This window comes from Myodes glareolus, chromosome 14, assembly GCF_982192425.1.
Source record: "Myodes glareolus chromosome 14, mMyoGla1.1, whole genome shotgun sequence".
Classification (NCBI taxonomy): domain Eukaryota; kingdom Metazoa; phylum Chordata; class Mammalia; order Rodentia; family Cricetidae; genus Myodes; species Myodes glareolus.
This window is the reverse complement of record NC_142039.1, coordinates 39,713,400-39,785,488: the sequence shown is the minus strand read 5'-3', so window position 1 is coordinate 39,785,488 and position 72,089 is coordinate 39,713,400. Positions and strand designations below refer to the sequence as shown.

The following is a 72,089-nucleotide window of genomic DNA, read 5'->3' as shown; positions in this document are numbered from 1 at the left end:
TGATGAATTGAAGCAATAAAACTTACTTTTCAAAATTCTAGAAGCCATACATTTGAATTCACAGTATTGGTTAGGCCTTCTCTCTGAAATGGTGGAAGAGAAAGAAAGAGTAGTAAAGCTTCCCTGCCTGATTTGACTAGTGGTCACTGTAGACATGTCTTGTTGATTGAGTCTGGGATACTTTTGGCTCAATGTTATATCTCTTTTTCCTCTGTGTGCAACTCAGTTAGATCTCTCAAAATCACTGGGCATTGATGGTGCATGCCTTTAATCCCAGAACTCAGGAGGCAGAGGCAGGTGGATCTCTGTGAGTTCAAAACCAATCTGGTCTATAGAGCAAGTTCCAGGACAGGCTCCATAGCTACTGAGAAATCCAGTCTTGATAAACCAAACCAAACCAAACCAAAACAGAAGATCTCTCATCACCTGTCTCATGAGAATTTATGAGGGCATTTGTGTTATGGATCATTACTTTAACCAGGCAAAGATGTGTTACATTTATTTATGTTATGGAATATTTCTTTAATTATGTAAAAGTGTGCTAAGTTTGCTTATGCTGCATTTGTTTAATCATCTAAAGATGTGTTGCTGTTTTATCTTGCCTGCCTAAGGTACCTGATTGGTCTAATGAAAAGCTGGACAGCCAATAGCTAGGCAATGGAAAGATAAGTGGGACTGTCAGGCAGATAGAATAAGAGGAGAGAAGAGAAGAGTGGAGAGGGATGAGATAGAATGAGGGAGAAAAAGAGGGTGACACCTGGGGCCAGAAGCCAGGCAGCCACCAGGCAACCAGACACAAAAGAAAGAGAAAGTAACATATACAGAATGAAAGAAAGGCAAAAAGCCTGAGACAAAATGTAGCTAAAGAGAAACAGATTAAAACAAGAGCTAAGATAAGGCTGAACATTCATAACTTATACCAAGTCTCTGTGTCATGAATTGGCTGCTGTTTGGTGACCCTAGAGAATGCCTGCCACACATTTGGGATTCATATGAATAATAAATCATAAATGCCACCTTTTAGGATTTTCATTCAGGGATTGGAGAGATTGTTGTGGGAATCTCCTCTGTATGTTGTGAATATGTTTTATTACCATTGGCTAATGAATAAAGCTGCTTTAGCCAATGTCTTAGCAGAATAAAGCCAGGTGGGAAATCTGAACAGAGAAATAGAGAGAAAGTAGGTAGAGTCAGAGAGATGCTATGTAGTTGTCAAAGGAGTAACATGACAGCATTGGTAAGTCACAGCCTAGTGGTAATACTCAGACTAATAGAAATGGGTTAATTTAAGATGTAAGAGCTAATCAGAAAGATGCCTAAGCTATTGGTCAAACGATGTTGTAATTAAAATTGTTTTGTGTGATTATTTGGGTCTGGGTGGATGGAAAAGCAAGCACCACAGTCTTTGTCTACAAGAGATGGCACCCTGGTTGGATTTTATTGTCAACTTAGAGTCACTGTGAAAGAGAAAACTGAGTTTTCCCAGATAAGATTGACCTTGGTCATAGTCTGTGAGAGATTATCTTGACTGATGATTGACATAGCGGGGTCAGTCCACTCTTAATGGCACTATCTTTGATCAGAAGAGCCAGTGTTTTATAAGAAAGCAGGCTGAGCATGAGTCAGAGAGCAAGCCAGTAAGCAGTACTCCTCTGTGATCTCTGCTTCAGTTCCTGCCTTCAGGCTCCTCCCTTGAGTTCCTGCCCTGGCTTCTGTAACATGAGGGCCGGCTTGTTAGGGTTTCTGTCCTGCCCAGTTCCCACAGCTGGCAAGTCCCAAAGAAAATCACACAGAGAGTCTGCATTAATTATAAACTGATTGGCCCATTAGCTCAGGCTTCTTATTACTCTTGTAGCTTATATTAACCAATAATTCTTATCTATGTTAGCCACATGGCTTGGTATCTTTCTCAGTGGGGCAGCTCACATCTTGCTTCCTTGGTGATCTGGGCTGGAGTTGGAGGAATGGGCTTCCCCCTTCCCAGAATTCCCCTATTCGAATCACCCCGCCTCTACTTCCTGTCTGGTTGACTCGCCTATACTTCCTGCCTGGCCAATCAGCATTTGGCCAATCAGCATTTATTTAAAACATGATTGACAGAATACAGACAATTCTCCCACACTACCTCCCCCTCTTTAAAAAAACAACAAAAAAGACAACAAACAAAAAAACAAGAAACAAAGGAAAATATCTATAGTCCATTTTGGGGGGGTATGTGGGTGTAGTATTTCTGGCTACTTCTGGCTGTTTGGGGGCACTGATAATCTTATGGGGACCTAAAGAAAATTTAGAGTTATGATCAAGTCCTGACTGGAGTATCCTGTGAGGCTTGATCATCTCAGGCAGCATCTTGAATCTGTTCTGGATGTAGAACTCAGACATCCAGGCCATCTGTTCCTACCGGAGATTTTTCAGGTGGTCTTCCTCAAACAAACCTGATTTTTCTTAACTCAGAATGAGTCCACAGCCTCTCATTTCCTCATTTCCTGTGGAAACAAAAGCAAAATCTCTTCTCCAAAGTAATATACCTTTTGACTTCAATTTTGAAGTTAAGGTATTTTCAAAATACCTATCTTGGATTAATTCAGCAGCATTTATAAGCAAATATCTTCTAGCAGCTGTTGTTCCTTCCTCAGCATTCAACCATTTCAAAGAGAAAATAATAGCATACAGTATCAAGATTCTCTGTGTATTTTTCATCTTTACATGGCTTTATTTTAACCTTTAATTTTTACTTTTAACTTTTGGCTTTTTGAGAGAGGTTCTCTGTGTATCTTTGTCCTGGAACTCCATCTGTAGACCAGGCTGTCCTTGAACTCACAGAGATCCACTTACCTCCACTTCCCAAGTGCTGGAATTAAAGGTGTCTGCTACCACACCTTGAATTCACAGAGATCTGTCTGCCTCTGCTTCCCAGGCATTAGGATTAAAGGTGTGTACCACCACACCCAACTACTCTCTTTCTTTTTTATTTATTTTAAGGACTTTAACCTTTAGCCTACATATATTTTTAACACACAATAAACCATTTAGAGGTTTTTTGTTCTTTGAATCTCTCTTTACTGTGTCTCTGTTTTTCTGACCACATGAATCTTTAATTTACCAAGCAATATGAGTAGGATTAAAGTCGTGGCTTTAATAGCTGGATCCAGCCCATTCCTTAGCTTTCTGCAATTCCAGTCTCATGGTGGAGATACTGGCTGGAGCCATGTTTATTGCTGGACCTCCTGCCTCAAAGAGTCAGAGTTTGCCCTGGCAGGATGGCCCCAAAATCCGGCAGTTTAAAACTACACAGCTCTTTCCTGCTACAGCTGAAAACTGAAAAGCATGAGGTCAGCTTGTCATCAACACCATTTAAATGTTTCGTAGCAGGACCTCTTAAAGAGCTGCAGGGTTTTGCAGCTAAAGCTGAGTCAGGAAGTCTCTCTTAAATGAGAACACTTGCCTCTAGCAAGCAGGGCAGACCCGAGAAATTGATGCCACCAAGAGAACATGCTTTACTCTATTCTTTCCCAAGCTTTCTCAGACTTTCTGTGGATGCAGTTATCCACGTGGGCACCATTCTGTAACATGAGGCCCGGGCTCATTGGGGTTTCTGTCCTGACCAGTCCCCCATCCCTTTAGTCACAGAGAAAATCACACAGAGAGTCTACATTAGGTTATAAACTGATTGGCCCATTAGCTCAGGCTACTTATTAGCTCTTGTAGCTTATATTAACCCATTATTCTTACCTATCTTAGCCACATGGCTCAGTACCTTTTTCAGTGGGGCAGATCACATTCTGCTTCTTTGGGGCATGCACCACCACCACCCAGCTTCTCTTGGTGATAGATTGGGACCTGAAAGCATAAGATGAAATAAACCCTTTACTCTAAAGGTTCCTCTTTGTCATGGAATTTATCACAGTAATACAAAGAAAACCTAAAATGGGGGGCTCAGCAGTTAGAGTGCCTGCTACTTTCCCAGGGGACCTGAGTTTGATTCCCAGACCCTACATTGGGTGACTTACAACTTCCAGGGATCTGGCACCTTCTTTTGGCTTCTACAAGCACCTGCATACATGTGACATACATACACACAGGCACATAAATACACAAAAACTAAAATGACAAAAGCAAATCATTTGTAAGAGATTCTCAATCACATATTTTTCCATTTGTGGTATCATAAGTTTCAAGAATTTTTTTATGCAGGGGTTTTTTGATGTTGTTCAACACAGTAAACCATCTCATCATTCTGGGCCACAAAACCCTTCATCTTTTAAAAGGGCATAAAGATAATTTAATTGATGAGATTTTTTTCTGGATTCTTGAACTGGTGAGCATCTACTTTAATTTCACTCTTAACATGATCATGGTCTTATGGTCATTAAAATTCTTCAAATTACACACATATTCAGTTTGAAATAGTAGAAGATTGCTGCTCTCTCTCTTTATCTTACACACACACATACACACACACACACACGCACACACACATTGAATAATTAATTAACCATTGGGGCAAAGTTGGCAGAATAATAATACCCTTTCCTTTCAGATCCAAGAAACAAATAGCATTTAAAAACTCGGTGCATCTAGAGTTGTACATATTAGTGAGTAGAGTGTGATGTCCCAGTGCATTCAGAAAGCATGGGCTCCAAAGAAGCCAAATTTTGTCCCCAACTGCCTTGCTCTCATCCTGGAACAGTCACCACAAGTGACCAATCAAAGCAATTTTAAAAGCTGTGTGTAATATGAGGGTGCCTGCTAGTTTGTGGGTTTCTGTCCTGCCTAGTTCCCCCAGCTGGCAAGGTCCCAGAAGAAAAATCGCACTGAAATCTCCGTAAGTTATAAAGCTGATTGGCCCATCAGGTCAGGCTACTTATTAGCTAACTCTCACATCTTGATTAACCCATTTTTCTGATCTGTTTTAGCCATATGGCTCTGTACCTTTTCCAGCTGGCAGATCACATCCTGCTGCTTTGGTGATCTGGGCAGGAGTGTGAGGAATCAGCTTCCTCTTTCCCAGAATTCTCCTGCTCTCCTTGCATCATTTCCACTTCCTGCCTGGTTTTCCTGCCTACACCTCCTGCCTGGCCAATCAGTGTTTTATTAAAATACATGATTGACAGAATACAGACAATTCTCCTGCACCAGTTGTGTGAACATTAATCAGCACCACATGTGTGATAAGATTTTTAGAAGCAGTAAAATTTGTCTATTTGTGTTTATTTTCAGCAAACATATCAAGTTCACTGTCTCATTAACACTTCAATTTATCTGCATAATCTATATTATAAATAACAATTATGTCACGTGAACTAGTGATACTTTTACTCCATTTTTCTATGAAAATTTACCCTATATTATTAAAGTCTAGTGAAAAAAATCGAGAGTACCATAGCACACAAAGGACCTGCTCCTTGCTATTCAGACAATTTTCTTCATGGATTAAACTTATTTTAGCCAATGTACAGAAGCAAACAATTTATCATATTAATGTGGTATTGGTTAATGTTTTATTACATATAGATTCTGAGCTGTGCTTAAATCATATTAAATATATCCCAAATGTGTGTGATGAAAACCTTCTCAATACCTTATTTTAGCTTTCTTAAATATAAAGTATAAAAATTATTATCTTCAGTCACTGTATGTGGTAGCTTGAAAGAAAATGTCCCCCAAAGGGAGTGGCACTTCTAAGAGGTATGGCTTCATTGAAGTAGGTAAGGTCTTGGTATAGGGAGTGTGTCTCTGTGGAGGCGGGCCTTGAGGTCTCATGCATGCTCAGCCATGCCCAGCTGAGACAACTTCCTATTAATTATGAGTCAAGATGTAAGAACTCTCAACTCCTTCTCTTGTACCATGTCTTCCACCACAATGCCTTGCTTCCTGCCAAAATGATGATGAACTAAATCCCTGAGAGTCACCACACTAAATGTTTTCCTTTATAAGAGTTGCAGTGGCCATGGTGTCTCTTCATAGCAATAGAAATCCTAACTAAGACAGAAGTTGGTCCCAGAGACTGGGGTTTTGCTGTGATAGTCTTGACCATGATTTTGTTTGAAGAAATATGGACCTTGTGGCTGTGGATTAGAAAAGCAGTTTTAAGTACTGCTTAATGGGCCATCTTAGTAAGAGCACGGAAGGCTGTGGTTAATGAGAATTGAGAGGTATTTGACTATACTGTGTAAAAATATGCCACTGTGATCGGGTTAATAAAGAGTTGAATGTCCATTAGTTAGGCAGGAAGAGGTTAGGCAGGACTTCTAGAGACAGAGAGCTCTGGAAAGAAGAAAGAAGGTGTGAAGACCTGACTTTGCAAACTTCATTTTAAAGAGGGGGCTTTATCTTAAGCCATATAATGAGTAGGGGGCTGATCTCAGCTCCAAAAATGTGCTGTGATAGCAGAATTTGAACAGATACCCTGAAAATAGCCAATTAAGGAGCTAGGGAGTAGGGCCATAAAATTTAACGAGGTCCAGATGTTCCTAGTAGGCATCTTGTCCTTGAAGCTACCTTGTCAATTATTAACGGCTCTTTGTGAGGGTTTTTGTGTCCCCAAAAACTGACCAATGGTTTCAGAAACTACCTTACCCTATCCCCTCCTTACATAATCCCAAAACCCTAGGACATGAACTCCCGATTAAGGAATTTCCCATTTATAAGTTCTCCCAGTCCCCACTTGGCACTGGTGTGGTAGGTAGAGGTGTCTCTAAACTTGTGTTTGAGTATTAAAATCCCTCTTGTGCTTTACATCAGAATCCAGTGATGTGAAGTTTCTTTTGGGGGGATCTTTAACTTGAGCATAACAAAGGTTGATTGCCAGCTGGCTACAGAGAAAGCAGGACATGCAGGAGGAGAGAGAAAAGCCATGAGTTACATAAGAGCACATAGATTAAGAGAAATAGATTAATTTAAGTTATAAGAGCTAGTGGGACAAGTCTAAGCTATAGGTGGAGCTCTAACACCTATAGAGTGTTTTTGTACCATTTTCTGGTGGCCCAAAGACAAATCTGACTACTTGTGGGTGTGATTTAAATTGTGAGTGCCTGGATCAAGAGGTGTCAGAGGAGAATGTCAGTATGAGGTCTAGATACTGATCATGTAATATTTTGGTGAAGGAAGTGGCTGCTTTTTGCTCTTGTTAAAGTGTCTGCCTGAGATTAAAGTGAAGAGTTTTGGATTAATCCCATTGGCAGAGGAAATCTCAAAACAGCCCATTGTCTGTTGTGTGGCTATTAGTGTTGACTCTGATATATAATGAAAAGGAGTAAGTGGGGTGAAGAAAAATACAAAATGTATAGATTGGAAAACTGGGCGCCAGGAAGTTGAATAGAGCTCAATTCTGTGCTCAAGGAGATAAACAGATTTAGAAATTGAATAAAGGGAGTGTTGACCTCAGGGCAAGACACCATCCTGCTAAGTTTCCAATTTGTAAAAAGAAAATAAAGAAAAGCTTGGAGCCTGGTGTGGTGTTGTGCTCCTTTAATCCTAGCACTCCAGAGGCAGAAGTTGGCAGATCTCTGAGTTTGAGGTCAGTCTGACCTATGGTGTAAGTTTCAGAACAGCCAAGATTAGGTAGAGAAGGTAACCATCCAAAACAGAAAGTTAGTTGAAGAGTCCAGGAATAAGAATATAGAAATTCAGGTTTTAGGAAAAAAAATGTAGAAATATAGGACTATAAAGTTGCAAGCCTAGAAGAACGAGAGCAAACCATCAGCAGCTTTCTCATCAGTTTAGGGATTAGCTATTAACAATGGATTCCTTGGCTTTATGACCCACAGCTCTGCCTATGGCCAAAGGTTAGTTTTTAAAATGGCTCTCTGCAGCAAAGGGTCATTGTCCCAGATAACCTGCCGGACACTTACAACCAACAACTGACATAAGCTAAGTTAACTTTTAATGACAGGGTTGTTTGTGACTTCTGGGTGTGCTTTGTTCCATAGTCTTCCCTGCTAGGAGAAACCAGCAGTGATAGGGAAGCTCAGAGTCTCAGTAAACACCATCAACTATGTTAGCAAGAAACAGCGGGCCAAATACAAACACTAATTTAACCAAAGACTTTGTTAATGGAAAACAGTAAAAAGCAATTTGTATCTAAGTTTTACCTTGAGGTTGTAAAAATTCTTTTGTCCATGCCTAATGCTTACTATAGAAAGAGAAGTTAGGAAGCTGCCCAATTTACCACAAATTCAGAAGCTCAATCTCTTATCAGCTCGAGCTGGTAAGCTTTGTGTGCCCCACAGTGATCCTTTCTTTTTCTTTTTCTATAATAAAGCTTGCTTCTGGTTTAATAGACTTTGATAGTCTCTCCTCCATCATTGTGAGATCCCAGACCCAACATGGTGAAGATGAAATTGAAAGAGGGTTGAGTGCAAAACCAGCCTGGTCTACAGATCTAGTTTTAGAACAGTCAAAGTTAGTTAGGCAGTGATGGAAATATAGAAAAAAGAAAGTTGGCGAAGATGTATTTGAATGAGGGGACCATGTTACAGGCCCAGTAAGCAGTAGACTTGGCAACTTTGGCCACATGGTTCTGGACTTAAGGATAGAAGAAAAGGGATATGGAATTTGCCTCAAAGAAAAGTCTCTGGAGCCAGACATGTGTCAGGGGTGTCTCTGAATGGAGGCCTACACAGTCCATTACATGAAGCTTTGAAATTGAAGCCTGGATTGCCTTGGAGACCCAAAGATGTTGGAAATGACAGCGTTGTGGGATACTTGCTGAGGAGGGCTACTTACAGGAACCAGCTCAAGAGAAAGAAGTGTATTGCAGTCAACAAAGCTGAAAGGAGTTGAAGATCTGAGAAAATTTTGACATCAGACCTGGAGATGTAGTGTTTGCAATTTGACCAGCTGGTTTTTGGTCTTGTTTTTGGTTCAGTGTTTCCACGTTGTACTTCCTTCCATTTGTATACAGAATGGTACTGTATATACTGTGTGTTCAATATTGGAAATACACGATCTGATTTTTTATTTTGATATTATAGGGGATTATAATTTAAGAGATTGCATGAATCTCAGAAGAGACTTGGAACTTTATACTTTTAAATAAGTTTTAGAGTGTTATAAACTATGGGACTTTTGAAGCTGGACTGAATGCACTTTTGCCTTATGATCCAGCTACAAACCTTTGGGGGGGGCAGAGAGTGACGTGTGGTTGTTTGAAAGAAAATGGCCCCCAAAAGGAGTGACACTTTTAGAAGATGTGGCTTGGTTGGAGTAGGTATGGCCTTGTTGGAGGAAGTGTGTCACTATGGAGTCTGGCTTTGAGGTCTCATATATGCTCAAGATGCCACCCAGTGTCTGAGATCACTTTCTGTTGCCTGTAAGACATAGGATTCTCAGCTACTTCTCCAGTACCATGTCTGCCAGCATACTGTCATGTCTCACCATGACGATAATGGACTGAACCTCTACACTGTAAATGAGTCACAACAATGTAATGTTTTCCTTTATATGAGTTGCTATGCTCATGGCATCTCTTCAGAGTAAAAGAAACCTTAACTAAGACAACAATGAACACTTTAAGACACTAAAAAAGAAAATTGAAGATAACAGATAGGAAAGAAATACTATGCTCATGAATTTACAGAAATAACAAAGTGAAAATGACCATCCTAGTAAAAGCCACTTCAATGCAATTATCATCAATATTCCAATGCAATTCTTCTCAAAAATTGAAAAAATTAATCTTAACTTTCATATGGAAATACAAAGACCAAGAACAGTGAAAACAATTCTGAACACTAAGAGAGATACTGGAGGAACCATCATCCCAGATTTCACATTATACTACAGAGTTATGGTAATAAGAACAGCATGCTACTAACATAAAAAATACATGTTGATCAGTGAAATAAAATTGAAGATGCACACATAAACACACACACCTACAGACACGTAGTTCTTGACAAAGAAGCTGACAATACAGTCAGAAAAAAAGAGAATACCTTCAACCACGAAGCTGATTAAACTGAATAGGTACATGGAGAAGAATGGAGCTAGATACTTGTCTCTAAGTCTGCACAAAACTCAATTCCAAATGGGTCAGCAAAAGACCTGAACCACGATTGTGAAACAAGAGATAATAGGTCATATGCCTGAACTTACTGAACCAGAAAAGAACTTTTGGAATAGGACACTGAGAGCTTGGGTGTTAAGACCACAAATTAATAAATGGGGCCTCATGAAACTAAAAACTTCTACACTGCAAAAGACACCATCACTTAAGTGAAAATAAAACATACAAAATTGAACAATATCTTTAGCATCTATACATCTCACAAAGAGTTAGTGTCTAGAACATACAAAGAAAAACTGCAAAAGAGCCACACTAAACATCAAGAAAATAAATAAGCCAGTTTAAAAACGGGTCATTGAAAATGGATACAATAAACTAATCCCACACTAGCTCAGAATTGAGTATAATAAAGGGTTATTTATGTAGGGGTAGACTCATAGATCACAGTCCTCTGCACAAACAGGAAACAGGAACCCAATCCAGCAGCGGGGGGAGGGGGGTGCATGCAAGCTTTAGGGCTGCATTTATAGTATAAGATACCACGCCCAAGTGTGCTGGTATCTTAAAAGCTATTGGTTGAAGGAGTTCCCACAACAGGTCACTGGACACATCGAGAGTTCTCAGTAGACAGAATACACATGGACAAGAAACATATTTGTAAATATTTAATATTTCCAGCAATCAAGGAAACGCAAATTAAAACTGTTTTGGGATTTCATCCTACTTCACCTAACATGGCTAACATAACTCCTACCCCCCAATAAAGATAACAACTCCTGCCGTGAGTGTAGGAAAAGAGAAATGTTTATTTCCTCCTAGTGTGAGTACAAACTGGTATAGCACTCTGGAAATCAGAGCAGAGGGTCCTTAAAGTCAAGAACTATGCCTGTCTCGGGACCCATAGGCGGAGACCCAAAGGATCCTGCTTATTACACAGACACCTGCCAGTCTGTGCTCATTGCTGCTTTAGTCACAATAGCCAGGAAATGCAAACAGCCTAGACATCTAGACATCTAGCAATGATGGAGAGATAATGAAAGCATGGTGCATTTGCATAGCAAAATATTACACAGCTCTTAAGAAATTATGAGTTTCACAGGTAAATAATGAAACTTGGAAGTAACCATTCTAAATGAGTTAACACCCCCCCACAGACACACACAGACACACACAGACACACACACAGAGAGAGAGAGAGAGAGACAGAGAGACAGAGAGACAGAGAGAGAGAGAGAGAGACAGAGAGACAGAGAGAGAGAGGGAGAGATCAATGCTTTCATTATGGATGTTAGCTTTGAATCCTCAGGTATGGGAGCTCCATTGGGATTATCCACTAAAGTCAGGAAATTAGTAAGGGACCATGGGAGAATAGATTTCAAGGGGAAGAAAATAAAGAGTCCTGGCATAGAGGATTAGAGGTGAATAGTGACATAGGAAGGATTAAGGACAGGGTAAGAGGTTAAGGTGGGGGCTGGGATATGGGGAAGGGTGACTAATACTAAAGATATTTGAAAAACTTCTACTGAAAACAGCAGAAGCTTTCTAAAACAAATGCATACACATATATAAAGAGTTTAAATAGAGTTCTTTAAAACAATGCAAAATGCACCTATTAGGCACACAACGGCAACAATAGATTGCCTCTTTTGAAGTGGCTAGGCAATGAGTTCCCATAAACTCCCAACTATTACAGGCCATTGCCAATGCTTTTGGTTATTCTTCAAAACTTGACACGAAGTCCCTATTTCTGAGGCATCACACACTTGAGTCCTAGAATCCCAAGAAATCAAGTTAGTACATACCTAGAAGACTCATCCTATTGGCTAGCTTTCACAGACCTAGAAGGTGCTATGCACACTACCAGAAGAAAACTATGATCATTTATGTTACCAAGCTGTGAACCCTGAGAGACACAACAATGACTGGCCAGCCAGACATGGCTACATGTGCAAGAGTGACCTGAATATCATGGGAGTAATCAACCACTTTCTGATGGGACTTCAGATTTGCTCCACTTGTTGAAACTCATGTATGTTCATGTTATCAGGATCAAGAACTTGTGACTAGACAGGTCCTAGTTTCTAGGGGAGAAACTTCTATACTCTGCTAAATGAGAATAACATGAAATAAACTAATAAGTTATCATTGTACCCATACAGTGGTACATTTCTCCACTCTCAGTAGAGGAACCGCTTTTTAAAAAGTAGATGGAGACAAACATAGAGGCTCACAGCTGGTCAAGGTGCAATAATAAGAGGTGGCAGGATGCTCAGCCCTAAACAGGACGTCTGTATCACACTTCATCTGCTCAAGGCTCTGGGTCATTGCAGAAGAGAGAAGAGAGGTTTAAGAACCAAAAGAAATGGTGTCTTCTGTATCCAACTAAACAGTTCTACATATGAATTCATGGCAGTTCAGACAGCATGCAGAAACAGAATGAGGCCAGACAAAATTTCCACAAGGGGAGGGAGGCAGGAACTAAGTCCTGTCTCTAGCTAAAATCTGCTGCCAATTGATAGCTTCTGGAAGAGGAGAGTCAGTGTTCTGTAAGGGCGCAGCCCCTTGGGAGTTGGCCACCCTACAGTGAGGCCACACATCCAGGAATAGCATATGGGCAGCGCAAATTGGACTTGATAGATTTAAACAAAGTGAGAGAATACAGTTGGATGGATTGGGAAGGGGAGATGGATGTGGAGAATTTGGGGAGAGGGCAAATATGATCAAAATCCATTGTGTGAAATTCTCAAAAACAAAAATTAAAAAAAATAAATGAAAGAAATTGGTATCTTATGTCTCTTCAGAAATCCTACGACACTCAGCTATCCTTTAAAAATCTGATGAGAATATAGAGTTTTATCATTTCAATAATACAGACTCTTTGATAATGAGATCTGTTTTCATACATTGGTCATATAGGCGTGTTCTTCTCAAACCTGGCTATTCTTCATCAATTTGCTTTTTTTAAAAATCTTGGTAGTTTATTAGATATTTTTCTTCAAATTTGTTAAAAGCTATCTGTCTAAAATAAAATTGAAGTGAACCTATACATGATAAAAATGACAAAGACATTGTATTCTGGTTGAAGTAAATAATATTTTACAGATAGATTTAAAAAAACAATTTAATGGGCCACAGAAAATCCTCTGCTAATAATAACTTAATCTAGAAAGAGTGAACCCATGAAAGAAAAGATATTCTGGATATGCTGGATATAAGTATGTTTTCAATTATTTTCTTACATGAAATAGATCATATAACGTTAGTTAGCAATTTGAAAAGATCAGAAAACTAGCCCTCTCTTTTCTAATGTGCAAATCAAAGGTGTGACAACATGACTTTAGACGACATCTTAGGAAACATGAAATAAATTTGCTTTTTTCTGATGTAATGCCTAAATGATGGACAGATATGATGTCACACCCCTGTAAATCCATGTGGTGACACACGCCTGTAAATACATGTGGTGACACACGCCTGTAAATCCATGTGTTGACACACTCCTGTAAATCCATGTGGTGACACATCCCTGTAAATCCATGCAGTGACACACCCCTGTAATCTCAATACTTGGATCACTGAGGCAGGAGGATCTTGAGCTTTATAACATACTGAGGAATATGGAACAAACTCTGTCTCAAAAAAACCAAAAACGATTCCATAGGTCGACTTCTCTGTTTTTATGCCAATACCAAGCTGTTTTTCATACTGTAGCTCTGTAATAGAGTTTGAAGTAAGGGATGGTAATGCCTCCAGAAGTTCCTTTATTGTATAAGATTGTTTTGGCTATCAATCAATTGTTTGGGATTTTTGTTTTTCCATATAAAGTTGATTATTGTTCTCTCAAGGTCTGTGAGGAATTTTGATGGGATTTTGATGGGTATTGCATTGAATCTATAGATTGCTTTTGGTAGAATTGCCATTTTTACTATGTTGATCCTCCCGATTTAAGAGCAAGGGAGATCGTTCCATTTTCTGGTATCCTCTTCAATTTCTTTCTTCAAAGACTTAAAGTTCTTGGCAAATAGATCTTTCACTTCCTTGATTAGAGTTACCCCAAGATATTTTATGCTATTTGTGGCTATTGTGAAAGGTGATGCTTCTCTGATTTCCCTCTCTGCTTCTTTATCCTTCGTGTATAGGAGGGCAACTGATTTTTTGGAGTTGATCTTGTATCCTGCCACATTACTAAAGATGTTTATCAGCAGTAGGAGTTCTTTGGTAGAGTTTTTGGGGTCGCTTATGTACACTATCATATCATCTGCAAATAACGAAAGTTTAACTTCTTCCTTTCCAATTTGAATCCTCTTGATACCCTTATGTTGTCTTATTGCTATTGCTAGAACTTCAAGCACTATATTGAAGAGGAATGGAGAGAGTGGACAGCCTTGTAGTGTTCCTGATTCTAGTGGAATGACTTTGAGTTTCTCTCCATTTAATTTGATGTTAGCTGTCGGCTTGCTGTAAATAGCTTTTATTCGAATAGAAGACCCGGATATTAACCCACAAACCTATGAACACCTGATTTTCGACAAGGGAGCTAAACGGATACAACAGAAGAAAGCATCTTTAACAAATGGTACTGGCATAACTGGATGTCAACCTGTAGAAGAATGAAAGTAGATCCATATCTATCACCATGCACAAAACTCAAGTCCAAATGGATTAAAGACCTCAAAATTAATCTGACCACATTGAACCTGATAGAAGAGAAAGTGGGAAATAGTCTACAAGACATGGGCACATGAGACCACTTTCTAGGTAGAACCCTAGTAGCACAGACAATAACAGCAACAATGAATAAATGGGACCTCCTGAAACTGAGCAGCTTCTGTAAAGCAAAGGACACTGTCAGTAAGACAAAAAGGCTACCTGCTGACGGGGAGAAGATCTTCACCAACCCCTCATCAGACAAAGATCTTATCTCCAAAATATACAAAGAACTCAAGAAACTAGATTCAAGAAACTAAAACTCTAATTAACCCAATTAAAAAAATGGGGTACTGAACTGAACAGAGAATTCTCAACAGAAGAACTTCGAATGGCCAGAAGACACTTAAGGTCTTGCTCAACCTTAGCAATCAGGGAAATGCAAATCAAAACAACTTTGAGACACCATCTTACACCTGTCAGAATAGGTAAAATCAAAAACACCAATGATAGCCTATGCTGGAGAGGATGTGGAGTGAGGGGAACACTCATCCATTGTTGGTGGGAATGAAAACTTGTGCAGCCACTTTGGAAATCAGTGTGGCGGTTTCTCAGGAATCTGGGAGTCAACCTACCTCAGTACCCAGCAATTCCACTCTTGGGAATATACCCAAGAGATGCCCTATCATACTACAAAAGCATTTGCTCAACTATGTTCACAGCAACACTATTTGTAATAGCCAGAACATGGAAACAACCTAGGTGCCCTTCAACAGAAGAATGGTTAAAGAAGGTGTGGAACATACACACATTGGAGTTTTACTCAGCGGTAAAAAACAATGACATCTTGAATTTTTCATGCAAATGGATGGAAATAGAAAACACTTTATTGAGTGAGGTAACCCAGACCCCAAAAGAGGAATATGGTATGTACTCACTCATAAGTGGATTCTAGCCATAATTAAAGGACATTGAGCCTATAATTCATGATCCTAGAGAAGCTAAATAAGAAGGTGAACCTAAAGAAAATCATATAGTTATCCTCCTGGATATTGGAAGTAGACAAGATTGTCAGGCAAAATATGGGTGCATGGGGGGGGATGCAAGGGGAGATGGGTAGAGAGAAGGGAGAAGGGGAGGATTCGTGAAAGCTTGGGGGAATGGGATGGGTGGGATGGAGGAAAGGTGGATATGGGAGCAGTGAAGTAAATATCTTAATTAGGGGAGCCATTGAGATAGTGGGACTGATCAAATGGGAGCTCACCAAGGCCAGCTGGACTGGGAGTGATGGAGCATGTGATCAAACTAGACACTCTGAATGTGGCTGGCAATAAAGGCTGACTGAGAAGCCAAGGACAAAGGCACTGGGTTGTGATTCTATTGCATGGACTGAGTTTGTGGGAGCCTGGTTTGTTTGGATGCTCACGTTTGTGGACCTGGATGAAGGGGGGAGGACCTTGGACTTCCCACGGGGCAGGGAACCCTGGCTGCTCTTAGGTCTAGAGAGGGAGAGGAAGGTGGGGAGGGAGAGGAAAAGGGGAGGCAGGGAGGAGATGGAAATTTTTAATTAAAATTAATTAACTAACAACGAAAAGAAAAAGAACAGTAATCAAATGAGTTTAGAGAAGTCATTGAATAATAGTTTGCAAGTGTCAATAAATCCCTGTTGGCACAAAATTCGGTTTTTAGTTGTTAAGATTTTGTTGCAGTTGTTCCCATTATTGCTGCTGTCATGTTACAAAGTGAAGGATTTGGTCCCTGGAGAGCGGCTCCTCCTGAACCGCACAGCCATGAAAGAGAGCCAACCCTTCACAGCTCTCCTCCTGTCTCCCATTGGACTAGGAGTTTGCTGAGCCCCTGGTGAATCCTATAAAGGAAGCATCAGTTTTGGGATTTTTACCAGAGGCCAAAACCAGTATTTGGCTGGAAATGTATTTTTCCTCATTTTTGTAGAACCAATCAGAAAATATCTCGTTAAAAATAATGATTAGCTCACCGAAGTGTAATGGACCTGACTCCGGTGCCACACTTTCTGGGCATCACCTGTGCATCCTGCTCTCCATCCACTGCACTCTGACTGGAGACGTCGGGACACCCAGCAAGCAGAACTAGAACTTCAGTGTGCTTCACCTGAACAAGTAGATGACTATGTAGCATATAGAAGTGGCATTGTGTTTGTGCCTTTTAAATTACTTCTGTTAAAATGCAAGCTGTTTTGGAAGGCAAAATGAATTTCTATCTCTCAAGCTTAAATTAGAGGTAAGTAGAATACATAAGAAATTACCAAATAAACTCACATTAGAATTTGAGCATTAGGAGACATTTGTGATCTCAGTGGGGATCATGGCCTTCAGAGCAGGCCAGCTTTCCCTTCTGTTGGCTGCTGAAGCAGACCTGGGCTCTCAGAAAAGCAAGCTAAGCTAGAGGAGCATGTAAACCCAAGCTTCTGCCTCCAGGGCTCAGCTTTTCTAAAGGGGAAATTTTAAGTAAAACCTTCCATTATTAGCTGAGTGGGAGAAAGACTCCTATGGTTTATCTACATAATTCAGAAAATATGTTTGAAAGACCCTCTCATAAGAATATGAGATACTTTGGGAAAACATCAAATAACAAGTTGTCACAGGAACGGATATGTGAGCAAGTTTTAGGAGAGTCTGGAATACTTGAGAACAGAACTCAAAAATATAAAAACTATCTTGAGGTACTGAGAAAATGTCTCAGCAGATAAATGCCTTACCACACAGGTTTGAGGATCTGAGTTCAAAACCACAGGAACCACATTAGGCTGAGCACAGGGTGCACAGGATTCTGTTCAGAACCCCAGTGCCTGTAGAAAAATGAGAGACAGAGGGGAGAATCGCATCAATCTGGAGGGTCAGCCAGCTTGTCATATGTAGCATGAACAACAGGAGAGAAATTCTGTCTCATCCAAGATGTCCCCTGAGCTCCATATTTGTGCTGTAGCTTGGGTGTGTAAAAACTCTCACACACTAGCATGCACACAAACACACACAAAAAAAATTCATTGAAATTATTTTCATGAACACCTAGCAGATGAGGGGAACTAAATGTTTTACAACAGGTGGGGAAAAAATCAACCCATAGCTGATATTTTAATAACTATGGACAAATTGTAAAAAATACATTCTCATACAGGTAAAATAAATTTGAAAACTTAGTTTTTCATGGAGATTTCTTTGGGATACATACTCTTTTGAGGTTGGAGTTGCTATATCACTACTTCCAAGATATTTAGGATTCTCACTCACCTCCACACTAAGTATCCCAGCGCTCTGACACCTGTGGCCAGCACCTGAGCTCCTGTGGAGCAGGCACTGCCAACTGTTTAACCAAAAGATAACATCTATGCTTAGGATATGTTTCCTTGGCCCCTGGATTTGAAACTGACCCTGAGGGTTGTAACATAACCATGCGCACCCTGATGTCTTTAAGAAAGGAACACTGTAGGGGCTCCAAGGGACTCATTTGAGCCCGCTGTCCCTCCGTCCCTGTGGCAGCTTTGAGCTCATTCCTCTGTTCCCTCCCAGAGTCAGGCTGAGTATGGTACACATGTGAATCTCAAAAGATCAGAAAATATATTTGTGTCTTTATCTTTTTTCCAAGTTTATTTATTCTTTAATTACATCCCTTCAGTTTGCATTACAGAATATAATGTTTATTTTTTCAATATAATTTTGGATAAAAACACAAGTCATTAACTTCATTGAACAAGAAACTTAAGTTAGTCTCTACACGGCTTTGTCGATAGGAGAAAATCAGGACCACAGGCAACAGAGACCATGACAATGGATGGGGATCACAGTACTGGCCACGGGCATCACAGTTTCACAACCCAACCCACTCTTTTAAAGTCCCAAAATAAGCCAGAGATGAAAACCTAAAATTAAATGTACAGACAAGATTAGGAGATGATTTGCCTAATGAGGAACCTGAAGATCAGAGCACAAGATGCAATGAAATTAGTTAGAGAAGGGTTTTGCGGTGGCTGTGCCAGGCCTGCCAGCCTCATTATCACTCCAGCTAATCCTTTGTGGATTCTGTGATATAGCATAGGAGGCTAAGTCTCTTGACATCATAGTAGAAACCTTACAATGTAGATGCCATAATTAATGTCCGGACTTATTTAGAGAATGGCAGGAATAGTGGAGAAATGAGGGTTACATAATTCTAACAAATGCCTGCAACCAGACACTCTCACGGATTCTAGGAAGAAATTTAAGTAAATTTAAACAACAGGAGCAATATCTCTGTCCCCGCAACAGCACATATCTAGGTAGAAAGACCCCAGAACAACCGTCCACAGGACAGGCAAACACAGAGGAGAAGCTCTGTGACTGTAGAAATGGACACAGTGCTGCAAACCTGAAATCGCTGTGTTAAAAACTGTGAGGAATCCATGAACACCTGTGAAAGGTTTGGCAGACGCTTAACCTTTTATCAATACGGTTTTCACACTAACAGGATCAGTTTGTAAATACATGAAATGCTCTGGCATCATCACTTCATATCTAATTGATGTGGTCAATAAACATGTTCACCGGCTTACTAACCCTTTGTGTTTCAGGGACCCAGAGACTGCACCATCTACCATGACTCTGGCGAATGAGAGCATCTCAGGGGAGTTCATTCTCTTAGGGTTCTCAGATCGGCCATGGCTGGAGCTGCCACTCTTTGTGGTGTTTCTGGTGTCCTATATCCTGACCATCTTTGGGAATATGACGATAATTCTTGTGTCCCGCCTGGATTCCAAACTCCACACCCCCATGTACTTTTTCCTCACGAACCTGTCCCTGCTGGACCTGTGCTACACCACGAGCACAGTCCCCCAGATGCTCGTCAACATCTGCAGCTCCCGGAAGGTGATCAGCTATGGAGGCTGCGTGGTCCAGCTTTTCATTTTCCTGGCCTTGGGTTGCACTGAATGCTTTCTTCTGGGCGTCATGTCCTTCGACAGGTTTGTAGCCATCTGTCGGCCTCTCCATTACTCAGTCATCATGCACCAAAGGCGCTGCCTCCAGTTGGCGGCTGCGTGTTGGATCAGTGGCTTCAGCAACTCAGTATTGCAGTCCACGTGGACCCTTCAGATGCCACGGTGTGGCCACAAGAAAGTGGATCACTTCCTCTGTGAGATCCCTGCCCTGCTCAAGTTGTCCTGTGTGGATACCACAACGATTGAAGTTGAACTATTTTTAGTAAGTGGTATTTTCCTTATAATACCTGTGACTCTTATATTCATATCATATACTTTTATCGTTAAAGCAGTGTTGAGGATCAGGTCAGCTGAAGGTCGGCGAAAGGCATTTGGGACATGTGGCTCCCACCTAATTGTGGTGGTGCTGTTTTATGGTACTGCCATCTACATGTATCTGCAGCCACCGTCCCCTGCCTCCAAGGACAGAGGGAAAATGGTGTCCCTCTTTTATGGGATTATCACACCCATGCTGAACCCCCTGATCTATACACTTAGGAACAAAGAGGTAAAGGGAGCATTTAAGAGGTTGGTGGCCAGGGTCTTCTTGGCCACAAAATAAGGAATGCAAATGATTGCCTTATTGATATAAGATTTTAAAGCCTGATAAATTATACTGTTCTGTACCCTGTGGAACTGTTATGATGATAGTCCTCAAATAAAATCTTGTTGACAGAAACCTATATTGTTGTTCTGCTTGCTAGATATATTCATTTCACAAGCCCTGGCTTTTTATTCAAAATAAACTTTGTATTGATTGTGGATTTCACATCCTGTACCCTGATCCCATTCATCTCCCCAGCCTTTTGTATTGGCTCTCTGCCCCCTGCCCTTGAATCCTTCTCCCCAAAATAAAATAAAACTTAAAAGAGAAACAAATAACAAACAAAGTCTCATCATGAAAGCTGTTTTGTGACCCAGTGAATCACACGGTATACCATTTAGCCCATACATCTTTACTTGTAAGTGTTCATTGCATGGATTCATCTGTCTGATTTGAGGCCTCTGGCTTCTATTACACCTTCAATACGGGGCCCTCTCTGAAACTATTCTTGGATATCCTGCTCTTGCCTTGGGAGACCTGCTTCTGGCCCTCACTGGCAGCAGCACATAGGATAGAGGGCCCTGAATTTTGTTTGGGCTGCACTCTAGAACTGATCTGTGGTGGGGATGCAGGTGAGGCTGCCCTGAGGGTGTGAGAGCAGGAGAGCTGACACCCCCACCACATCTACCATGTGGTGGCATCAGTGAGGCCCTCCCACCCCCTGCCAGAATGTTGGCCTCTAGGACATGAGAGCAGAAGAGCTGGTGCTACCCCTTACCAACTGCAGCAGTTGGAAGAGTGGGTCTCAAACCTCGACTGGGCAAAACAGAAGAACTCCCCGGAGTGGCATGGGTGTGGGTGAGCCGGCCCTGAAGGCATGAAAACATGAGTACTGGCCCTGAACCTTGCTGACTTCTCCAATAGGGCAGTGTTGGAGTACTCACTTTAGTGGTCATGAGGGAAAACTAGTAGATTGAGCAATCCAGTTACCACTCAGGCCAGAACCAGGGCTGTAGTTAGCCCACCCCAACATCCACCTCACCCGGAACTGCTGGAGCATGTGAAGGGGCCCGGTCTGCAGATCCACGACTGCAGGAGGACCTCTATGACATGGGAGGTGACCTTTTATGATCCCCTCAAACAACTACACCTACAAGCTTCATACTTTCAGACTTAATACCATTTTTATGTTTGGCACAGTTTCTTAAACATCTCAGGGTCTAAAATATGTTTGTGGACATTTTTCCCAGAAATAATACATTTTAATACACATGAGTATTCTCATCTACATGCAAAAATCTACTATTTTTGACAGCTGTAAATTTAGCATAATTCTATAAAACTGTCTATGGTTTCTGTTCCCTAATCAGAAGGGCACAGTTATGAGACCTAGAGTGAAATTCCACACTGCTGGGAACCCACCTCCTAGAGCCTGGGTAGTTGAATGCGGCTCCAGGTTAAATGCTTGAATAGGATTAGGTTAAAAGCAGCTCCCTACTGAGTCCATGGTCTTAAAGCTGGCTGTCAGGACCAGAGGAGGTGCCAGAGCCATAGGTAGGTATCTTAGCAGTTTAAGGTTTGACTCAGCAATCAGAAAAGGCTAGAGACTCACAGTAAAGACAGATCCAGGTAAAAAAAAAAACAAACTCCAAACAAGTTATAGTGTGTTTAAAAATGTGTGTAGGTTTAAGAAAGAAGAAAAATGAACACAGTTGAGCAAATGTCCTTAGGGTATGAGTGTGCATTCTTTGGGTATATGCCCAAGAGTGGTACTGCTATGTCCTGAGGTAGATTGATTCTCAATTTTCTGAGAAATTGCCATACTGATTTCCAAAGTGGCTAGACAAGTTTGCACTCCACTCCCACCAGCAATGGAGGAGTATTCCCTTTACTCTGCATCCTCTCCAGCATAAGCTATCATTGGTATTTTTGATGCTAGTCATTCTAACAGGTGTAAGATGGTATCTCAGAGTCATTTTGATTTGTAGTTCCTTAATGGCTAAGGATATTGAGCAATTCATTAAGTGTCTTTCATCCATTTGCAATTCTTTTTTGGAGAATTCTCTGTTTAAATCTGTACCCCATTTTTTGGTTGAATTGTTTGATAATTTGATGTCTAGTTTCTTGACTTCTTTATATATTTGGGAGATCAGTTCTCTGTTTGATGCAGGGTTAGGGAAGATCTTTTACCATTCAGTAGGCTGCCATTTTTTTCTTAGTAACTCCGTCCTTCTCCATACAGAAGCTTCTAAATTTCAGGAGGTTACATTTATTAATTATTGCTCTCAGTGTCTGTGCTACTGGGGTTATATTTAGGAAGTGGTCTCCTGTGCCCATGCATTCAAAGCTACTTCCCACTTTCTCTTCTATCATGTTCAATGTGGCTCAATTTATGTTGAGGTCTTTGATCTATTTGGACTTAAGTTTTGTGCATGGGGATAGATATGGATCTATTTACATTCTTCTACATGTTGACATCCAGTTATGCCAGCACCGTTTGTTGAAGATACTTTCTTTATTCCATTGTATAATTTTAGCTTCTTTGTCAAAAATCAGGTGTTCATAGGTGTGTGGATCTATATTAGGGTCTTATATTCAGTTCCATTGGTCCACCTGTCTGTTTTTATGACAATATTAAACTATTTTCATTACTGTAGCTCTATAATAGAGCTTGACATCAGAAATAGTGATACCTTCAGAAGTTTCTTTGTTGTATAAGATTGTTTTGGCTATTCTGAGATTTTTTTCTTTTTCATATGAAGCTGTATTCATAGCAGCATTATTTGTATAGTCAGAACCTGGAAACAACCTACATGCCTCTCAACTGATGAATGGATAAAGAAAATGTGGTATATTTACACAATGGAGTACTACTCAGCAATAAAAACAATGACATCTTGAAATTTGCATGCAATGTGTAGAACTAGAAAAAAAAAACATCCTGAGTGAGGTAACTCAGATCCAGATAGACAAACATGGTATTATTCACTCATAAATGGATATAAGATGTAAAACAAAGGATAATCATCCTATAGTCCATGACCCCAAAGAAGCTAGGTAACAAGCAGAACTCTAAGAGTTCTGCTTACATGGATCCCACTGGGAAGGGGACACAGACAAGACCTCCTGAGAAATTTGGGGGCGGGAGAAGGGAGGATAGAAGGGGAGAAAGAGGGGAGAACTGGAGGGTGGAGGAGAATATGAGAGAATAGAATGCTCAAGAAGTAGGGAGAACAGTGAAGGAGAGGAAGGAAAGAGATACCTTGATTGGGGGAGCCATTAAAGGGCTATTGAGAAGCATAGCACTTGGAAATTTCCAGGCATCCTCAAGGATGACCCCAGCTAAGACTCTAAGCAACAGTAGAGAGGATGGCTAAACTGGCCTTCCCCTGTAATCAGATTGATGATTATTACCTTAATTGTCATCATAGAACCTTCAACCAGCAACTGATAGAAGCAGATACAGAGATCTACAGAGAAGCACTTGACGGAGCTACCTGAGACCAGCCCAAAAGAGGGAAGAATGATAATATGAGCAAAGACGTCAAGACCACGATGGTGATGCCCACAGAAACAGCTGACTCGAGTTAGTGAGAGCTCACTGACTCTGGACTGATAGTGAGCAAACCTGCATAGGACCAAATTAGGCATACTGAATGTGGGAGACATTATGAGTCTTGGACAGTCTGTAGGGCCACCGGCAGTGGTACTAGGATTTGTCCCAGTGCTTGAACTGGCATCTAGGAGCACATTCTTTTTTGAGGGATAACTTTCTTAGTCTAGATATAGGGGGGAGAGTCTTGGTCTTGCTTCAAAGTGAAGTGTCAGACTTTGTTGACTCCCCATGGAAAGTGTTACTTTTTCTGAGGAGTGGATAGGGAGGTGGGGTGGGGTGAAGGTGGAGGAAGTGGGAGGAGGGGAGGGAGTGGGAAAAGGGATAGCTATGTAAAATGAGAAAAGATTGTATACAAATTCTTAATAAAAAAAGAAAAGAAAGAATAAAAAAGAGAACAAATTGGTATAGACAGCCATAGAAAAATAATAGTTTATAAATAATAGTAAAGTCTTTAAAGAGAGAGTAAAATAATATAAAAAGGATAATTCAAATAAAGATGGGAAATATACAGGGAGTATGGATCCTGCATGGTGTTGTGGTGATTTTTTTTTCTCAAAGTTTATTAAAATATAAAAGTTTCCACTTCCGCCCCTCCTCCCAACACCCTCCCACTCCCCCCACTCCCTCTCCTCTTCCCTCTCCATTCCTAAGAGCAGTCAGGGTTTCCAGCCCTGTGGGTAGTTCAAGTTCCTCCCCCCTCCCTCCAGGTCCAGGAAGGTGAGTATCCAAACAGACTGGATCCCCAAAATCCAGTATATGCAGAGGAAACAAGTCCCAGTGTCATTGTTAATGTCTTTTCAGAAAGACTCCCGGCCAGCCACATTCAGAGAATCCGGCCTCATTCAGGGAATTTGGTTGGATCCGTGCTCATTCAGTCCCAATCAACTGGCCTTGGTGAACTCTCATTAGATCAGTCCCCTTGTATCCGTGGGTGATCGCACCCCTCGCGGTCCTGATTTCCTTTTTCATTTTCTTCCTCCTTCTGCTCCTCATTTGGACCTTGGGGGGCTCAGTCCGGTGCTCCAATGTGGGTCTCCGTCTGTATCGCCATCCATCGTCGGATGAAGGTTCCCTCTGATCTTGCCTTCTTTGCTCACGTTCTCTTTCCTTCTGCTTCTCGTTTGAACCTAGGGAGTTAAGTCCAGTGTTCCAATGTGGGTCTCTGTCTCCATCTCCATACATCGCCAGATGAAGGATCTATGGTGATAAGCAAAATATTCATCAGTATGGTTATGGGCCAAGGCCAATTCAGGCACCCTTTGAATCATGATGAGCAAATGAATTAGAGACAACGAATTGTAGAAGGGACTGATAAATTAAACCAACCTAGATAACTTAGTTATACCTTAACTTTAAAATGGAAGTCAGAGTATGTATTGCCTTGGGGAAGAGGTTATGCTTTTGTTTCCAGAGGAAACAAACAAACAAACAAACAAACAAAAAAACCAGTCTGTGGATTCCTTAAAGGTTAATAGAGATCAGATTTGATGGGGGAGACCAACTGTAAATCTTTGCTATAGGCATAAAGAAATAATCCAAGAAAATTTACAAGACAGGTGGTGTATCTGCTGATCCCTCTGTATGGCAACAGTTCTGAACTTGGACAATAAGTGTTAAAACAAGTTTTTCAAGGACTTGACCACTATTTCAATTATCTCAAGGTCTTGTAAAGATGCTGTCGTTCATAGACAACAGGAAGCAGACAGGAGAACACAACATCAAGATAGTGATGGACTGGGTGGGTTTTGGCCATTTGGTGGGTTATGGATGCTTGTCAACATTTGCTGGGGATATAGGAATAGAAGATAAAAAGACAACTATAACCTCAGATATTTTACATTGGTACAATCTTTGGTATATTGTTACAAATTTGAAGTTAATTTTTTATTCTGTATTTGTTTCTACTCTTATTTGGGGATGTTTTGCTTATGCAGGACATTTAAAAATGTAATGTATTATTAAGAAATGTGGATTACATCTTACATCTGTAAGAATGGCCAAGATCAAAAACACTGATGACAGTTTATACTGGAGAAGATGTGGTGTAAAGGCAGCACTCCTGCATTGCTGGTGGGAGTGCAAGCTGCTACAGCCTCTTTAGATATCAGCATGGCGATTTCTCAGAAAATAAGGAAACAACCTTCTTCAAGACCCAGCAATACTACTTTTGGGTATATATCCAAAGGATGCTCAATTGTACCACAAGGACATTGCTCACCTATGTTCATATCAGCATTGTTTGTCATAGCTAGAAACTGGAAACAACCTAAATGCTGCTCAACCAAAGAATGGATAATTCTTTGGTTATTGTGTAATAACCAAAATATGTGAACATTTACACAATTGAGTACTACACAGCAGAAAAAAATTAACAACATCTTGAAATTTGCTGGCAAATGGATGGAGCTAGGGAACATCATTTTGAGTGAGGTAACCCAGACCCAGAAAGACGAATATCATATTACTCACTCATTAATGATTTTTAAACATAAAGCAAAGAAAACCAGCCTACAAACCACAATCCCAGAGAACGTAGACAACAATGAGGACCCTAAGAGAGACATTATTGGATCTAATGTACATGGGAAGTAGAAAAAGACAAGATCTCCTGAGTAAATTAGAAGCATGCAGACCATGGGAGAGGGTAGAAGGGGAGGGAAGAGTCAGATAAGGGAGCAGAGAAAATGTAGAGCTCAATAAAAGTCAATAAAAAAAGAAAAGAAAATTCAAAGTTAAAAAATATGGATTAGTAGTCAGTTACCTATAACAATAAAATTTATAGTCAGGTATGTTTTCAAGGTTAAACAGAAAAGTTTAAATAAATAGATGTTTTTCAAAGACATATAAAATAGGATTTGCCCAAAAGAAAGCCTGTCACACATTTGGGATTCATACAGATGAGCAATCATAAATGCCACCTCTTAGGATTTTCATTCAGGGGTTGGGGAGATAGTGTCCTGGTTAGATTTTATTGTAAACTTGATGTAAACCAAAAGTCACTGTGAAAGAGAAAACTCAGCTGAGAAATTTCTCAGATAAGATTGGCCTTGGGCATAGTCTGTGAGATGTTATCTTTTTGACATAGAGGGGCCAGTCCACTCTTAATGGCACTATCCTTGGTCAGGAGAGCCAGTGTTATATGAGAAGGCAGGCTGAGAGCAAGCCAGTAAGCAGCACCCCTCCATGCTCTCTGCTTCAGTTCTTGCCGCCAGGCTCCTGTCTTGAGTTCCTGCCCTGACTTCTCTTGGTGATAGATTGGGACCTGAACATGTAAGCTGAAATAGATCCTTTTCTCCAAAAGTAGAAACTCATATTTGTCCCTGTTATCAGGATCAAGAACTTGTGACTAGACAGGTCCTAGTTTCTAGGGGAGAAACTTCATTACTCTGTTAAATATGAATAACATGAAATAAACTTCTAATGACTTGTAATTGTAACCATACAGTAGTGCATTTCTCCACACTCATTAGAGGAGCTGCTTTTTTAAAAGTAGTTGGAGACTCATGGCTGGCCAAGGTACAATAATAAGAGGTGGCAGGATGCTCAACCCTAAATGGGACGTCTGTATCACACTTCATCTGCTCAAGGCTCTGGGGTCATCACAGAAGAGAGGTTGAAATGTTTTAAGAACCAAAAGAAATGGTGTTTTCTGTATCCAGCTAAACAGTTCTACATATGAATTCGTGGTGGTTCAGACAGCATGCAGAAACGGAATGAGGCCAGACAAAATTCCCACCAGGGGAGGGAGGCAGGAACTAAGTCCCATCTCTAGCTAAGATCTGCTGCCAATTGATAGCTTCTGGAAGAGGTGAGTCAGTGCTCTGTAAGGGCGCAGCCCCTTGGGAGTTGGCCACCCTGCAGTGAGGCCACACACCCAGGAATAACATATGGGCAGCACAAATTGAACCTGGTAGGTTTAAACAAAGTGAAAGAATGCAGTTGAGTGGATTGGGAAAGGGAGATGGATGTGAAGGATTTGGGGAGAGGGCAAATATGATCACAATCCATTGTATGAAATTCTCAAAAACAAAAATTAGAAAAATAAATTAAAGGAACTGGTATCTTATGTCTCTTCATAAATCCTATGACACTCAGCTATCCTTTAAAAATCTGATGAGAATATAGAGTTTTATCATTTCAATAATATAGACTCTTTGATAGCTGGATCTCTTTTCATACATTGATTATGTAGGCATTATCTTGTCAAAATAAATTGAAGTGAACCTTCGCATCATAAATTGAAATTACAAATACATTTTTCTGGTTGAATTAAACAATATATTGCACATAAATTTTAAACATATTTAATTAATGGGCCACATATAATCCTCTGCTAATAGTAATTTAATTTAGAGAGAATGAACCATGAACCCATAAAAAAAGGTATTCTGCAATACTGGACATAAACATATGTCTTCAAATTTTTTCTTATGTGAAATATATCATAAAATATTAATAAGCAATTTGAAAAGACCAGTTAAATAATGGTTTCTTTCCTGATGTGCAAATCAAAGGTATGACAACATGGTTATAGATGGCACCATAGGGAACATGAAATGAATTTTCTTCTTTCTGATAGAACTGAGGATAGGACTGCAATCCATGTGGTGACACAACCCTGTAAATCCATGTCCATGTGTTGACACACCCCTGTAATTTCAACACTTGGATCACTGAGGCAGGAGGATCTTGAGCTGTAGGATGACCTGGGGTATATAGAACAGACTCTGACTCAAAAAACAAAACCAAAAATGAAAATAAAAAAAAATAACAACAGTAAAGGAATGACTTTAGAGAAGTCATTGAATAATAGTTTACAAGTGTAAATAAATTCCGGTTGGGAATGAAATTTGGTTTTTAGTTGCTAAGATTTTGTTGTTGTTGTTCTCATCATCAGTGCTGTCATATTACAAAGTGAAGAATTTGGTCTCTGGAGAGCGGCTCCTCCTAAACCGCACAGCCATGAAAGAGTGCCAACCCTTCACAGCTCTCCTCCTGTCTCCCATTGGACCAGGAGTTTGCTGAGCCCCTGGTGAATCCTATAAAGGAAGCATCAGTGTTGGGATTTTTACCAGAGGCCAAAACCAGTATTTGGTTGGAAATGTATTTTTCCTCATTTTTGTAAAACCAATCAGAAAATATCTCTTTAAAAAATAGTGATTGGCTCACCAAAGTGTAATGGACTTGACTCCGGTATCATACTTTCTGGGCATCATCGGTGAATCCTGCTCTCCATCCACTGCACTCTGACTGGAGACCTCGGGACGCCCAGCAAGAACTTCAGTGTGCTTCACCTGAACAAGTTGATGACTATGTAGCATACAGAAGTGGCATTGTGTTTGTACCTTTTAAATTACTTCTGTTATAATGCCAGATGTTTTGGAAGTCAAAACAAATGTTTCAATCTCTCATGCTTAATTTAGAGGTAAGTAGAATATATAAGAAATTACTAAATAGACTCGCATTAGAATTTGAGCATTAGGAGACATGTGTGGTCTCGGTGGGGACCATGGCCTTCAGAGCAGGTCAGCTTTCCCTTCTGTTGGCTGCTGAAGCAGACCTGGGCTCTCAGAAGAGCAAGCTAAGCTAGAGGAGCATGTAAACCCAAGCTTCTGCCTCCAGGGCTCAGCTTTTCTAAAGGGGAAATTTTAAGTAAAACCTTCCATTATTAGCTGTGTGGGAGAAAGACTCTTACGGTTTATCTACACAATAAAGATATTCAGAAAAAAATATTTGAAAGACCCTCTCATAAGAATATGAGATACTTTGGGAAAACATCAAATAACAAGTTGTCACAGGAACGGATATGTGAGCAAGCTTTAGGAGAGTCCGGGATACTTGAGAACATACCTCATAAATATAAAAACTTTCTCGAGGTACTGAGAAAATGGCTCAGCAGATAAATGCCTTACCACACAGGTTTGAGGATCTGAGTTCAAAACCACAGGAACCACATTAGGCTGAGCACAGGGTGCATAGGGTTCTGTTCAGAACCCCAAGTGCTTGTAGAAAAATGAGAGACAGAGGGGAGAATCACATCAATCTGGAGGGTCAGCTAGCTTGTCATATGCAGCATGAACAAGGGAGAAATTCTGCAGCAACCAAGGTGCCCTCTGACCTTCATATATGTGCTGTAGCTTGGGTGTGTGAAAACTTGTACAAACCAACATGCACACTCGAAAATACACTGAAACACTATTTCATATCTTTATTTATGAATACCCAAATGATGAGGGGAACTATATGTTTTACAACAAGTGGGGAACAAATACCCATTGCTAACATTTTAATGACTATGGATTAAATTGTAAAAATATATTCTCATATTGGGAAAATAAATTTGAAAGCTTAGTTTTTTATGGAAATTTCTTTGGGATACATTCTCTTTAAATGTTGGAGTTGTTATATCACTAGTTCCAAGATAGTGAGGATTCTGACTCACCTCCACCCAAAGTATCCCAGTGCTCTGACACCTGTGGGCCAGTACCTGAGCTCCTGTAAACAAGGTACTGCCAACAGTTTACACAAAAGATAACATCCTTACTTAGGATATGCGTTTTTGGCCTCTGAGGTTGAAGCTGACTGTGAGGATTATAACATAACCACTTGCACACTTACCCATTTGGAAAGAAACACTGTGGAAGCTCCAAGTGACTCTTGAGCACTTCTGTCCCTCTGTCACTGTGGATGCTTTGAGCTCACTCCTCTGTTTCCTCCCAGAGTTAGGCTGATCGGGGTGCACCTATGACTCACAACAGACAAGAAAATGCATTTGTGTTTTTTCTTACATGAGGACCCTAAGATCGGAGCACAAGATGCAATGAAACTAGTTCGAGAAGAGCAGATGAGCCAGGCCCGCCAGCCTCACTGCCACACCAGTAACAGTACTGTGTGGATTCTGTGACACAGCATTAGAGGATGGGTCTCCTGACACTATGTCTGAATACTTATGAGGTAGATGCCATAATGTCTGCACTTATTTGAGGGAATGGCAGGAATAGTGAGGAAATGAGGTTTACATAATTCTAACAAATGCCTGCAACCAGACACTCACACTGACTCTGGGAAGAAATTTAAGTGAATTTAAATAACAGGAGCAATATCTCTGTCCCCGCAACAGCACATACCCAGGTAGAAAGACCCCAGAGCAACCGTCCACAGAACAGGCAAACACAGAGGAGAAGCTCTGTGACTGTAGAAATGGACACAGTGCTGCAAACCTGAAATCACTGTGTTAAAAACTGGTAGGAATCCATGAACATCTGTGAAAGGTTTGGTAGACGCTTAACCTTTTATCAATATGGTTTTCACACTAACAGGATCAGTTTGTAAATACATGAAATGCTCTGGCATCATCACTTCATATCTAATTGATGTGGTCAATAAACATGTTCCCTGACTTATTAACCCTTTGTGTTCCAGGGACCCAGAGACTGCACCATCTACCATGACTCTGGCGAATGAGAGCATCTCAGGGGAGTTCATTCTCTTAGGGTTCTCAGATCGGCCATGGCTGGAGCTGCCACTCTTTGTGGTGTTTCTGGTGTCCTATATCCTGACCATCTTTGGGAATATGACGATAATTCTTGTGTCCCGCCTGGATTCCAAACTCCACACCCCCATGTACTTTTTCCTCACGAACCTGTCCCTGCTGGACCTGTGCTACACCACGAGCACAGTCCCCCAGATGCTCGTCAACATCTGCAGCTCCCGGAAGGTGATCAGCTATGGAGGCTGCGTGGTCCAGCTTTTCATTTTCCTGGCCTTGGGTTGCACTGAATGCTTTCTTCTGGGCGTCATGTCCTTCGACAGGTTTGTAGCCATCTGTCGGCCTCTCCATTACTCAGTCATCATGCACCAAAGGCGTTGCCTCCAGTTGGCGGCTGCGTGTTGGATCAGTGGCTTCAGCAACTCAGTATTGCAGTCCACGTGGACCCTTCAGATGCCACGGTGTGGCCACAAGAAAGTGGATCACTTCCTCTGTGAGATCCCTGCCCTGCTCAAGCTGTCCTGTGTGGATACCACAACAATTGAAGCTGAACAATTTTTCATAAGTGTTGTCTTCCTTTTAATACCATTGATTCTCATCCTAATATCATATACTTTTATCGTTAAAGCAGTGTTGAGGATCAGGTCAGCTGAAGGTCGGCGAAAGGCATTTGGGACATGTGGCTCCCACCTAATTGTGGTGGTGCTGTTTTATGGTACTGCCATCTACATGTATCTGCAGCCACCGTCCCCTGCCTCTAAGGACAGAGGGAAAATGGTGTCCCTCTTTTATGGAATTATCACACCCATGCTGAACCCCCTGATCTATACACTTAGGAACAAAGAGGTAAAGGGAGCATTTAAGAGGTTGGTGGCCAGGGTCTTCTTGGTCACAAAATAAGAAATGCAGATGATAGGCCTATCGATATAAGGTTTCAAAACCTGATAAATTATACTTCTCTGTTGTCTTTTGAACTATTATGGAACTATTAATAAAATCTGTTGACAGAAACCCATATTAGTGTTATGCTGCCTAGATATATTTAATTCCCACGTCCTGGGACGTGACCTTTTAAGATCCTCTAAATCTGTTAACCTTACAAGCTTCACATTTTCAAACCTTATACCATTTTTCTTAGTGAAGATTCTTAGCCATCTCTGGGGCTAAAATAGATGTTTTGGAATCTTTTCCATAGTAATAATATTTTAGTACACATGAATATTCTCATCTACCTGCAAAAAATTAGAACTCTAGTATTTTTCAGACAGTTGTAGATTTAGCATAAATCTGTAAAACTGTCTGTGGCTTCTTCTCCCTAATCATAAGTACACAGTTTCAGACAGAGCAAAATTCCACACTGCTTAAGAAACAGTACTATATTAAAGAATACAATAATAATTTCTACATTTTTTATCAGATCTTCAATTCTTTTTCTTTTGTAGCTTCTACTTCTCTTAAAGTCTTATTCTATTCCATCTGCAAAAGAGCTAATCAGAAGTAATATACTTTACAAAGTAAACTCATTTCAGTCAATGCACAAGTACGTATAGCTTTTATATTAAAGTGATACATGTGATGCTTTCATAGAGATAGGTACTGAGTTATGCATAAATCAGACTGAACCTATCCCAAATGTGTGTTAAGAAAACAGTCAAGTTCCTTTCTTCAGCTTTTTGTAGTACACCGTATGAAATTATTATCTTCAGTCTCCCTAGTGTGCAACTGCACCCTAAAACATCTTACTCTTATCTAACTGTCGCTTAGCCTCCGTTGATCACTACTGTGTTTGATAACCAATGTTCCACTCTTTATTTCTTAAGGCCAGTGTTTTGTATTCCACAAGTGGAGTCTGTATTGCCTATCATAGGTGTCTGGCCGTTTCGCTCAGCATAAAGCTCTCCAGTTCTAACCATTGCAAGAAGGCTTTTATTCCTTTCACAGTCTTGTAACATTCCATTGTGTATACTGAAAAAGATTATGCTGCATTCTCTCTCTCTCTCTCTCTCTATCTCTCTCTCTCTCTCTCTCTCTCTCTCTCTCTCTTTCTCTCTCTTTCTCTCCCTCTCTCTCTCTTTAAAGACAGGGTTTGTCTGTGTAGTCCTGGCTGTCCTGGAACACTCTCGGTAGACTAGGCTGGTTTTGAACTCACAGAGATCCTCCTACCTCTATCTCTCGAGTGATGGGATTAAAGGTGTGCACCACCAATGCCCTGCCCCATTTTCTTTAGCAGCCATCACTGATGGACATTCTGCTGCTTTTATCTTCTGTATTGTTAAGTAGTGTTACAGTGGGCAAGTAAATACAAATGGCTATTCTCTCTGTTGAATATCCAGTGCAAAATTTCTGGGTCATCTGCTACCTCCCTTTTTCATTCTTTGTTGACTTTCAAACTGTTTTCTACAATGTCTTGCTTATTTAAACTTTGTTCTCTAACAGTTTTTATTTTTTCCTACACCCTCACTATTGTGGGATCCCCTTCTGTATGCTGTGGTTCCTATTAATGAATAAAGAAAACTGGCTTGGCCTGGTAGGGTAGACCAGAGCTAGGTGGAGAAAACTAAACTGAATGCTGGGAGAAGGACAGCAGAGTTTAGAGAAGTTATGAAGCCACTTCCAGAGATAGACATGCTAAAACTTTGCTGGTAAGCCACTGTCACATGGCAGTACACAGATTAATGGAGATAGGTTAAATTATATTTAAGAGTTAGACAATCAGAAGCTAGGGCTAATGGGAAATGATAAAGTTTCTGTGTGATTATTTCAGAACTGGGCAGCTGGGAACTAACTAGCCGCCTTCCTACAACACCTCAGCAGTCTTACTTTTTGGATAATTCCCAGTCTTTGCTCACTGTGGCTTTGATTTGCAGTTCCCTGATGATAATGACTTTAAATAAAATACATTTGCTATTTTATGTCTTCTTTTGTGAAATGTCTGTTTAGCTCTATTATCTATTTTTATTAATTTTTAAAATTTGTTCTATACATTTTTACATATTTAGAAATGCTCAATGATGTTATATTACAGTAGTTCTAAATTAAGAACCTATGTTCTAACGATTTAATTAACTAATTAATTCATTCATTAATTGTTTTTTTGAGACAGGGTTTCACTGTAGCTTGGAGCTTGTCCTAGAACTAGCTCTTGTAGACCAGGCTGGCCTCAAACTCATAGAGATCCACCTGCCTCTGCCTACCGAGTGCTGGGATTAAAGGTGTGTGCCACTACCACTTGGCCTGATTTTATTTCTTTTAGAAACTAAAATACATTTACTTTCTTTCTCACCTTCCTTTCTCTCCTTTCAATTTGTCCCATGTCCCTCACCCCCTTCCTCTTTTAAATTGATAAGCCTATTCTTCTTTCATTGAAATATATAGAGAGATATAACTGACCACTTATTTGATAATGGATAATCATTTACGGAGCTGACTCTTGGGGAGGACTATTTCTTTCCATTCAGCATTGCTCATTTGCCTGCCATTCTTTGTTTAGAGGGAGGGCCTCTGAGCCTTCACCATTCTACTTTAGTATATCTATTCCTATTGTCCTTGTTCAGGCAGACACATTGTTGGGCTAGCATGGGTGAAGCAGCCCTGTCTTTTCTAGGTCTCACAATCTTACATCAGATACCCTGGTAGTCTGGTTTATAGACTTTCCACCACCTCTTCATCAATGTTCCTGAGCCTTAAGTTCAGGAGTTGTATTATAAATATACCCATTGGGTTGTATACCCCAAGACCAACTGTTCTCTGCATTTTGAACAATTATGGCTTTCTATAATGGTTTCTGTCTGTTACAAAGAGAAGCTTTTGATGAGGGGTGAGTTACATTTATCTGTAAATAAGGATAAGCATGCAGAATGTTTTCATGAATTATGCCGGGTTTGTAAAGTAGCAGTAGTAGATTATCTTTTAAGATCCACGACCTCCTGACCATGGATTGTTGGCTAGTTTTGCAGTACCAGGCATGATTTCCATCCTATGGAGCAAGAATTAAGTCCAATCAGAGAGGTGTTGATTACCACCAAGGTATAACTGCCACTATCATAGCCTCAGTGAGAGCTTGCCAAGCTAGTGATCATTGTATTTTATAGGCTTCACAGTTGGGTGGGACTGTGGGTTACTTCCTCCCTTGGGACCTTGTATAACGCCTTTTAACACTATGAAAGCTCAGCCTCAAGGAAGAGGCTTCTAGGTCAGAACCAGCTCAGATCCTCTGACTTCTGGTCTAAAGTGCATGGTATCTCCAGCAGTAGGGACTCACCTTCTGGTCTCTGAGAAGCAATCAACGGCAACAGCAATATTCTGTATTGCACTTCCTGACTCCCTTAACCAACAACTTGAAAAGGGGCTATCATGCATGTATTGGGTATTTTGTTTGCTTTAGCACTTGGAGGGAACATTGTCAGCCCTAATGGTATAAGTTCATTTAATCTATATATGTATTTGTATACACATACATTTGTATGTATTGTATGCAATTTTAGGTAAATAAAATTATAACTTTATGACTTTTTCATACATTCTTAGTATTATTTTCCCCTCTTGCCTCCCTCTCTTGTAAAGACTTCCCGCAGTTAAATCCCAGACCCTGGGTTTTCCATTTCCCTTTCATAGCACTTGTGTCCTGCTGTCCTCTCTCTAGTATTCATTCTCCTTCCCTGCCCCGCACTGTGGTACCTTTTTACTTCCCTTGTCTCTACAGTTATTCAAGGCTGTATACTCACATCTTTCTCATCTGGGAACCACAGACGACAGAGAATATGTGCCTGTCTTTCTGCATCTAGACCACTGCACTCAAAATTAATAATAATAATAATAATAATAATAATAATAATAATAATAATATAATTTCTAGTTCCATCTGGGAGTAAACTAAGCAAGTGGATGAAAGACTTCACAATGAAAACTTCAACTCTCTGAAGAAAGAGATTGAGGAAGACACTAGAAAATGGAAAAACATCCCTTATCATGGACAGCAGAGATAATATTGTGAAATGACCATTCTGTCAAAAGCTTCTTATAGCTTCAATGCAATTCTAATCAAAACCCCCATCTCATTCTTACAGAAATAGGAAAAAAGTTGTCCTAAAATTCACCTGGAACTATAAAAGATCCTGAATAGCCTAAGTAAACTTGAGCTAAAGGACAATGCTGGGAGGAGGGGATTACTAGTTTAGATTTCAAGATATATTGCAGAGCCATAGCATTAAAAACAGTATGGTACTGGCACAAACTTTGACATACAGACTAATGGGACAAAAGAGAAATCTCAAACAGCAGTATCCATAGTTACAGTCACCTACTATTTGATCAAGATGCCAAATATGTTTTATACACAGGGAAAAATATAGCATTTTCAACAAATGATTTTAGGAAAACTGTATGTCCACCTATATAAGAATGAAATTAGATCCATATTTGTCACCCTGCAGGAAAATCAACTCCAAGTGGATCAAAAACCCCATGGTGAAACCTAAAATGCTGAAGATGTTAGAAGAAAACATAGGCAGAACTCTTCAAGGTATAAGTGTAGGAAAAGACTTTCTGAAACAGCCTAGAAATTAAGATTAACAACTGACAAATGGAACCTCATGTGACAAAAAGTCTTCTGTACAGTCAAGAAAATAATCAACTGAGTGACCATTAAGCCCAGAGTGGGAGAACAATCTTTGCCAGCTGTACTTCTGACAGAAGATGAAGATCCAGAATATATAAAGAACCCAAAATACAATAAAAAAGAAATGCAACTAACCCACTCAAAACATGAACTTTGAACTTTAACAGAGAATTTTCAGAGGAAGAATTAAAATTGCTAAGAAATAACATGAAAATGTTCAGCACCCTTAGCAATTAGAAAAATGCAAATTGAAATGTTTTGAGATGCCACCTTCCTCTAGTCTTAAAGTATGAGATCAAGAAAACAACTCACAATGAATGCTTGTGAGGATATGGGGAAGGGGAAGTCCTCATTCATTGGTGGTGAGGCAGGAAACAGTGCAGACACAACGGAAATCAGTATGGAGAATTCTCAAAAAAGCTAAAATAAAAATAAATTTCCCATTTGACCCAACTATACCACTCCTTGTCTTATATCCAAAGGACTCGACATCAAATGCCACAGATATCTGCTCAGCCACGTTCGTTGTTGCCATATACACACTAGTTTGGAAATGGAGACAACTGAATTACCTTCAACTGATGAATGGATAATAAAAATATAGTACATGTATATCATGTAATATTATTTGGTTATAAAAGTAAAATCCCAGTCTTTAAAATACAGCTGTGCAGATATTTTACATCAACAAATATATATACATAAATATATATATTATGTATGTATGTATGTATGTATATACTTTTTGAGTGGGGGTTTCAAGGCAGGGTTTCTCTGTAGCTTTTAGAGCCTGTTCTAGAACTAGCTCTTGTTGACCAGGCTGGCCTCAAACTCACAGAGATCTGCCTGTCTCTGCCTCCTGAGTGTTGGGCTTAAAGGCATGCGCCACTACTGCCCGACTGTATATACTTTTTAAAAGCAATGTAAGAAATTAAGGCTGACCTTACATTTCTTTGTTAGTGATAATTGTAACCTTTCATCTGGGTATGTGCAGACGCACTTGCGGGTGTGCATGTGAGCTTCTGTATGTTCATTTTCATGTGGAGAATTTTACATTTAGTTTCCTTCTCCGTTGTGGCTCCTCCTTGTTTTCTCAAGACAGGGTCTCTTGATAGAGCTGGAGTTCACCAACTTTGTAGACAGGCCAGCTAGCAAGCATTGGGGCTCCTCCTTTCTCTGTCTCATCCCTCTAACACCGGGGTTACAGGTGCATGGAGTCACCCCCGAGTTTTTTACTTGGGTAGCAAGGACTCAAGCCCATAAAATAAAGAAAAAATTGTTAGAAGCTGGAGCAAGAGATGACTCAGGGCATACCTCAACACCTATGTAAACCCAGATGAGGTAGTATGTGTAATCCAGTGTTCCAATACCCATATAGATCCCAGGTGCACTAGTGAGTGTAACCCCAGTGTTCCAATAACCATGTAAACACAGACACAGTAGTGTGTGTATGTATCCCAGTGTTCTTATTATACAGGATGTTACGGGGGGTCTCTGGAAGTGTATGGACCAGATCACCTGGAATACTGGTCTGAAACAAAAGGAAAGCTAGACTGGACACCTGAGGCAGTTCTCTGATCCTGCATGCATATATCCGCACTTGAACATATGAGCACACGCACACATACAAACACACACGTTTTTATAAGTTCTTAGGTAAGACTTAAAATGTAAATTTCTATGAATAAAAATAATTATTGAAGAATATATGCATTTTTTTCTAGGCTAAAGACTTCTCTGTCAGGACTTTATATATGGCTTGACAATACTTATGTTTTAGAAGTTTTCCTTTTGTAGCAAAGTGAAGGATGATTGGAAGCAGCCGGACACTAACATTAACCAAGGAAGCCAACTATAGTGCACACACCTATACTGGATACTGAAGCAGGAAGACTGCCATGAGTTCAAGGTCATCCTGTACTCCAGAGTGAGACCCTCTCTCAAAAAAATTAAAAATAATTTAAATGAAGAAGAACTTATAACAGTGGAATTTGCTGCACAGTGCCAGAGATAAGAGAAAAAAATCAACTCTGAATGGCAGACACCACAGTGGATCTAGCAGCTTAGGAGTATGAATCAGGGAAAGACACCCAAGATCTGTGCTGTTTTAAAACATGGCGGCTGGACAAATCACAATGAGGCAGACAGCATCAAAAGCAGATTGAAAAAATAAAATTTAAAAAGCTAATGGATATTTTTTTTGACATGTTGTTGGATTCTGTTTGCCAGAATTTTATTGAGAATTTTTGCATCAATGTTCATGAGTGAGATTGGTCTGTAATTCTCTTTCTTGGTTGGGTCTTTGTGTGGTTTTGAAATAAGGGTGACTGTAGCTTCATAAAAAGAGTTTGGCACTGACTCTTCTGTTTCTATTATATGAAACACATTAAGGAGTATAGGTATCAGCTCTTCTTGGAAGTTCTGATAAAATTCTGCATTGAAACCATCTAGTCCTGGTTTTTTGTTTGTTTGTTTGTTTTTTTGGTTGGGAGGTTTTTTATGACAGCTTCTATTTCCTCGTGACTTATAGGTCTATTTAAATTGTTCGCTTGGTCTTGATTTAATTTTGGTAAACAGTATTTATCTAAAAACAAGTCCATTTTTTTTTTACATTTTCAAACTTTGTCACATATAAGCTTTTGTAGTAAGATCTAATGATTCTCTGAATTTCCTCGGTGTCTGTTGTTATGCCCCCCTTTTCATTTCTGATCTTGTTAATTTGCGTGTTCTCTCTCTGCCTTTTGATTAGTTTGGATAAAGGTTTGTCAATTTTGTTGACTTTCTCCAAGAACCAACTTTTTGTTTCATTGATTCATTGGATTGTTTTCTGTGTTTCTATTTTGTTAATTTCAGCCCTCAGTTTGATTATTTCCAGTCTTCTACTCCTCCTGAGTGCGTCTGCTTCATTTTTTTTCTAGAGCTTTCAGCTGTGCTATTAAGTCTCTAATGTGAACTTTCTCCATTTTTTTTAATGTGAACACTTAGAGCTATGAACTTTCCTCTTAGCATTGCTTTCATAGTGTCCCATAGGTTTGGATATGTGTGTCTTTATTTTCGTTGAATTCAAGGAAGACTTAAATTTCTTTCTTTATTTCTTCCCTGACCCAGGGGTGGTTCAGTAGTTGACTGTTTAGTTTCCATGAGTTTGTAGGCTTTCTGGGGGTAGAATCATTGTTAAATTCTAACTTTATTCCATGGTGATCCGATAAGACACAGGAGGTTACTAATATTTTTTTTGTGTCTGTGGAAGTTTGCTTTGTTACCGAGGATGTGATCAATTTTTAAGAAGGTTCCATGAGATGCTGAGAAGAAGGTATATTCTTTCCTATTTGGGTGGAATGTTCTACAGATGTCTGTTAAGTCCATTTGATTCATTACCTCCATTAGTTCTCTTATTTCTCTGTTAGGTTTCTGTCTGATTGACCTGTCCATTGGTGAGAGAGGAGTGTTGAAGTCTCCTACAAGAACTTTAAGGCATTGAAGAAAGAAATTGAAGAGGACACCAGAAAATGGAAGGATCTCCCATGCTCTTGGATGGGTAGGATCAACATAGTAAAAATGGCAATTTTACCAAAGGCAATCTATAAATTCAATGCAATCCCCATTAAAATCCCAACAAAATTCTTCACAGGCCTTGAGAGAACAACAATCAACTTTATATGGAAAAACAAAAACTTAGGATAACCAAAACAATCCTATGCAATAAAGGAACTTCTGGAGGCATTACCATCCCTGACTTCAAACTCTATTACAGAGCTACAGTAATGAAAACCGCTTGGTACTGGCATAAAAACAGAGACGTCAACCAATGGAATCAAATAGAAGACCCCGATATTAACCCACAAACCTATGAACACCTGATTTTCAACAAAGGAGCTAAAAGTATACAATGGAAGAAAGAAAGCATCTTCAACAAATGGTGCTAGCATAACTGGATGTCAACCTGTAGAAGAATGAAAATAGATCCATATCTATCACCATGCACAAAACTCAAGTCCAAATGGATTAAAGACCTCAATATAAATTCGACCACACTGAACCTGATAAAAGAGAAAGTAGGAAGTAGACTGCAAATCATGGGTACAGGGGATCACTTCCTACATATAACCCCAGTAGCACAGACAATAAGGACAACAGTGAATAAATGGGACCTCCTAAAACTGAGAAGCTTTTGTAAAGCAAAGGACACTGTCATAAGACAAAAAGGCATCCTACTGAATGGGAGAAGATCTTCACCAACCCCACATCAGACAAAGGTCTGATTTCCAAAATATATAAAGAACTCAAGAAACTAGACTTTAAAATTCTGAATAACCCACTTTAAAAATGGGGTACTGAACTGAACAGAGAATTCTCAACAGAAGAAGTCTGAAAGGCCAAGAGATACTTAAGATCATGTTCAACTTCCTTAGTGATCAGGAAAATGCAAATCAAAACAACTTTGAGATACCATCTTACACCTGTCAGAATAGCTAAAATCAAAAACACAAATGATAGCCTTTGCTGGAGAGGATGTGGAGTAAGGGGAACACTCATCCATTGCTGGTGGGAATGCAAACTTGTGCAACCACTTTGGGAATCAGTGTGGTGGTTTCTTAGGAAATTTGAAATCAACCTACCTCAGGATCCAGCAATACCACTCTTGGGAATATACCCAAGAGATGCCCTATCATACTACAAAAGCATTTGTTCAACTATGTTCATAGCAGCATTATTTGTAATAACAAGAACCTGGAAACAACCTAGATGCCCATCAATGGAAGAATGAATAAAGAAAGTGTGGAATATATATACATTAGAGTACTACTCAGTGGTAAAAAAACAATGACATCTTGAATTTTGCATGCAAGTAGGGTGAGTTTGGGGGAAGGGAAGAAGGGGAGAGGGAAGGGAGAAGGGAAGGACTTGCAAGATTTTGGGGAGTGGGAGGGTGGAGATATTAGGAAGGGCGTATATATGAGCAGGGAAGAAGATACCTATAGTAAGGGATCCATTTTAGGGTTGGTAAGAGACTTGGCTCTAGAGAGGATCCTAGGTGTCCACGGGATGTCCCCAGCTAGGTCCTTGGGCAGCAGAGGAGAGGGTGCCTGAACTGTCCTTGTCCCACTATCACGCTGATGATTATCTCGAATATCATCATAGAATCTTCGTCCGGCGACAGATGGAGATCGAGACAGAGACCCTCATCAGAACAACGGACTGAGCTCCCAAGGTCCAGTTGAAAGGCAGAAGGAGGGAGAAGACGAGCAAGAAAGTCAGGACCATGAGGGGTTGGTCCACCATCTGAGAAACTGTACCTGTTCTAATGGGAGCTCACCAAATCCAGCTGGACTGGGTCTGAATGAGCATGTGATCAAACCGGACTCTCTGATTGTGGCTGACAATGGGGGCTGACTGAGAAGCCATTGATAAAGGCACTGGGACTTGTTTTTATGACATGTTCTGGCTTTTTGGGACCTTAGTCTATATGGATGCACAGCTCCCTAGGCCTGGATGTAGCAGGGAGGGCCTTGGACTTCCCACAGGGCAGGATTTCTGGCCCTCTCTCAAGCAGGGCAGGAGAGGGAGGAGAGGGTGTAGGGGAGTGGGAGGAGATTGGGAGGAGGGAAAGAAGCGTAAATAATTGAATGGAAAAATAAAAATTAAAACAATAAAAAATAAAAAGCTAATGGATCCTTGGCATCAAGTTTTCCGATTGCAAATAATTAAAGTTGTGTCAGTCATGTCTTCTCCTCCCCAATGCTGCTGTGGTAACAAAGTTGTGACACAGAAGAGTGTGTCTGGACACAGCTGCACTTAAGAGGGAACATGCTGACGTAGATTCTGCTCCCTTCTCTGAGATGTTCTATGACATCACACTGTATTGTATTAACATGTTAACACGTAAGGTTTGGACTGCATTGCTTTATTCCACGCCAAGATTTTCACACTGCAGTATCCCCATCAGTTATAAACTTGAATGCATTTTGAGTGAGTTATAGGCTAAGTGTCAACAAAAGAATGGCGGAATGGAAAAAAATAAAAGCAAAGATTGTTTTGAATTTTTTTCCTGGCTAACCATTTTTGTGCTTCCATTGTTTCTGCCCCTGTGGAACTCATTTTCTTCATTTCTCAGAGGGACTCATTATCTCAAAAAATTCTTGAGAGCATCAAATTCTGTAGGCTTTTCTTTCCAGTGTCCATAAGAAAACGCTAAAGTAAAACAATAGCACGAGCCACTGGCTGAATCTAAGTGTGGGATGGCTCACGTGTGCCAGCAGTTTAGTTGAAAGCAGAGTTCCTGTGAATCACTTTAATTGCTCACCTTTGTATTCAGTTCTGGCCAACAACAAAAACAGTATATACTGTCTCTAAATAGATACGGTAACATTGTGTCTAGTCAAAAATAGTCCAGCCTCATCAGTATAGTGGGGCTAAAGTCAAATTGCACTACTTTAATAATGTTTATATTTAAGATAAAGTATCTAGCATGGTAATTATCATGTGCGTTTATTTATGTTTCACAAAAGTACCCAGAAATGATCGATGAAGTCAGTATGTTCCTAGTAATGATGATCACAATTTAGATATATCTTGTGTATATATAATGCACACTTACACATGATATACCCTTGTGTATCCACTAAGATGTCAGGAAGAAATGTGAAATTTATCTCTCATACAAGTCACTGACAGCTAAGTACAGAATACATGCTTGTGATTTGCACTCGTTCCTATGTTATTTACTTCTGACCTTAACATACAATAAAGTGAGCAGACACAGCTTTGTATTGCTTTGAACCTACATGGATTAACTTGCTTTCTGAGTTGAAGTTATCACTCAGGTCATAAACAGTTTATGTCAAATTGTAAATATGGCAGTGAAATTATTTTAACGTTTTTATGTTAATTTTAAATACCAAATGGAATCTTTTTCTCTTTTTAAGTCATCCTCCTTTCTGACAGACCTGATCGAAATAGAAAGTAGTCCGCTAAATTTGTCAGTATGACTTCTAAAACCGCATAGAACATTAACTAAATAAATTGGTGAAGATAATTAAATAACAGTGCTTCTTTAATTGCATGACTGAGCACACTGTATAGGCTATTAGCACAAGAGGCAAATGTCACAACCATGTAGCCTTGTACTTCTTTTTCTTGACTCTAGGTTACATTCTGGACCAAAATGGGGCGGCCACTTCCTGTGCCTAATGCTCGTTATTAACTCTCAGCCTTGATCAAAATAGACTCCACCAGGAAGACTTGGTTGTCTCCCTCTCTTCTCTCTCTCTCTCCCTCTCCTTCCCTCCCCCTCCTTCTTCCTCTCTCTCTCACACAAACACACCGCACACACTACACCACACCATACACACACACATGCGTACACACCACACCATACACATACACACACACACACACACACACACACACACACACACACACACACACACAGAGCAAATTTCAAAGAGGGAGAGTGTGTGCTGGAAATAGCAGTATTCCCTTTGAGACCATACACTCTCCCAATTCTTGTTAGCAATAATTAGCCAAGGGAATTTGGGTAGGGGTGTTAGGAGTCCCCCATAGAGTGAGGCAGGAAGTAACCAAGCCTAGGTTAACTCTGACACCCATAAGTTGTTCTTACTTGCTAGATGTGAGTGCTTAGATTCTTATGCACCACCCACCTATGCTAGGGGTCATCTCAAGCTGCCTTTTCTCTGGCTCCTCATATGGGGTTGGGAGGCTGTAGATGGGCTTCATGTTACAGCATGGGTGGAGTGATTCTGATGTGCTCACCAACATTCTTCCTTTACCCAAGCCAATTCCACTATACTAGGTCCTATTGTCCCTTAACTTAGCTCCTTTCTCATAGACTTTCTAAAGTAATCCTTTCTCCCCTCCTTGTCCACACTCTGGTTATTCTACTTGACTTCCAAGTGAAGTCCCAGGAAAGAGAACGAGCTGTGGCTATGGCATTTCTGATGGTGCTGGTAAATTTGGTAAGTTATTGATCCTGTGACCCAGGCCTGTAAATTACCAATGATCTGATGTTTGAGAAGCTCAGGCTGTGGTCAGATCAGTATGCTCATTTCTAGAGACTCTATCATATATTAAAAGTTGTGGTTAAACATTATTCATTCTGTGTTGAGACTGGAGAAAGTTTTGTGAGTGCTTTATTGGAGTTGTCCTTCCCAAAATAAACTTAGAAAACATTGGAACGTACTAAATTGTAAGGATATCTGACCTAGGGACAGAGATACTGATTCTAATCCTGTATCATGTGAGACCTCTCAGTAAGGAATGCTGAGTGATGCTGTGACATTGAACTTCAACATGGACAACCTGTAAAGAGAACACAAGATGTCCTTATTGGGTCTTACAGATTTGTGACCACTGCATGCACAGAGTGAGCAGTGGGCTAACTCTGAAACATCCGTGTCGTTCTTACTCCACGACGTCTTAGTTCACTCCTCTGAACCATCAAAGCAATAAACTCCATGCTGGTACCTGGCAAGGTAATTAGATAGCAGCTGATATGACAGCACTATTTGATTTTTTTAGAATATGTAATGTTTAAATTATCTGGCCAGGGATCCAGAAATCACAAAACCGGTAAATGTTTGTACTCTTTTTCAAATGGAAAAACATTTACTTTCTAAAAATCACAAACTGTATTACTAAAGTTAACTAGTTAATGTAGTGTTCCTTGTGAAGGAATGGCCATGTTTCTGTTTAAAAGTCATTCATTTAGGTTCAAGTAAGGATACACACACACATATTTAAAATAAAATTTTAGACCAATAAAAGATGTAGGTGTTGGCTGTTTAAAGTATGAAATGTAAAGAAAGAATTGTCCCCAAGGGAAAGTTGGGTAAAGAACAGAAGTTACTAAGCCAGTGAATCAGAATGGAGCACTGATGACTGTAATCATATTTGAATGATCTCTGGTTGGATTAAGAGGAAAAGAAAGGAACCAGGATTTGTGTTCTGTTGTACAATCAATAAACATGTGCATGCATGAATGTCATAGGAAAATTCTAAGAATAATAGCCACAGAAAAAAGTCATTATCTCCATGGCTTCATTGGGCTTATTCTGCAGAGTACCGAGGGCAGAGTGCTCAATATTTACACAACAGATCAATTTAATTGTGTTTCTCATTTCCTGAAAAAAAATGATATATGTTTTATATCCTGTCTTTGCCAAGATAGCTCCTGACCTTGTGGATTTAGAAGCAAGGCTCTTTATTAAACTTGATCTAATAAGTCAAAACACCTGAGGTGAAGTCTCAACATTACAACTCAAGTTTCGCTGTGTGCATATTTAGCAAGGTTGTTGTGCTGCCTAAATTTGTGGCCCAAGTCCTTACTGGCAGGATGATTATGGGATGAAACTGAAGGAGATCATATGTACTAGCCACATGAGTCAAGACTGGTCATTTGATTGTTGCCTTGGCCTCAGTGGCTTAATCAGTACTGTTGAATAATCACATGGCTGATCTTTTGGCAAGAATGGGAAAATGAAGTGAGCTAGACTACATCCAATAGTTAGCATTAGTACCCAGTTCAAAACAGCTAAGTAATATCAGTCCCATTATTTTTTAAACGGCCGATAACTCATTATTTATTTTCTGTTATATTTTAAGTTGTTTAAAATGTAAAGAGAATTTACAAAGACTAACAGAAAAAAACACACTCATTCTATCATTCAAAATTAGCTGCTATCCCCTTTTAGCTATTAGAAAATAGTAAACACTCTAAATTCCAAAGTTTGAAGCACTTTCCTCTTTATTTGGGTGATATCCCCCCACACACACATCCAGTTATTTGCAATTTTCTGAATTTTCATTTTACAAGAGGAAGCAGTAAAGCCTTGCTGGCTCATCATAAGCACTGGCTTCCAGCTATCCAAGTACGATTTCTTAAAGATTATCAATAATATCACACCCACCCACTTCTCCACAACTAGAGAAATCATTGCAGACTCTACTGGGATAACTTTGATAATCATTTCATTTCCAATTTGTGTTAATGTTTAATGGATGAAACATTTTTGTGCTCTAGTGTGCTCAAGAGATAACTTGCTTCTAATAAAAGTCGGTGTCCTGTGGCTTTTTACTAACTGCTTAGGAAAATATGAAAAAGAATTGACTTATTTGTACCACACAGAACATTTGTCTTAAGACATAAAACTGCTGCCCAAAACTGAGAATGTAAAGCATTATGGAAGATACAAAAGCTTTTAGTGCAGTGAAACTGGGACAGATAAAGAAAATAATCGGTATAGATTCCCTAGAAGCAGGGCTCACTTAAGAATAAAGATTAAGAGGAAGAGAAAACTAAAGATGCTTTATAGTCATTCCACTAGGATGGGCTCTGGGGCTTCACTTGTCCTTTTCATCTTTGTGGGAAGGCTTTCCCAATGTGAGAAAATTCCCAGCTCCAGGGATAAAACACACCTTAGTGATGTAAGCCATAGCAATGCCATGGAGCTGATAATGCTGAGGCGATAATGTAGATTGTTTGTTCTTATCGTATCTGGCACAGGATATTAGGGTCATTTTCAGTCCGCGGGATGGATGGGACCAGCAGATACAGACGTGAATAATGACAAGATAAGCTTCCTTCTACCATTTCTCTGGGTCACTTCTACTCTGGTTCTGGGTTGGATTCTAGATTTCTCAGGAATGATGGGAAAGTTTTCAGAATGACTTTTCACCCGACAGGAAGTTCAAGTCCCTGCTCTAGGAACAAGCCCTTATCATAGCCAGAGGGCACAGGCTACAATGACAACTAGGTATTTCTCCATTTTTAAAAGTGATGGAAATTTTTGAGTACTGATTCCTTTGTACAAGAATCAGCCTTTTGGGGAGATAGGCTTTTACATAGCCCCTTCTGATCTTCAACTCACTGGCCTTGAACTCCTGATCCACCCTATCTGCCTCTGAGGTACAAGGCTACAGGCCTGCACCACTACGCCTGGTGAAAGTCACCTTTTGGAAGGAATTTATTTTACAGACTGCTAATGAAAGATTGTGATTGGAAATGTTGACAGATAATCACAAGCTGGCGCTTTACAAACTCAAATTTGATACTTTTCAGACCAGACCACGTTTTATATCAGTGTCTATTGAAGCTTTAGGTCACGTACCCAGCATTTCTAACGCGGTTCCCATTGTACCACTTCAGCAGTCGCTGTGTTTGGAGACAGCAATCTGCGATTCTCACTGACCCTTGTCTTTCTCCTCTGAGGTAATATATGGTCACAGGTGATGGAAAAGGACAACAGGAGCTCTTCTGATGGCTTCATCCTGGTGGGCTTCTCTGACCGTCCTCGCCTAGAGCTGATCCTCTTCGTCATAGTTCTCTCCTTCTATCTGCTGACTTTACTTGGTAACATGACCATCATCTTGCTTTCGGCCCTGGATTCCCGGCTGCACACACCCATGTATTTCTTTCTGGCCAACCTCTCGTTCCTGGACATGTGTTTCACCACGGGCTCCATCCCACAGATGCTCTATAACCTCTGGGGTCCAGACAAGACCATCAGCTATGTGGGTTGTGCTATTCAGCTATACTTCGTCTTAGCCTTGGGAGGGGTAGAATGTGTCCTGCTGGCTGTCATGGCGTATGACCGTTATGCCGCTGTCTGCAGGCCCCTGCACTACACCGTCATCATGCACCCTCGCCTCTGCGGGCAGCTGGCTTCTGTGGCATGGCTGAGCGGCTTTGGCAATTCTCTCATAATGGCACCCCAGACGTTGATGCTGCCCCGCTGTGGGCACAGACGGGTGGACCACTTTCTCTGTGAGATGCCAGCGCTGATTGGCATGGCCTGTGTGGACACTACGGCCCTGGAGGCACTGGCTTTTGCCTTGGCGATTTTTATCATCTTGGCGCCGCTTATTCTCATCCTTGTCTCCTATGGTTACATTGCCCGGGCAGTGCTCAGGATCAAGTCAGCTGCGGGACGAAAGAAAGCCTTCAACACCTGCAGCTCCCACTTACTTGTTGTCTCTCTCTTCTACGGCACTATCATATACATGTACCTCCAGCCGGCAAACACCTACTCCCAGGACCAGGGCAAGTTCCTCACTCTTTTCTACACCATTGTCACACCTAGTGTTAACCCCCTGATCTATACTCTGAGAAACAAAGATGTCAAAGAGGCCATAAAGAAAGTGCTCGGGAAGGGGAGCACAGATGTATAGCAAGGAATAATCAAGTATAGGTTTTGTCTTTTTAACCACTTTCTTTACATGCTATTAGACCTAGGGATTGTTGTATAATTACAGACAGAACGGACACTTAATGAGAAAAGATGGGTTGAGGGAATATGATACCCCTCCTATATTGAAAAGCATTGGGTCTTCTCAAGTTTCTCAAGTTCATAATCAGCGGACTTTAACTTGAATAAAGCAAAAATCAATCTTTGCAAAATATCTACTGGGAATGTCATCGCCACTTTAAACAACAACAACAACAAAAAACTACAGCGACTGGGCCTAGTAAGTCCTTAACAAATATGAAAGGAAAGATTTTTAAAATAATACACAAGAAACACTAGTTATTTTCTAGAAAATTCCAGTGTGCTTGTCTAGTGCCAAATGCCTACCCAAGAGCCAAAACAATTAGTTCAACCATGTGGCTTTAATATCTCCAACACTGTAATTAACTCATGGAGTCTGTAGAGTATAAATCACACACATACATATTGGACCTTAAGGATTTGTGTGTTTGACTTTAAAACAAGAGAGACTAAAGAAAAAATATGTATTTTCTTCCTCCTTTTGCTCCTCGTTTGGAACTTGGGGGGCTCAGTTCGGTGCTCCAACGCGGGCCTCCATCTGTATCGTCATCCAACGCCAGGTGAGGGATCTATGGTGATAAGCAAAATATTCATCAGTATGGTCACGGGCCAAGGCTGGTTCAGGCACCCCCTCCTCTGAGAGTTTACCAAGGCCAGATGGACCGTGACTGAAAGAGCATGTGATCCAACCAGATTCTCTGAATGTGGTTGGATTTTCTGAATGTGGCTGGCCTGCAGTCTTTCCGAGAAGCCATTGACAATGACACTGGGACTGGTTTCCTCTGCATATACTGGATTTTTGGGATCCAGTCTGTTTGGATGCTCACCTTCCTGGACCTGGAGTGAGGGGGGAGGAACTTGGACTTCCCACAGGGCAGGAGACCCTGACTTCCCTTGGGGACAAAGAGGGAGGAGGAGAGGGAGGGGGGGAGTGGGAGGGCGTTGGGAGGAGGGGCGTAAATGGAAACTTTTTATAATTTAATAAAATTACTAAAAGAAAAAAAAAAAGAAAAAATATGTAAAGCAAGATTAAGAGGAGAAAGTTCTTGCTAATATTTAATCTGCCTGTCACTATCAAGAGACAGCAGAGGGATCTTCTTGCTTCAAATGTTTAGTTCCCTTACGTTATGAAAATATTTTGAATGCCTGAAAGAAAAAATGAGATGAATTGTGGGAAATGATGTGATGTTGGTATTGGTTATTCTCTGGATAGTGATCCATTTACTGACAGCAAAGCCTCCCCTGCTATCGTGGTGATTAATTTAAGCAGTTCACATTGTACTTATTTAAATATCCACCACAGGCTGCAGTGTGTGGTCCCCAGATGGTGGCACTGTGTTGTAAAGTTGTGAGGCCTTGTAGGAAGTGGAGATTCACTACAGGAAGTCAGTGAGATCTGGACTTGAGATTTTACAGCCTTACCCCACCTCCTTGTCCACTTCCTGCTTTCTGTTCTACAGATGTATGAGGCAGCGAGGAGACCCAGCCACACTCTCATGCATGATGATATTGCTACCATGTCTTCCCCTCCATGTTGGCATATAACCCAAAATAAACTATAAGTCAAATTAAACCCTTCTTAAGTTGCATTTTTTTTCAAATTGACAGCAAAGTCTTACTATGTGGGAAGGAAGATATTAAAAGACAGAATAGATATTTCTGTCAAAACACTGATTTTGTAAGCCCCTTAATGGAATTCCAGATGAGGCTTATTTTGTTTTTGCCACATTCTTCTCTAAAATATTTAATATCACTGTAATTGGTTACAGGGACTAACAATGTGAGAACTCACGATGAAAACATCACTATGTCTTATTAATGTTCCCACAGTCCAGCAGTTTATAGAATAATTTACAAAGTATACTACTTAGGTGTAAAGTAGTATAAATTAAAAATGCCCTAACCTCTTATGAGCATTGTAGAATACCATTCAAAATAAAGTATAGAGGAAACATTTTATCTTATGCTCTATGTGTGAGTTTTTCCTTTTGCTAATCATGAGTCATCCTTACCAATTAATGTTTTCAAAAGACGGGCATTTGGTTATAAAGATCACCAGGATTCTGCTGAGCAAGGCATCAGAAAGTACATTTCAGCCAAGTTCTGTACGACAGAGACGAGGAAGCAATGAGCCAGACAATTGAGGAGAGTGTTCCCAGCAGAGGTAGCAATATGTACAACTTTTATATCAGGATGATGAGAAGGAGTCAAAAAAAGGATGGAGAAGTAGAAGGGGATCCAGAGCAGGGGCCATCCTGGGAAAAAAAAGGGGGGTGTTTCCAGAAGGAAAATGTGAGCAATGCTGTTAAATGTGGCTCACTGGCCAAGTGAGCTAGGACCTGAAAACCAAGCCTTAGGTTTAGTCCTGTGAGACCCAGCAAACCAACACACGTGGAGTTGTAGGAACTCTGAGTGGAGAACATCGGAGACAGGCAGGGAATTTCTGAGAGGCAGACAAGTGAGGTGAATTTTCTGTTGGAGGCAAACTGCAAAGAAGAGCAGAGGAATGGGGTAATGTAAGCAAGGGTTGTAAGATAAAGAAGAGAATTTTTGTTTGTTTGTTTTTCTTTTTATTTATTTATTTTTTATTTATTAAAAATTTCCACCTCCTCCCTGCTTCCCTTTTCCCTCCCCCTCCCTACCTCCCCCTCCTTCTCTATCTTTAAAAGCAGTCAGGGTTCCCTGCCCCGTGGGAAGTCCAAGGTCCTTCCCCCTAAAGAGAGGATTTTTAAGGTGGGAGATATTATAGCATGCTTATAAAATAAAAAGATAATGATCTAGTCACAAAATAATGACATACAAAGGTAGAAAATTTGCAAGAATGAGGATTTAAGTAGACAAACACCAGAAAGATCCACGGAATCAAATGATTGGATTTAAGTAGTGGCAGGGGTGCACAATGTAAGATGAAGGCTCGTACCTAAGCACAGATGTTAATGTTTGGGTTGGTAAAATCATGGGAGTTTTGTGACGTCTTTTCTGATTGTTTTTCTTCTCACCATGAAATAGGAATAAGGACGTGAAATTCTATTATAAACTTTTACATATATTACAGTAGCAGAATCAAAATATCGATACATTGACACTCAAAAGTATTAAGGAGACATTTCAGCAATGGCCAGAAAGGGTCATCTGTGTGGCAACGGGATATTAGAGTCAAGTATTATGAGACCAAGTTATGGGACATTATGACCCATTCACATATTGTTGACAGTCATGCTAAAAAGAAAGCAAAGAGCTTCTATTTCAAACTACTGTAGATGGGAATATACATGGGAAGACATAAGCTCTAAGATTGGCAGTTCAATCTACCAACATGGCTCAGCAGGCAAAGATGCCTGCCATCAAACCTGATGATGGCAATCCCCAGGATATACAAGGTAGAAGGAGAGAACCACTTCTCACTAGTTGTCCTCTGGCATCCACACATATACAGCAGGATGTGCAGGACAAGGCAAGTACACGCACACATATATAGGCAATAAGTAAAATGTGTATGAAATTGCAATAGCCTATTTTAAAGCCATCAATTAAAAAGAAGAGGCGTGGATTATTTGAGCAGATGATGTGCAAAAGGTAAAAACAAAAACAAAAACAAAACAATAAAGCATCTCCTGAGACCTACAGCTGCCTTTCTCTTTTGTATGTTCCACCCCGTCTGGGCGAGTAGAGTTTTACTCAAACAGACATGACTTGCTGATGTTTTCTTTGTGTCTGCATCAATTTTCCTCAATGATGAGAGAACAACACAGAAAAATCTATAAAAAAGGAAGCATAAAGTATGGTTAGATCAGTTGGGTGACTATTTCATAATTAACACTGTGCTATTTATTTTTCTATCACTCACTCAACAATATCACACTTGAGTGCTTCTGACTACTAGTAATTATAATTTAGCCCATTCCCTATTGAGAGAGATTCTCTGCCTCCCATATTTTGTCATTATAAACACGGCTTCAACAAAATGCTTGCTTTATTCCATCTTTACATACAAGTAATTCATTTTACAAGTTAGATTTCCATCGCTGGGGTAATGGATATGTGCCTTTAAGATTGTTCTACTCACACTTGGAAGGCCAGTAAATAATATTTTGTTAGTACTCCTTTCTCCATCAGCAGCACTGGTAATACGAGGTCTGCTGACTACCTTCCCTTATGTAGTAGATGACTTATCTTTATTATATTTCCTTGAATATTCAGAAAATTAATACCTACTCAGGTAGATTTGCAATCTGAATCCTGTATTAATAATTTTAGCCCTTTACTACTGTACTGTTTACCGAATCTGGAGTAATAAGACATACTTTATGTTTCTTGTACCTACTCATTTGAAAAATTGATATGAGACTATGTATTAGAACATATAAAATAAATTTTGACTAGAGAAGATTATTGAAAATACAATTCAATTTATTAAACTTGTAAAAAAATGTAAGAAACTTTATTGAACAGAGAAACAGCTTAACTAAGCAAAACCTAAGAAAGAAAAGAATTATTTGGCTATGTCAGAAACAAAAGTAGCCTTCTCTGAACTGAGGTAATAAAAAACATGTCTATAGGAAATCCGTGGATGTCCACTGTATAAACATTGATCTCAGATCCAATTCCACAGCAAATCCACAGTTCTCTGTAGCTTCACAGAATTCTCTTGGCACCTTTAACAAAAGGAAAATTTCCTACATTGATGGCACAAAGTTGCATCTTTACTGCATAAGTATTGTAGTCCCTATTGTCATCCCTTTTGTCTTGGACACAGTTGAGGAGAAGGTCCCAGAGGAACAGCACTGCCGAGCAAAACGTGAGTCAAAGGGGAAGAGCAGATTCACAGAGAACCCCACTGGGTATCATCCTTGGTTATAACAAGAGTTGCCACCCTTTTGAACAAGTCAGAGCACAGACCAGCACTGAGGAATCTCTGTCTAGCCATTTACTCTGCAGTCCTGATGGGGAGGACTTTGAAAAGATCAGAGAATGCCCACTCTGCAATGCAATGCCAGAAAGTACATGCCCCAGTTACCCACAAGACTTTATTACTCCCTTCTTTCCTGAGTTACTCCTGAGTGAAGAACTCATAACTTGCTATCAAAGAGTGGAATGAGGAGGGTGGAGCAGTTCATCCCATCAGGCTGACGTGGAAGAGCTTATGAAGACATTATTGGATCTGCATACTTCTAATGAGTCCATTTGGAATTCAAAGTTCCTTGAGCTAGCACAAAGACACAAACCATCCTGCCCCTAAGGCTCCAAGTGGGGTATGTAGAACACTTTCTTAAAACATTGTATAAAACATACTGGAAAAAAGATAAACTGAAATTTGGGGACCATTTATCTTATACATCACTTACCTTAACAACATTTAGAAACATTTGGCTCAGTCTTAGTTTCTTCATTCTGTTTCTTTTTCTTATAGTAGGGATTCTGGGCACACTTTCTTATTCTCTGCTGGGAAACAAACTCAGGACCACAGCAGGCTTGTGTCCTGACATTTTCCTACCCACAGCTTATGAAGCAGTGTGTGTGTGAACTTTAAATTTAGATTCGCCCTCAACCTGGTCTTTCAAAATGGAAAAAAAAGCAGCCAGCTTTGATAGTTTTTAAACCTAAATTAGGATGTTGGGTGAAACATTGCCCTCGTCATTTATCCTTACACTCCAGCTGGGAAGGGGGAAGTTCAGTTTAGTATCTGAAAAGTTTTCCAGCCATCAGTGCTGAGAAAAGCTGTCTGTGCTAGAATTTCAGAGACAGGAGGTTCTGGGTGTGCTTCAGGTGTTAACAAGTCTTTCCATTTCCACGCACTGATACTACTAACAATACAAGATGCTTAAACTTTCTTAGTTCAAAAGGATACTTCAGTTTTATTCAAATAATCTTCTTTTTATAATGAATTTAATCAAGATCACAGAGTGTTTGCAAAATGGCAAAACGTGGCTCTGAAGTAAGAAAAGTTCAATATAATACTTAGAGGCACTGCAGTCTCCCCTCTACATTGCCTCAGCCCACTCTTTTGTTGTCTCTCTGTCTTTCCCAGCAACAACCTGTCCCTGCATAGTGCTCTAACTACTGTGGATCATGGGGGAGATACTCCTGTGCTGTCAAATGCCACCACATAATCACTTTAGAATGACAGAAGAATGCTCACTGATTTTGTCATTAACTGACTTAGTATGTATGAGAAGGTATTATCTTCTTATCTACCAGAGAGCTTATTGTGGAGTCTGTTTGGGACTGAATTCTAGCAAATCAATGCTATATTGAGGAATGGTCTGGAAAGGCCACTGACCCAGTAGTTGTGTCCATGTATTGAGTCACTTTCTGACTATCATTTGAGGCTATGCACCTCTTTGATATTATATTTAGGGAGAACCTACAGCTTTTCATCTAAACAAGAACGCTTCTAAGGATGGGTGAGTCTTATTACTGATAGAACAGGACAGCAGAATGGCCTTAGCAGTCCTTGGAGGGACTATGGAATAGCATCACTTTAGTTATAGCAGCTTCCTGGCACTTTAAAGCCCTGAGATACTCAGAAAACTCCAAAGTTACAGCATCTCTCCTTACCCATCCATGTGTTCTGTTCAGAATTCCTTCCAATAGCAGTATTTTCCTTCTTTTCCTTCCTCTGTCCCTTGACTTCCTATTTTCTGTTTAGTTCATTGCCCCATTTTTAAACTGAGTTATTTATCTTCTTGTTGTTTAGTTTTTTCTTTTTAGTTCTTTGTATGTTTAGGTACCATCCCCCCTTGTCAAATGTATACATACCTGATTAAGAAAAGGCTTCACACTCTGTAAACTACTCCTTCATTGGACAGACGGTGTCTTTTGCTGTACAGAGATTTTTCGTTTCATGAGGTCACATTTCTTACGTGTTCATCTTAATGTCTATGCATCAGGATTCTGTTCAGAAAGTCCTGCCCATTCCAAAGAGTTTAATCATATTCTCTTTCTCCTCTATCCAAATATCAGGTCTTATATTGAAGTCCTAGTACATATGAACTTGATTTTTGTACAGTATGAGAGATCAAGATCAATTTTCATTCTACATATAGCTACTAAGTTTGGCTAAAGAGGCTATATTTCCTTTAATGTTTATCATTGGTTTCTTTGTCAAAAAACTATGTGACTGGAGTGTGGATCCTCAATTCTATTGGTTAGCATGTCTGCTTTTATGACAGGGTCATGTTTTTACTATTAAAACTCTCTATTATAACTTCAGTTCATCAGTTTTTACATTTACAGTTAAGAATGTGGTGCGGGTTATGTCTAAGCCTTCCTGCTAACAGCTATGCTAGAAGTACTATAAACAAAAAATAAACCAAATGTCAAAAAAATCAAAGTACAAACCTTACACAATTTGTCTAAGTCGGGAATTTGCTTTTTAAAACATAGCTTTCAGCTTAGGTGCATGGGTGTGGATATAGAAACTTTGGAAATACCTAGATAACTGGTTCAACTGTAATCTCAACTGTATTTTTGCATGTTACATGCAATGCCAGTTACTTAAATGTCTTCAAACTTGTAGCAAAGTAAGAATATGTAATTGAAACAGTTAATAAACATGTGATTACAAAGAACTATAAGAGTTTACAAATACATGTTAAATATAGAATAGTTAATATGTGTTAATTGATTTCCTGAATTTTTATGTTTCAGGAAACCATGAGTTAAAACATTAATCATGAGCTGGGTAAACGAGAGCATCATAGAAGAGTTTGTTCTCTTAGGTTTCTCAGATCAACCATGGCTTGAGTTTCCACTCTTTGTGGTCTTCTTGACTTCTTACATAGTAACCATTATTGGGAATCTCAACATCATTCTGGTGTCCCGTTTGGACCCTAAACTCCACACTCCCATGTACTTCTTTTTAACTAATCTATCAGTCATAGATCTTTGTTACATCACATGCACAGTTCCACAAATGCTGGTAAATTTACACAGCATTAGGAAAGTTATCAGTTACGGTGGCTGTGTGGTCCAGCTTTTCATGTTTCTGGCCTTGGGGGCTACCGAGTGCGTTCTGCTGCCAGTCATGTCCTTTGACAGGTTTGTAGCCATCTGCCGGCCTCTCCACTACTCGGTCATCATGCACCAGAGGCTCTGCCTCCAGTTGGCAGCTGTATCCTGGATCATTGGCTTTGGAAACGCAGTGTGGCTGTCCATTCTGACTTTCCAGCTGCCACGATGTGGCCACTATGTCATAGACCACTTTCTCTGTGAAGTCCCTGCGCTGCTCAAGTTGTCCTGTGTTGATACAACTGCAAATGAGACCGAACTCTTCTTTGTCAGTGTGATCTTCCATTTGGTACCTCTGACGCTCATCCTTATCTCATATGCTTTTATTGCCCAAGCAATCCTGAAAATCCAGTCTGCTGAGGGGCGACAGAAAGCGTTTGGGACCTGTGGCTCCCATCTAATTGTGGTCTCACTGTTTTATGGCACTGCTGTTTCCATGTATCTACTACCACCCTCATCACACTCCAAGGACCCAAGGAAGATGGTTTCCCTCTTCTATGGAATTATTGCCCCCATGCTGAACCCCCTAATCTATACACTTAGGAACAAAGAGGTAAAGGAAGCCTTTAAAAGGCTGGTCAAGAGAGTCTTCTTAACCAAGAATTAAATGATATCGGCAAGATAAGCCAAGTGGCACCCATCTGCTCTTTTCTTCCTGTTGGGCTGATGGCAAAATGCTGTCCTCTAGCTGCACTGTGGCACGTTTTTCTCCAGAGGCTTGAACACTGAACATTCCCTAGTGTTGATCAACATGTTTAGATTGTTCTTAAGAACTCTGAATTCAACCTTACCCATGAGCCTAAATCTTTAAATCATCTCATAAACACCACATTGCAACCCTTTTACTCCGTGGAAGATGTATAGGAACATCTTTGTCTCACTATTCAGGGGAAGGCACCCCTGGCAGCTTGCATAGCTCCTTCAAACCCTTTATGGAAAGGAAGTAGTAATAGTGGGCTTCCTCCTGATTTTAATTGGATTTCTCAGAGCTTTTTTTTTTCTGTTAGAATGATGGTGGTTATGGGTTTGTCATCTGTACCCTTGATCGCATTGTACATGTTCCCTCCATTCCTATTCTCTCTAGGTTTTCTATTATGAAAGCATGCTGGGTTTTGCCAAAAGCAGCATTTTCTGCTTCTATTATGATAATCATTAGAATTTTGTCTGCACATCTACTGACATGATTTATTATATTTCTTGACTTGCATCTGTTGAACCGTCCTTGTAGAATAAAATCAACTTGACCATGGTGAGTGGTCTTTTTCATATATGCCTGCAGTTCGGTTGCAAGTATTTTATAAATTATTTTTGCATCTATGTTAATGAGGGATTTTGGCCTGTAGGGTTTTGTGGAGGGGGAGGGTCTTACCTTGTCTTAGTCTTAAAGTAATACCGCCTTTATCAAGGAACTTAAAAGCACTCATGTACTTCTATTTTTAATAATTTAAGAAGTCTTGGTTCTTTGAAAGTCCTCTGGAGCTCTGCTATGAATCATTCTGGGCCTGAGCTTTCTTTAACCAGAAGACTTTTTATCTCTGTCTCAATCTCCTTGTTTTTGTGAATCTGTTTAAATTGTTCATCTCTTTTCGGTTTAACTTTGTGGTTTGGGTGAATCTAGAAATGTTTCCATTTCTCTTGGATTTTCTAATTTAATGCAATACCAGTTTTTAAAGTATAACTTTACGCTCTCATGAATCTCCTTGGTGTCTCTTGTAATGTGTCCCATTTTTATATCTGACTCTTTTGATTTAGATCATCTCTTTCTTTCAGGTAATTAGTCCCTTGTCAAACATTTTCAATAGTTATTTTCTCTCAACATATGACTTTTCATGTTCTTTTTAAATGCCTTTATTAAAATATAATCAATATACAATAAAATGTGTTCCTTTACTTGAGCATTTTAATGGTTTTTAATGTGCTCACAGAAAAGAATCAATATCATCACAGTCTAATTTTAAGATACTTTCATCATCTCCAAGAGAAACCAAGTGCACACAAACAGACATTCCCTGTTTCACTTCCCAATCCCAAACAATTTACTAAACAAGACACCACCTATGAATCAGATGGTGATTCTGACCTCATCTCGACTGAATTTCTTAACCTCTAGGACTGACTGTAAGAGATAAGCTTCTGTCATTCATCAACTATCCAGTGCACAGTAATTAGTTTTATCAGATTGACTTAGCTAAATATTTGTAAAGACTCCACGAATGCTTGAAAAGAATATTTGCTGAGGGATGACGCTCTTGTACCCCATAAAGATTTGTCACATGTATTGGTTTAATAAAATACTGATTGGCCAGCATACAGGCAGGAAGTATAGGCAGGCTGACCAGACTAGGAGAATTGTGGAAAGAGGAAAGGTTCAGTCTGCAGTTGCTACCCAGATGCAGAGGAAACAAGATGAAAATGTTGCACTGAGAAAAGGTACCAAGCTATGTGGCTAAACATAGATAAGAATTATGGGTTAATTTAAGTTGTAATAATTAGTTAGTAATAAGCCTGAGCTAATAAGTCAACCAGTTTATAATTAGCATAAGCCTCTATGTGTTTTGTTGGGACTGAATGACTGCGGGACCAGGCGGGGCAGAAACCTCTGTCAACAAATATGTGCTCTGGCATTGTGTGGAGAGTTCTATAAATGCCAGTTAATTTCTTTTGATTGCTTGTGTCATTGATACACTCCATATTAATGGATTACAAGATTCAATATTGCTAAGACTTGGCTTCCCAATTTGACTTATAGCTGCAGTGCAATTCAAATCAAATTTCAGAAAGAGAACTCACAGATATAACTGTATAATACTAAGTATTAACTGGAAAATAAAAATATATAGAATATTTAAAAATATAATAAAAACAAAAAGTTGAAACTCATTTTACTCAATTTGAATACTTACTATAATATCTCAGTAATCAAGTCTGCCCAGTATTGGCAAAATAATAAACCACACATATCAAAGGACCAGAATAAAGAGTCAGGAGTACATTCATACACGCACAATCAACTGACTATTGACAAAGGAATTATAATTCTTTTCAATCATCCATACTAGAGTAATTGATCAGTTATATGCAAGAATATGAAACTAGATATAGGCTAGCTATTCAAAGTTGATTATAGATCTAACTTTAAAAAGTAAAAATTCCAGGTAAAAACACTTTTAAAATCTATTCCCATCCTGGCTTTTGCTATTAATTCTTAGATACATCACCTAAGTCACAATGTATGAAAGAAGACTGGTAGTTATAACCCAAATTAAAAATTAAACTTTGCCAAAAAAATAGGGATTAGGAAAAAATATTGTAAAATACATATCTCATAAAGATTATATAGCCAAACTATACAAAAGCCTTCTAAGTCAATAGTATGAAAATACATTCCAACTTTAAAATGAACTGTATCAATCTGTTTTTTATCATTATAATAATACTGAAAATGTTATATAAATAGATTTAGACTGTATTTATTTTTTATTGTATATAGCTAGTATGACATTTACCATTGTAACCATATTAAAACATATCAGTGTTATTGTGTGTTCAAAGTGTCCTGTAACCATCACCAATATCTTTTTCTAAAACTTCTCATTTCATCATTGAATAGGTATGTAGTGTTGTTCTTCGTCATTTTGATTTTCAATTTACTAATAAAAATGACAGCACTTTTTTATGTTTTGTTGTTATACCACCAAATCAGACATGCACATCACGCTTTGAACACACAGTAACACTGATAGAGAACAGATTGGTGATTTCTGCAGAATGCACATAATTCAGGATCTAACTGTGCCTGCGTAGGAACATTTAGTACTACAGAAATGAACACAAACTAGATGCACTTGTTCAACTAATAAGAACAAATTTATAGGTTGATTCTCTTCCATACACAAAAAGCAATTTATGGTAAGGTAAGTTCAGAATTAGATTTCTGATTTTTTAAAAAATAGGTTCTTCTCTCATACAATACATACCAACCACAGCTTCCCCTTCCTCCACTCCTCCCAGTTCCCACACCGCTTCTCTCCCCCAGATCCACTCCCCAATATTTCCCTTCAGAAAAGAGCAGGCCTCCAAAAAACAACAACCAAACACAACAAAACAAGCTACAGTAAAACAAGGTAAAAGCCCTCATACCAAGACTGCCTGCACCCAGTGTGAGGAGTTCCAAAAAAAATAAAAAACCACCACCAAGCTAACAGTAATAGCACATGCAGAAGATCAGAAGAGCTGACGTGGATAGGTGCAGGCCCCTTACTTTTTGCTTCAGTCTCTGTGAGTCCTTTCTGTCCTGCTTAGTTGGTTTGGTTCAGGGGGCCATGTTCTCCTGGTATAGTTCATCCCCTCTGACTCCTTTTCCTCTCTTCCACAGGATTCCCTGCTCTCTGAGAGAAAGAACCCAATGGAGACCTGCAATTTAGATCTATCTTGGTATATAGTATCTGGCTGTGGGTCTCTGGACTGGTTCCCATCTGCTATGGGAGGAACTTCTCTGATGGTGACTAGACAAGGCACTGATCAAGGAGTATAATAGAATATCATTAGGAATCATTTCAATATATTTCCTTTTCCTTTTTTTCTATTTTTTTTTTTTTTGCCAGCTGTGGTTGGTTCTACCCTAGGTCTCTAAAGTTTCTAGTCTCCAGTTCCAGGCCATTAAGCAGAATTATGTTTCTTAAAACTCATATAAAATTATTATAATTAAAAACTATTATTTAATTATTAATCAAATCAGTTATTTTTGCTTTAGTGTTCTATATTTACCTCATCCTCTTATAGATTAAAGTTTCTGGGATTTGAGAAATAGGAACAAAGAGTCTGTGTTGTCACTGTTTTCCAGAGACTCAAAATATCATTATACTAACTTTATTGAGATGCAGGGTTAGGGAACAGGATTATAAATGCAGTTCTTGGGTGCTGTAGGAAAGCCTTTAAGTTACGTGCCCACTTGGGCATGGCCCCTTACACTATAAATGCTGATGTAAAGCACATGTTTCTTCTCTCTTCCAGCTGCTAGATTCAGTTCCTGTTCCCCGTTTGTGTAGAGGGCTGTGATCTGTGAGTCTACCCCTAAATAAATAACCCTTTATTATACTCAGTTCTGAGCTAGTGGGGGATTTCTTTTTAGCCTCCATCTTCATTAGGCCAGTGAGATGCTCTTGCTACCAAGCTTCATGACCTGATTGGCATCTGCAAGATCCACAAAGAGGAGTTATAGTGACTGATACTTTGTAATCTAACAAATAAAGCTTGCCTGAAGATCCGAGCGTAGAGCCAAGCCACTAGCTAGCCATAGAAGCTGGCTGTGGCACGCACCTTTAATCCCAGCACTCAGGACACAAAGGCAGACAGATCTCTATGAGTTCAAGACCACCCTGGGACACACGAAATTGATTTAGTCTAAAAGATAAACAGAGCCAGGTGGCAGTGGTTTGCACCTTTAATCCCAGTACTTGGGAGACACACACCTTTAATCCCAGCACTAGGGAGGTGGAGACAGGAAGGGATATGACTGGGAAGAGAGAGGAATATAAGGCGGTAGGAGACAGGAGCTTAGACTCAGACTGAGAATTTAGTCTGAAGATGCAATTTTAGGATTCAGCGTGAGAACGCAGTTTGAGGATTCAGTCTGAGGATCCGTAGAGACAGAACTGCCTCTTTGGTCTGAGAATTGGTAAAGGTAAGAACCAGTGGTTGACTCTATTGGCTGACTGCTCGGCTTTTCTGATCTTCAACATTAACCCCTATATCTGACTCTGGGTTTTTATTATTAAGAGCAATTAGAAGAATTAGTTCTATAGGGAAGGCATAGTCAGTTTCCGTAAGTTGTCCTCTGATTTCCCACAGATGTAAATAGATACATCTTGACTGAAGCCTGTCCCATTATAGCTCCAATGGGGTCAGAAACCTACCTGGGAATCATTTTTTTTCAGGTCTTAAGTATATAATTGGAGTTCAAGTAGTTGATATGTGGGCTAACACTAACATTAGATCTTTGGTCTATGGGATAAGGACTATCTCAGCAGGAACTCTAAGATACACCTTTGAATTTGCTGTCCTGACAATCCCCCACTATCATAGATGTTAAGTCAAAGTAATATTGCTTCTTAGGGGGTAGTAGTAGAATTCAGTTCTGTCATCAAAGACATATAGTATACAGAAATTATCACTATCATCTCCACTTAAATTTTCCAATCAGACTTCTTCAGAACTTGGATAGATCCTATAGAACGAGTATAGATTACTTGAATGTTGACCAATTAATAAGCCCAAACACAACTTCTGGGCTAACTTAACAAGACCTTAGAAGTATGCTATGCTTATATACAAAATAATATGTACACACACACACACACACACACACACACACACACACACACACACACACATTACTGGTTAAGAATTTATTACTTAGAAGTATTGACTGTATTCACCCTTTCCCCCAATTCCTCTCAGATTCAACCCCAGCCAACTTTTTGTCTTTTTATATCCACCCATCAAGCCCAAATTGTGCTGCCTAATTATTAATGAATACTTATTTTTCAGTGGAAGGAGCATGGTCAACTTAGCAGTGGCAGCACTTTATTTTTTTCAAGGATTTCACTTTACTTTTTTAATTTCCAAAAATTTTTACACAATGTATTTTTTACACTCTTTTTTTAATTTTATTAAAGATTTCCACCTTCTCCCCTCCTCCCATTTCCTTCTCCCTCCCCCTTCCCCTCCAATCCAAAGAGCAGTCTGGGTTCCCTGTTCTGTGGGAAGTCAAGATCCTCCCCGCTCCCCCCAGGTCCAGGAAGGTTAGCATCCAAACAGATTAGGCTCCCACAAAGCCACTACATGCAGTAGAATCAAAACCCAGTGCCATTGTCCTTGGCTTCTCAGTCAGCCCTTATTGTCAGCCACATTCAGAGAGTCCGGTTTGATCACGTGCTCCATCAGTCCAAGTCCAGCTGGCCTTGGTGAGCTCCCATTAGATGAGCCCCATCGTCTCAGTGAGTGGGCGCACCCCTCACGGTCCTAACTTCCTTGCTCATGTTCTCCCTCCTTCTGCTCCTCATTTGGACCTTGGGAGATCAGTCCAATGCTCCAATGTGGGTCTCTGTCTCTATCTCCATCCATTGCCAGATGAAGGTTCTATGGTGATATTACACTATGTATTTTATCATATTTCCCTCCCACAACTCCTCCCAGATCCTCCCCATCTCCCTAACCAACTAACTTGATGCTTGCTCCATCTCTCTTTCTAAAAAAAAAATCAAAACATGAAAATTAAAATAGACAAAACAAACCTAAATGAGACAAAAAAAAAACAAAACAAGAAAGCATTAACAAAACGGACTCCATTTGTAATTAGTCAACTACTTTCGGGAATGGAGTCTACCCTGGAATGTGGGTGATACAATCAGTGGCACTCTACAGGGGAAAACGGATTTTCCCTGTACCAGTAGGCATCAGTTACAAATACTTCTTGGTTAGGGATGGGACTTTGTGTCCACTTGCCCTGTACAAGTTCACTATATGCCCGCACAGTCTTTGTTCATCTGTGTATCGGTACTGATGCTTCTGAGAGATACTGCTTATTGTGTCATCCACCACCTCTGGCTCTTAAAATCTTTCTGCCTCCTCTTCTGCAAAGGTCACTGAGCTTTGAAGGGAGGAATTTGATAAAGGCATCCCATTTAGGGTTGAGGGCTTCAAAGTCTCTCACATTCTGAACTTTGTTCAGTTGTGGGTCTCTGTGTTTATTCCATCTATGGCAGAAAGAAGCTTCTAATGAGGGTTGAGAAATGTAGTGACCTATGGGTTTAGCAATAAGACATCAGGGCTCATTTTATTGTTATGTTCTTTTAGCAGAATAATAATAGTAGGTTTTTTCCTAGGCCTGAGGCCTATCTGGCATCAGGTTCCTGGCCCCTTTAGTAATGACATGTAAGAGTCTATCTTGTGGAGTAGATTTGACATCCAAAGGAAAAACAAAGGTTGGTTACTCCTACAACATCCATGCCACTATTGCACCACCATATGCTAAGGCAGGTTTCTGCTGTAGTTTATATGTTTTGCAACTGGATGGTATTGATGATTACTTTTCTCCTCTAGTAGTGTGCAATGTAGCATGCAATATATCTTCTAACACAACGAGTGCTAGTCAGTAGGTGTGAAGCTTCTAATTGGGCACCATCTTGGCTTATCCATGTTTGATGACATAAGTAAGTTGTGCCTTCAGCAATAAGGCTTTAACTGCCAGGTTATAGACAGTAACCAATAGCCTTGGTAATAGTCTGTGACATTTAGGGATCATCTATCAGATGCACTTTGGCCACAGATGCAACCCATTTCTGGTACTGCATGGTTTTCTTGTCATAAGGTGTCTAGTTGGGGTATTGTGTCCCCCATTAAATAGTGACTCTTTTAATTTCCTTTTGTATATGTATCTATTCTATGAAACCTCTACAGTAATAGGCATCCATATGTTATTTAAAAAGGCCTTTGATGTTAGCTGTTCCTCTCTATATTCCCTCCTTAGCCATTTATTCTCCATTTAATCCTCCTATTCTACTTTCCCCTTTATCTTTTTATAATGCTATACTCTATTCCCCCTTCTTTGGAAGCTCACCTCTTCTACCAAGGTCTCTTAATAACATCTGTGGTTATTAGATTGAAACACAAATATCTAAAGCTTAAAAGCTAATATTCACACGTGTATATGTCTTATAAGAGGAAACAGTTTGTTATTTGGATCTTGGTTACCTCACTCAAAATGATTATTTCAGCTCCATCCATTTACCTGCAAATTTCATTTTTCTCAACAACTGAATAATATTCACTTGTATAAATTCACCACATTTTCATTTTCCTTCTGTCAATTTCTGGGCCTTCAGGCTGTATTCAATCTCCAGTTATTTAGCACAATAAAGAATAAGAAAATATCTCTGTAGTAAGCTGTTAAAAAGTCCTTTGCTGATTTTCCCAAGAGTGGTATGTCTGGATCTTGTGGTAGATCTATTTTCAGCTTTTAGGGAACTGCCACACAAATTTGCACAGGGCTCCAAGGGTTTTGCACTTTCAGCGCAATAGCCAGTGTTTCCCTTCCCCACATCCTCAGTAGCATGAGCTGCCATTTGTTTTCTGTGTTTTGAACATTCTGACTGGGGTAAAATGAAATCTCAAAATAGTTTGAATTTGAAATTCCCTGATGGTTAAGGTTGCTGAACATATTTAAAGTGCTTCTCAGCCATCTGCGTTTGATCTTTTGAGAACTCTGTTTATTATGTATCCCATTTTTGAATTGTGATATTTGTTTTCTTGATACTCAGCCTTTTTATGTATAGTAGATATTGTCTATCAGATGTATAATTTAAAGGTTTTTTTAAAGTTCTATAAGCTGCCACTCTGCTGTTCGAAACCTTTTTCATGAGGACACATTTATTAATTTTCTTTCTTACTCTCCTTTTACCCAGTTTTCATTCAGTAGTGAGTTGTTCAGCTTCCATGAGTTTGTACACTTTCTACCGTTTCTGATGTTGATATTCAGCTTTCCTCCATGGTGGCCAGATAAGATGCAGGGTGTTATTTCAATTTTTATTCACTGCTTAAACTTGTTTGTGCCCTAATATATGGCCAATTTGGGAGAAAGTTCTGTGGGTTGCTGAGGAGAAAGTATATTCTATTGTGTTAAAATGGAATGTTCTGTAGATGTCTGTTAGGTCCATTTGATTTATGATGTTATTTAACTTCAGAATTTTTCTATTTAGTTTTTGTCTGGATGACCTGTCTATTGGCAAGACTGAGGTATTGAAAACTTTCACCATCAGCGTGTGAGGGTCAATATGTGATGTAAGCTGTAGTAGTGTGTCTTTTCTGAGTGCCGTTGTGTTTGGTCCATAAATGTTAAGAATTACAATGTCCTCTTGATATGTTTTACTTTAATGAGTATGCAGTGTCATTTTCCATCTCTTCTGATAAATTTTGGTTTGAAGTCTCTTTTGTCAGATATTATAATAGATACACTTTCTTACTTCCTATTTCCATTTTTGTTGGAACACCGTTTTTCATCCTTTTACCCTGAGGTGATGTCTGTCAGATGTAGGTTTTTCTCAGCAAACTGTCTTTTGGAACACCAGCCCCAAAACAATGACACAGACTTATTGTTAAAACTTGGCCTTTAGCTTAGGCTTGTTTTCAACTAGCTACTTAATTTAACCTGCTTCTATTAATTTATGCTGTATCATGTGGCTTTATACCTCTTTTCCACTCTGTATGTCTGATTCCCTTCATGTCTTGCTGGTATCTCCTGCACACCTAGATTCTATTCCTGAGTTCCTCTCTCTCCCAAGAACCATGCCTAACTTTTCCTGCCTACCTACTGGCCATTCATCTCTTTATTAAATAAGAGCTGAATAAAACAGCAACACATTTTCACAGAGAGTGAACAGCTATCTGACAACATCTATCTTTGGTGGTAAGATGTGCTTCTTACATACAGCAGAAATATGGATAATGTTTTCTAATTCAACCTGTTAGTCTATATCTTTTGCTGGGGAACTGAGACTATTAATACTGAGAGTTGCTAATGAGAATTGTTTATTATTTTCCATTATTTTGTTGTGGTAACAGTGTAGGTTTTCCCCTCTTTTGATTAATTGTTCTAGGACTATTTCTTTCTGTTTCTTCTTGGGTGTAGTTAACCTTCTCTTCAGATTGACGTATTCCTTCTAGTCCCTTCTGTGGAGCTGCATTGGTGAACAAAATTGTTTAAATTTAGCTTTATTATAAAATGTTTTTCTTTTTCCATTAGTTTTGGTTGGTAGTTTTCCTGGCCCTAGCAGTGTGGGCTGCCATTTATGGTCTCATACAGCTTATACAATATCCACCCTGGTCTTTTTGGCCTTCAGTCTTCATTGAAAAGCCAGGTGTTATTCAATGAGCTTGACTTTACATGTGACTTGGCCATGTTCCTATGTAGCTTTCAATATACTTTATTTGTTCTGAACATTTATTATTCTGAATATGTATTGTGAGGAATTTCCTTTCTGGTGGTCCTATCGTGGTCAAAAACAATGAGGGAGGAAGGGGCTTATTTCAGCTTGCAGTTGTAGGCTAGCATGAAGGGATTCAGGACAGATACTGAAGACAGGAACCTGGAAAAAGAAATTGAAGCAAAAGCTATGGAGGAATGCTGCTTACTGGTTTGCTCCACATGCCTTGCTCAGCCTGTTTTCTTGTATAAGAACCAATGACTGATAGGCATCCTAGCCCTCAGCAATCTGGGCTCATTCATACCAATCACTAATCAGGAATATGCCCCACAAGCTTATCTATAGGCCAATCTGAGGCAGGCATTCTCCCAGTTGGGGTTACCTCTTCCCAAATGACTCCAAACTGTGTCAAGTTGACAAAAAAAATCTAGCCAAGTCAAGCATGGCATAACAGAAATATACTTATAATCTCAGTTGAAGCAATAAGGCTGTGTGAATTTGAAGCCAGCTTGGGACACCATCCCCTGTCTCAAAAGACAAACAAGCAAATATAAATAAAAAAATCAAGTGTCTATAAACATGGGAGTAGGCATTAAATACTATGATGCTGTATCTTCGTTCTTACCAGCACCATTCACTGTGCATGGGACCCCAATCAATGAAACAATTAAGCTGACTTGAGCTAGTCTTCATTATTGGCTCCCTGGAGTTGGTACAATGAGGGCACAAATGAAAAGGCCACAGTGATATAGCACAGACTCACCAGCCAAGCCTGATCCAACCTCTGGCTTTGAACGCCAACAACCAGTTGATAAGACCCTGGTATGGAATTATTCCCCTTGAAATATGGTAATGAATCTACTACCTCTGACCTTTTCCACCCTGAAAGTGCAAGTAATGTATCTTTAAAAGTTATAGAATTTTCAGGTATGTGTCTTTTATGTTAAAAAAAAAACTTATGTAGGCAATGGGATCATGTGCAAAGCTTTGGTTGAGCAGCACAGAATCCCATATGGCCTTGTATCCAACCATGCACCCCATTTCAAAGGAAATCAGGTATGAGAGGGGACTCAAATCTTTTTTTATTATTTATTTATTTATTAAAAATTTCCACCTCCTCCCCGCCTCCCTTTTCCCTCCCCCTCCCCACCTTCCTCTCCCTCTCTAGTCCTATGAGCAGTCAGGGTTCCCTGCCCCGTGGGAAGTCCAAGGTCCTCCCCCCTCCATCCAGGACTATAAAGGTGAGCATCCAAACAAACCAGGCGGGGACTCAGATCTAAGTGTTCCACTGGTCATGATAGATGCTGTGTCATACAGTAGCAACTGGTCACAGAATGTTTGAATAGCCTTCTCGAGGCTCAACAGCAACCATCTAGTGGTAGCATTTCAAACAAAGAATCTGCTCCTCAGGGTATAGACTATTCACTGTAAACAAAAGAAGACTCCTAATAATTTTGCACTATGATTGATTGTAGCCCCTAAAGGTTTGTGTAGTAGAAGCTTGGTTCCCAGTGGTGATGTAAAAGCAGTGAAAACCTTAGAGCCGGCTGCTTGTACAAGGTAATTAGATCACAGGAGTGAAGTACTTCCCTAGGAAGTTCCCACAGTAGCAAGTTATTATAAACAGAGCAACCCTGGACTCCAAATTCTTCTTGCCTTCTAACTCACCAGGTCATCATTCTGGCTCCTCTTCTTGTCACTGTGCCTCCTTCAACTCTGTGACACAAAGGACTGAAACCTCATCACACTCCAAATAGATGGAGTTGCCAAACTGAAACTCTCTGCTAAAAAAAAAATACTCTATAATGTGCCTAGCCTCAAATATTGTATTATAGCAACAGGAAGAGCAGGCTAATATATCACCCACCTGGGGATGGGCAGGGTTACTCTACAGAACCTGCAATGACAAAGTAGTTGATTCCCAGCTGGTTGGAAGTTCCTAGAATGAAGAAACTGTCAGGAGGCTAAAGAAAGCAAATATGCTTTTTTTTTATTATTGTGTGGGGAATACATTTGTTCTTTCCTGACTGATCCTGATGTGGAAGAAGAAAGTAGTGATTTTTTACCAAATATTTACTTCTTTAATTGGATTACTACCAAGGCTGTAGTTTGGCTTCCCAGGATGGTCAAGATAGTTTCACATAAAAGTTTATCATTATGAGTTTTTATTCAGTCTCTCCTAATTAAATTAGAAATCCCTATACTGTGCTGTGTCTCTAATGGGAATGGTACACGAGTAGGTCTAGGAACCCAGAAATAGAAACTGAAGTTGCCCCATTTGCTCTCAAACATTTACAGGGGGATGTTTGCAACTTTGGACCTTAAAGGCTTTGATGCTCTCAATGTTGATGAGAAACAAAATGGTATCTTGATAATCTAAGACTGTTGCCAGACTCTGGAGACTTGTTGTGGTCAAAATCGGCAGATGAGAAGAGGAGTCACTGTGTGTGGCAGATGTTCTCTGATGTAGCACATATGACCTATAGTTCTTGGCTTTCATATAATATTCTAGTGTAATTCATTTGAACATGAGGTAAGCCTGCTGACTTGTTCCTAATACATAGAATAGAGAAGTGGTGTAAATCCCTTTAGAGATGTTGTCTAAGTAGACTGACTTTCTTCTTTTTTTTATGTTTTTTTTTATTGAGGTCTTTTTTTTTATTAAATTACAAAAGTTTCCATTTCAGCCCCTCCTCCCAACACCCTCCCACTCCCCCCACTCCCTCTCCTCCTCCCTCTCCATCCCCTAGAGCAGTCAAGGTTTCCTGCCCTGTGGGAAGTTCAAGTTCCTCCCCCTCCCTCCAGGTCCAGGAAAGGTGAGAGTCCAAACAGACTGGAGCGCCAAAATCCAGTATATGCAGAGGAAGCAAGTCCCAGTGTCATTGTCAATGGCTTTTCAAAAAGGCTCCGGGCCAGCCACATTCAGAGAATCTGGTTGGATCACGATCTCGTTCAGTCCCAGTCCAACAGGCCTTGGTGAACTCTCATTTTATCAGTTCCCTTGTATCAGTGGGTGATCGCATCCCTCGCAGTCCTGATTACTTTTTTTATTTTCTTCATCTTTCTGTTCCTCATTTGGACCGTGGAGTGCTCAGTTCGGTGTTCCAATATGGGTCTCCATCTGTATCGCCATCCAACGTCAAATGAAGGTTTCCTCTGCCCTTGCCTTCTTTGCTCACGTTCTCTTTCCTTCTGCCTCTTATTTGGACCTAGGGAGCTAGGTCCAGTGTTCCAACGTGGTTCTCCGCCTCCATCTCCATCCATCTCCAGATGAGGGTTCTATGGTGACATGCAAAATATTCATCAGTATGGTTGTGGGCCAAGGCCGGTTCAGGCACCCTCTCCTCTGTCCAGAGAACCATCTGGGGATCTCTCCTTGGACCGGGGATCCCCTTTATAATCAAGTCTCTTGTAAACCCTAAAATGATTCCCTTAGTTGAGGTATATACTTGCCTGATCCCATATCCATCCTTCCTCCCTCCCCCCATCTCAGTCCCCCGATCTTTCCCCAATCCTCCCCTACTCCCTTCTCTCTAACCCTCTCCCTTTCCGACAACCCTCCCACCCCCCCATGCACCCGAGGTTACCTGGGACTCTTGTCTATTTCCTACCTCCTGGCGGATAGCTAAATAATCTTCATCAGGTTCATCTTCTTATTTAGCTTCTCTAGGATCACGAATAATAGGCTCAGAGACCTTTAATTATGGTTAGAATCCACTTATGAGTGAATACATACCATGTTCCTCTTTTTGGGTCTGGCTTACCTCACTCAGTAAAGTGTTTTCTATTTCCATCCATTTGCATGCAAAATTCAAGATGTCATTGTTTTTTACCGCTGAGTAAAACTCTAACGTGTATATGTTCCACACCTTTTTTAACCATTCTTCTATTGAGGGGCACC

The 72,089-nt window shown here is 39.9% G+C and overlaps 4 protein-coding genes across 4 annotated transcripts; all 4 read left to right on the top strand.

Moving 5' to 3' along the window:
• The first annotated feature begins 19,266 nt into the window (after positions 1-19,266).
• On the top strand, positions 19,267-20,208 carry LOC148119803 (olfactory receptor 2B2-like). The gene has a single exon (XM_087896445.1). The coding sequence runs from the start codon at positions 19,267-19,269 to the stop codon at positions 20,206-20,208; it is 942 nt and encodes a 313-aa protein (XP_087752571.1).
• An 11,045-nt stretch (positions 20,209-31,253) lies between these two features.
• Positions 31,254-32,195, top strand: LOC148119802 (olfactory receptor 2B2-like). Its single transcript, XM_087896447.1, has one exon. The coding sequence runs from the start codon at positions 31,254-31,256 to the stop codon at positions 32,193-32,195; it is 942 nt and encodes a 313-aa protein (XP_087752573.1).
• Positions 32,196-48,079: 15,884 nt separating this feature from the next.
• LOC125417400 (putative olfactory receptor 2W6) lies at positions 48,080-49,104 on the top strand. Its single transcript, XM_048460943.1, has one exon. The coding sequence runs from the start codon at positions 48,160-48,162 to the stop codon at positions 49,096-49,098; it is 939 nt and encodes a 312-aa protein (XP_048316900.1). The 5' UTR covers positions 48,080-48,159; the 3' UTR covers positions 49,099-49,104.
• A 7,767-nt stretch (positions 49,105-56,871) lies between these two features.
• LOC125417509 (olfactory receptor 2B6) lies at positions 56,872-57,813 on the top strand. Its single transcript, XM_048461093.3, has one exon. It carries the CDS (start codon positions 56,872-56,874, stop codon positions 57,811-57,813), a length of 942 nt encoding a protein of 313 aa, XP_048317050.3.
• Positions 57,814-72,089: the final 14,276 nt, after the last annotated feature.

What these genes read in the sequence shown, in the direction of transcription:
- LOC148119802 (XM_087896447.1), top strand. Translation starts at nt 31,254, where the DNA reads ATGACTCTGGCGAATGAGAGCATCTCAGGGGAGTTCATTCTCTTAGGG.
- LOC125417400 (XM_048460943.1), top strand. Translation starts at nt 48,160, where the DNA reads ATGGAAAAGGACAACAGGAGCTCTTCTGATGGCTTCATCCTGGTGGGC.
- LOC125417509 (XM_048461093.3), top strand. Translation starts at nt 56,872, where the DNA reads ATGAGCTGGGTAAACGAGAGCATCATAGAAGAGTTTGTTCTCTTAGGT.
- LOC148119803 (XM_087896445.1), top strand. Translation starts at nt 19,267, where the DNA reads ATGACTCTGGCGAATGAGAGCATCTCAGGGGAGTTCATTCTCTTAGGG.